Source organism: Oncorhynchus nerka, linkage group LG6 (assembly GCF_034236695.1).
Source record: "Oncorhynchus nerka isolate Pitt River linkage group LG6, Oner_Uvic_2.0, whole genome shotgun sequence".
Classification (NCBI taxonomy): Eukaryota; Metazoa; Chordata; class Actinopteri; order Salmoniformes; family Salmonidae; genus Oncorhynchus; species Oncorhynchus nerka.
In genome coordinates, this window is record NC_088401.1 from 4,840,166 (window position 1) to 4,912,254 (window position 72,089).

Consider the following 72,089-nt stretch of genomic DNA (forward strand, 5'->3'; position numbering starts at 1 on the left):
GAGGTAGAGGTGGGTAGAGGTGGGAGGTAGAGGTGGGTAGAGGGAGGTAGAGGTGGGTAGAGGGAGGTAGAGGTGGGTAGAGGGAGGTAGAGGGAGATAGAGGGGAGGTAGGGAGGTGGGTAGAGGGAGGTAAAGAAGGGTAGAGGGTAGAGGGAGGTAGAGGGAGGGAGGTAAAGAAGGGTAGAGGGAGGTAGAGGGAGGTAGAGGGGTAGAGGGAGGTAGAGGGAGGTAAAGAAGGGTAGAGGGAGGTAGGAGGTAGAGGGAGGTAGAGGGAGGGAGGTAGAGGTAGAGGTGGGTAGAGGGAGGTAGAGGGAGGTAGAGGGAGGTAGAGAGGGAGGTGAGGGGAGGTAGAGGTGGGTAGAGGGAGGTAGAGGTGGGTGGGTAGAGGGAGGTAGAGGGATGTAGTGGGAGGTAGAGGTGGGTAGAGGGAGCCGGAGAGCGGTAGAGGGAGGTAGAGGTGGGTAGAGGGAGGTAGAGGTGGGTAGAGGGAGCCGGAGAGCGGTAGAGGGAACCGGAGAGCGGTAGAGGGAGGTAGAGGTGGGTAGAGGGAGCCGGAGAGCGGTAGAGGGAGGTAGAGGTGGGTAGAGGGAGGTAGAGGTGGGTAGAGGGAGGTAGAGGGAGGTAAAGAAGGGTAGAGGGAGATAGAGGGAGGTAGTGGGAGGTAGAGGGAGGTAGAGGGAGGTAGAGGTGGGTAGAGGGAGGTAGAGGTGGGTAGAGGTGGGTAGAGGGAGGTAAAGAAGGGTAGAGGGGGTAGATAGAGGGAGGTAGAGTGGGAGGTAGAGGGAGGTAGTGCGTAGAGGTGGGTAGAGGTGGGTAGAGGGAGGTAGAGGGAGGTAGAGGGAGGTAGTGGGAGGTAGAGGGAGGTAGAGGGAGGTAAAGAAGGGTAGAGGGAGATAGAGGGAGAGGTAGAGGGAGGTAGAGGTGGGGAGGTAGAGGGAGGTAGAGGGAGGTAGAGGAGAAGGTGGGGAGGTAGAGGGAGGTAGAGGTGGGTAGAGGGGTAGGTAGAGGTGGGTAGAGGGAGGGAGGTAGAGGTGGGTAGGTGGGGAGGTAAAGAAGGGTAGAGGTGGGTAGAGGGGGTAGAGGGAGATGTAGAGGGATGTAGAGGGAGGTAGAGGGAGCCGTGGGTAGAGGGAGGTAGAGGTGGGTAGAGGGAGGTAGAGGGAGGGTAGAGGGAGGTAGAGGGAGGTAAAGAAGGGTAGTGGGAGGTAGAGGGAGGTAGAGGTAGGTAGAGGGAGGTAGAGGGATGTAGTGGGGAGGTAGAGGGAGGTAGGGAGGTAAAGAGGTAGAGGGAGGTAGAGGGAGGTAGAGGGTGAGGTAGAGGGAGGTAGAGGGGGTAGAGGGAGGTAGAGGTGGGGTGGCAGAGGGAGGTAGAGGGAGGTAAAGAGAGGGGGGGAGGGTAAAGAAGGGTAGGGAGGTAGAAGGAGGGAGGTAGAGGGAGGTAGAGGGAGGTAGGGTAGAGGGAGGTAGAGGGAGGTAGAGGGAGGTAGAGGGTGAGGTAGAGGGAGGTAGAGGGAGGTAGAGGGAGGTAGAGGGGTAGGTGGAGTAGAGGGAGGTAGAGGTAGAGGGAGGTAGAGGGAGGTAGAGGGAGGGAGAGGGAGGTAGAGGGGAGGTAGAGAAGGGTAGAGGGTAGAGGAGATAGAGGTGGGTAGATAGAGGGGTAGGGGAGGTAGAGGGAGGTAGAGGTGGGTAGAGGGAGGTAGAGTGGGAGGTAGAGGTGAAGGTAAAGGGAGGTAAGGGTGGGGAGATAGGGGAGGTAGAAGGAGGTTGGTAGAGGAGGGGGGTAGAGGGGTAGGTAGAGGGAGGTGGGGAGGTAGAGGGGGTAGGAGGTAGAGGTGGGTAGAGGGGGTAGAGTGAGGTAAAGAAGGGTAGAGGGAGGTAGAGGGAGGTAGTGGGGAGGTAGAGGGAGGTAGAGTGAAGTAAAGGGAGGTAAGCAGGGTTAGAAGGAGGTTGGTAGAGGAGGGTAGAGGGAGGTAGAGGTGGGTAGAGTGGAGTAGAGGGGGGTACAGTGAGGTAAAGAAGGGTAGAGGGAGGTAGAGGGTGGTAGTGGGAGGTAGAGGGAGGTAGAGGTGGGTACAGGGAGGGAGGTAGAGGGAGGTAGTGGGAGGTAGAGGGGGGGTAGAGGGAGGTAGAGGGAGTGAGGTAAAGAAGGGAGGTAGAGGGAGGTAGAGGGAGGTAGAGGTGGGTAGAGGGAGGGAGGTAGAGGGAGGTAGAGGTGTGGGTAGAGGTGGAGTAGAGGGGGGAGGTAGAGGGGGAGGTGTAGAGGGTGGTTAGGAGGGTTAAAAGGAGGTAGAGGTAGAGGTTGGTAGAGGGGAGTAGAGGGAGGTACAGTGAGGTAAAGAAGGGTAGAGGGAGGTAGAGGGAGGTAGAGGTGGGTAGAGGGAGGTAAAGAAGGGTAGAGGGAGGTAGAGGGAGGTAGAGGGGTAGAGAGGTGGGTAGGGGAGGTAAAGGGAGGTAGAGGGAGGTAGAGGGTAGAGGGGTAGAGGGAGGTAGAGGGAGGTAGAGGGGGAGGTAGAGGTGGGTACAGGGAGGTAGAGGTAGAGGTAGAGGGAGGTATTGGGAGGTATTGGGAGGTAGGAGGTGGGTAGAGGGGTAGGTAAAGAAGGGTAGAGGGAGGTAGAGGGAGGTAAAGAAGGGTAGAGGGAGGTAGAGGGAGGTAGAGGTGGGTAGAGGGAGGTAAAGAAGGGTAGAGGGAGGTAGAGGGAGGTAGTGGGAGGGTGGGAGGGAGGAGGTAGAGGGGAGGAGGTGGGTACAGGGAGGGAGGTAGAGGGAGGTAGTGGGAGGTATTGGGAGGGTAGAGGGAGGTAGTGGGAGTTAGTGGGAGGTAAAGAAGGGTAGAGGGAGATAGAGGGAGGGTAGAGGGAGGTAGTGGGAGGTAGAGGGAGCTAGGGGGAGGTAGAGGGAGGTAAAGGGGGGTACGATAGCGTTTACAGCACTCCTCTTCCGATGTCCCTTAAAGACAAAATTAACAGACTGATTCTAAAAATAAAAACTTGTAATTTTTAAACTCTTTGGTTATCTATAGTTTAATCATTTCCTGAAAACCTTTATTTTTATTAATGTCTTTCTCAGCAGTAAAGGGGATTGGGGAGGTATTGGGAGGTAGAGGTGGGTAGAGGAGGTAAAGAAGGGTAGAGGGAGGTAGAGGAGGTAAAGAGAGGGAGTAGAGGTGGGTAGAGGGAGGTAGAGGTGGGTGTAGAGTGGAGGTAGAGAAGGTAGAGGGAGGTAGAGGGAGATAGGAGGTAGAGGGAGGTAGAGGGAGGTAAAGAAGGGTAGATGTCTCGTTAGTCTCCAACTCCCTCCTGGTCTCTAGATTAAAGAATCAGCAGAGTTGCAGAATTATTGCTAATGGGATCTTTATTAGTGGAATTATTGTCTACGGAGTAAGTAATAATTTAGTTCTCAATGTCAAGAATCTTTAGTGTACAATGCCATCTAATAAGAGCTTAAACTAAGGAATTAATTAATCTTTATCACACTGGTTCCCTCCCCACCTCTCTGATTGGTCTAATCATCACAGAGATCTCGCAGGAATTATATACTGTATGTGGGCAGATAGAGAAAGAGAGAGAACAGAGAGAGAGAAAGAGAAAGAGAGATAGAAACAGACACAGGGAGACAGAGCGAGAGACCTTGACAAACCTTGACAAAGTACAGGCTCAGTGAGCACAGCCGTGCCATTGAGAAGGGTAGACACAGGAAAACCTGGCTCTCTGTAGAGGAAAGGCTGTGTAACCACTGCACCACAGCAGAACCTGAGACAGCGCTGCATTTCCTGACAGAATGTAAATTCCCCAAATTTGAAACCCTTATTTAAGGTTTCAAAGAGCTCTCTGATGACGATAAGCTATCCGTCTTGTTGGGGGAGGACGCAGAGAGCTGTGGGTTGGCAGCGCACTACATTGCTGCCTGCCTCTCTCTCTCGTTTCAATAAAATTATATTTGCTTTATTGAGAGAGAGAGAGAGAGAGAGAGAGAGAGACAGAGAGAGAGAGATGGGGACAGATAGAGAGGGACAGAGAGAGAGAGAGAGAGAGAGAGGGACAGAGAGAGAGAGAGAGAGAGAGAGAGAGAGGACAGAGAGGGACAGAGAGGGACAGAGAGGGACAGAGAGGGACAGAGAGAGAGAGAGAGAGAGAGAGAGAGAGAGGGACAGAGAGAGATACTTTAGAGTTGATGTTCATGTTGAATGCAGGCGAAGTTTATCTTTTCAGACAAATGAAATAATTCAAAACTAGAACCCTTTGCCCACCCCGGTGCACTTCTGATTCAAGTACACCTACTTACCTACACCTACTTACCTACACCTACTTACCTAAACCTACTTACCTACACCTACTTACCTACACCTACTTACCGCCAACATCATAACATTAGAGAGAGCGCAGGCCTTTATCGTTGGCTTTTCTACAGAAATGTTCGGTCATGGACTAGGAATGCCTTGATGATCGACCAGTGGGTCTTTGTACTGAAGCAGAGCCACAGACAGAGCCACAGACAGAGCCACAGACAGAGCCACGGCCACAGACAGAGCCACAGACAGAGCCACAGACAGAGCCACAGACAGAGCCACAGACAGAGCCACAGCTATAGACAGAGCCACAGACAGAGCAACAGACAGAGCAACAGACACAGCTACAGACAGAGCCACAGACAGAGCCACAGACAGAGCCACGGCCACAGACTGAGCTACAGACAGAGCTACAGACAGAGCCACAGACAGAGCCACAGACAGAGCCACGGCCATAGACAGAGCTACAGACAGAGCCACAGACAGAGCCACAGCTACAGACAGAGCCACAGATAGAGCAACAGACAGAGCCACAGACAGAGCTACAGACAGAGCCACAGACAGAGCCACAGACAGAGCCACGGCCACAGACAGAGCAACAGACAGAGCCACAGACAGAGCCACAGACAGAGCCACATAACGAGCTACAGACAGAGCCACAGACAGAGCCACCGACCGAGCCACATAACGAGCTACAGACAGAGCCACAGACAGAACCACAGACATGGCCACAGACAGAGCCACAGACAGAGCCACAGACAGGGCCACAGACAGAGCCACAGACAGAGCTACAGACAGAGCTACAGACAGAGCTACAGCTACAGACAGAACTACAGACAGAGCCACAGCTACAGATTCATTCCTAACCCAGCCTAGACCCTCCTAACACAGCCTGGACCCTCCATACTCAACCTAGACCCACCTAAAATGGCCTAGACCCTCTTAACCCAGCCTAGACCCTCCATACTCAGCCTAGTCCCACCTAAAAAGGCCTAGACCCTCCTAACCCAGCCTGGACCCTCCATACCCAGCCTGGACCCTCCTAACCTAGACTGGACCCTCCTAACCCAGCCTGGACCCTCCATACCCAGCCTGGACCCTCCATACCCAGCCTGGACCCTCCATACCCAGCCTGGACCCTCCATACCCAGCCTGGACCCTCCATACCCAGCCTGGACCCTCCATACCCAGCCTGGACCCTCCTAACCTAGACTGGACCATCCTAACCCAGCCTGGACCCTCCATACCCAGCCTGGACCCTCCATACCCAGCCTGGACCCTCCATACCCAGCCTGGACCCTCCTAGCCCAGCCTGGACCCTCCTAGCCCAGCCTGGACCCTCCTAACCCAGCCTGGACCCTCCATACCCAGCCTGGACCCTCCTAACCCAGCCTGGACCCTCCTAACCCAGCCTGGACCCTCCTAACCCAGCCTGGACCCTCCATACCCAGCCTGGACCCTCCTAACCCAGCCTGGACCCTCCTAACCCAGCCTGGACCCTCCTAACCCAGCCTGGACCCTCCATACCCAGCCTGGACCCTCCTAACCTAGACTGGTCCTACAGGTAGTTACACCTGGTCTCTCCTAACCCAGTCTGGTCCTACAAGTAGTTACACCTGGTCTCTCCTAACCCAGTCTGGTCCTAAAGGTAGTTACACCTGGTCTCTCTTAACTCAGTCTGGTCCTACAGGTAGTTACACCTGGTCTCTCCTAACCCAGTCTGGTCCTACAGGTAGTTACACCTGGTCTCTCTTAACCCAGTCTGGTCCCACAGGTAGTTACACCTGGTCTCTCTTAACCCAGCCTGGTCCTACAGGTAGTTACACCTGGTCTCTCCTAACCCAGTCTGGTCCTACAGGTAGTTACACCTGGTCTCTCTTAACCAAGCCTGGTCCTACATGTTACTGAGCTCTACACAGAGCAGGTGCACATTGCATGATCTTTTATCTTTTCCTGTCTATCTGTCTATCTGTCTGCCTGTCTATCTCTCTGCCTGTCTGCCTGTCTATCTATCTGCCTGTCTATCTGTCTGCCTGTCTATCTGTCTGCCTGTCTATCTGTCTATCTATCTGCCTGTCTATCTGTCTGCCTGTTTATCTGTCTGCCTGTCTATCTGTCTGCCGATCCTAATTGACCGAACCCTTTGAAGAAATGGTAAAGATGCTTCTCCTGCTAAGAACAACAGAATGTTTCCTGCATTACCACGTGGTTTCTAGAAGAAGAACCCAGTTTAAACCCAGGGGTGGTATCTTCTAGGATCAGGTCCCCACATGTCCGGTAAGTCTTATGTGTCCTTGTCTGAAAGCCCTACTATGAGAGACACTGACACAGACTCCGCCATCTCCCAGGTCTCTCTATGTTCCTGTCATACGGTATGACATCCATCCTGACCGGAAGAGACCCCTCAAAGTAGGAGGAGTTTGATCGGAACTGTTGTCCTGACCTTTATATTTTATGCCACCTCATTGGTCACCCTCTGTCACCCTGGTGATCAACGATGCTGATGCATAGCAACAATATCAGAAGGTGATTACTGTTGCAGAATGGGTCCATGACTTCATTACAATCTGTTGAAGACATCAGTATAGAGGTGTGAACTAAAAAATAATGACAAATAAATCATAATAATAATAATAATTCATATAAGATGCTAAATTGTATTTATTTCAATTAAGATCATACATTACAAGCTAAACTCTAAATCTCTTAGATGTCCATTAAAGACTGTGTTTCATTAAAATGTGTTAATATGCTATCATTACTTTCGTTAGTTATATTGGATATAAATGAGTCAACAGCATCAATATGGATGATGCTCTTGCTGCTGAGACTAAGAGACGTGATATTGTCTGTCTGTCTGTCTGTCTGTCTGCCTGCCTGCCTGTCTGTCTGTCTGTCTGTCTGTCTGTCTGTCTGTCTGTCTGTCTGCCTGCCTGCCTGCCTGCCTGTCTGTCTGTCTGTCTGTCTGTCTGCCTGTTTGCCTGTCTGTCTGCCTGCCTGTATGTCTGTCTGTCTGCCTGCCTGTCTGCCTGTCTGTCTGTCTGCCTGTCTGCCTGCCTGCCTGCCTGTCTGTCTGCCTGCCTGCCTGCCTGTGTCTGCCTGTCTGCCTGTCTGCCTGTCTGCCTGTCTGCCTGCCTGCCTGCCTGCCTGCCTGCCTGTCTGCCTGCCTGTCTGCCTGTCTGTCTGCCTGTCTGCCTGTCTGTCTGCCTGTCTGCCTGTCTGTCTGTCTGCCTGTCTGTCTGCCTGTCTGCCTGTCTGCCTGTCTGTCTGCCTGTCTGTCTGCCTGTCTGCCTGTCTGCCTGCCTGTCTGCCTGCCTGTCTGCCTGTCTGCCTGTCTGCCTGCCTGTCTGTCTGCCTGTCTGTCTGCCTGTCTGCCTGTCTGCCTGTCTGTCTGCCTGTCTGTCTGCCTGTCTGCCTGCCTGCCTGTCTGCCTGTCTGTCTGCCTGTCTGCCTGTCTGCCTGTCTGCCTGCCTGTCTGCCTGTCTGTCTGCCTGTCTGTCTGTCTGTCTGTCTGTCTGTCTGTACCGGTCAAAGATTTGGAGGCTTTTTCTTTATTTGTACTATTTTCTACATTGTAGAATAATAGTGAAGACATCAATACTATGAAATATGGAATCATGTAGTAACCAAAAAAAGTGTTAAACAAATCTAAATATATTTTATATTTTAGATTCTTCCACGTAGCCCCCTTTTGTCTTTGTGTTATTTCAGAGTTTTAAATCACAGAGAAATAAATAACCCTCCACAACCTCTCCTGATGCTATCATTCAGTATTAACACAGACAGGCAGACATACAGATAGAAAATTATCTCACGTCAATCTTCACTTCCCTGCATGTGAAATTATTCAAAATGTAAAACCAGTATTTTTGCACACTGATATAGAATAATACAAATAAGCTTTATATATTATTAACAACAAATTGGCTGTGTTCACTATATGACGTGCAGAGCAGATAGACTCATACACCGGCCGGCACACTAATGAGTGCATAACAAAAACTCATCCAAAAGTTTTCGGTTAATAATTATAATTAAGTCAAAATAAATAAACATCGCAGCATTGAATATTCTGTCACGTTGTTTAGGTGTTTTCTGTCACGTTGTTTAGGTGTTTTCTGTCACGTTGTTTAGGTGTTTTCTGTCACGTTGTTTAGGTGTTTTCTGTCACGTTGTTTAGGTGTTTTCTGTCACGTTGTTTAGGTGTTTTCTGTCACGTTGTTTAGGTGTTTTCTGTCACGTTGTTTAGGTGTGTTTCTGTCACGTTGTTTAGGTGTTTTCTGTCACGTTGTTTAGGTGTTTTCTGTCACGTTGTTTAGGTGTTTTCTGTCACGTTGTTTGTTTTCTGTCACGTTGTTTAGTTTTTCTGTCACGTTGTTTAGGTGTTTTCTGTCACGTTGTTTAGGTGTTTTCTGTCACGTTGTTTAGGTGTTTTCTGTCACGTTGTTTAGGTGTTTTCTGTCACGTTGTTTAGGTGTTTTCTGTCACGTTGTTTAGGTGTTTTCTGTCACGTTGTTTAGGTGTTTTCTGTCACGTCACGTTGTTTAGGTGTTTTCTGTCACGTGTCACGTGTTTTCTGTCACGTTGTTTAGGTGTTTTCTGTCACGTTGTTTAGGTGTTTTCTGTCACGTTGTCACGTTGTTTAGGTGTTTTCTGTCACGTTGTTTAGGTGTTTTCTCTTGTTTAGTCACGTTGTTTAGGTGTTTTCTGTCACGTTGTTTAGGTGTTTTCTGTCACGTTGTTTAGGTGTTTTCTGTCACGTTGTTTAGGTGTTTTCTGTCACGTTGTTTAGGTGTTTTCTGTCACGTTGTTTAGGTGTTTTCTGTCACGTTGTTTAGGTGTTTTCTGTCACGTTGTTTAGGTGTTTTCTGTCACGTTGTTTAGGTGTTTTCTGTCACGTTGTTTAGGGTGTTTTTCTGTCACGTGTTTTGTTTTCTGTCACGTTGTTTAGGTGTTTTCTGTCACGTTGTTTAGGTGTTTTCTGTCACGTTGTTTAGGTGTTTTCTGTCACGTTGTTTAGGTGTTTTTCTGTCACGTTGTTTAGGTGTTTTCTGTCACGTTGTTTAGGTGTTTTCTGTCACGTTGTTTAGGTGTTTTCTGTCACGTTGTTTAGGTGTTTTCTGTCACGTTGTTTAGGTGTTTTCTGTCACGTTGTTTAGGTGTTTTCTGTCACGTTGTTTAGGTGTTTTCTGTCACGTTGTTTAGGTGTTTTCTGTCACGTTGTTTAGGTGTTTTCTGTCACGTTGTTTAGGTGTTTTCTGTCACGTTGTTTAGGTGTGTTTTCTGTCACGTTGTTTAGGTGTTTTCTGTCACGTTGTTTAGGTGTTTTCTGTCACGTTGTTTAGGTGTTTTCTGTCACGTTGTTTAGGTGTTTTCTGTCACGTTGTTTAGGTGTTTTCTGTCACGTTGTTTAGGTGTTTTCTGTCACGTTGTTTAGGTGTTTTCTGTCACGTTGTTTAGGTGTTTTCTGTCACGTTGTTTAGGTGTTTTCTGTCACGTTGTTTAGGTGTTTTCTGTCACGTTGTTTAGGTGTTTTCTGTCACGTTGTTTAGGTGTTTTCTGTCACGTTGTTTAGGTGTTTTCTGTCACGTTGTTTAGGTGTTTTCTGTCACGTTGTTTAGGTGTTTTCTGTCACGTTTTTTTGTTTAGGTGTTTTCTGTCACGTTGTTTAGGTGTTTTCTGTCACGTTGTTTAGGTGTTTTCTGTCACGTTGTTTAGGTGTTTTCTGTCACGTTGTTTAGGTGTTTTCTGTCACGTTGTTTAGGTGTTTTCTGTCACGTTGTTTAGGTGTTTTCTGTCACGTTGTTTAGGTGTTTTCTGTCACGTTGTTTAGGTGTTTTCTGTCACGTTGTTTAGGTGTTTTCTGTCACGTTGTTTAGGTGTTTTCTGTCACGTTGTTTAGGTGTTTTCTGTCACGTTGTTTAGGTGTTTTCTGTCACGTTGTTTAGGTGTTTTCTGTCACGTTGTTTAGGTGTTTTTCTGTCACGTTGTTTAGGTGTTTTCTGTCACGTTGTTTAGGTGTTTTCTGTCACGTTGTTTAGGTGTTTTCTGTCACGTTGTTTAGGTGTTTTCTGTCACGTTGTTTAGGTGTTTTCTGTCACGTTGTTTAGGTGTTTTCTGTCACGTTGTTTAGGTGTTTTCTGTCACGTTGTTTAGGTGTTTTCTGTCACGTTGTTTAGGTGTTTTCTGTCACGTTGTTTAGGTGTTTTCTGTCACGTTGTTTAGGTGTTTTCTGTCACGTTGTTTAGGTGTTTTCTGTCACGTTGTTTAGGTGTTTTCTGTCACGTTGTTTAGGTGTTTTCTGTCACGTTGTTTAGGTGTTTTCTGTCACGTTGTTTAGGTGTTTTCTGTCACGTTGTTTAGGTGTTTTCTGTCACGTTGTTTAGGTGTTTTCTGTCACGTTGTTTAGGTGTTTTCTGTCACGTTGTTTAGGTGTTTTCTGTCACGTTGTTTAGGTGTTTTCTGTCACGTTGTTTAGGTGTTTTCTGTCACGTTGTTTAGGTGTTTTCTGTCACGTTGTTTAGGTGTTTTCTGTCACGTTGTTTAGGTGTTTTCTGTCACGTTGTTTAGGTGTTTTCTGTCACGTTGTTTAGGTGTTTTCTGTCACGTTGTTTAGGTGTTTTCTGTCACGTTGTTTAGGTGTTTTCTGTCACGTTGTTTAGGTGTTTTCTGTCACGTTGTTTAGGTGTTTTCTGTCACGTTGTTTAGGTGTTTTCTGTCACGTTGTTTAGGTGTTTTCTGTCACGTTGTTTAGGTGTTTTCTGTCACGTTGTTTAGGTGTTTTCTGTCACGTTGTTTAGGTGTTTTCTGTCACGTTGTTTAGGTGTTTTCTGTCACGTTGTTTAGGTGTTTTCTGTCACGTTGTTTAGGTGTTTTCTGTCACGTTGTTTAGGTGTTTTCTGTCACGTTGTTTAGGTGTTTTCTGTCACGTTGTTTAGGTGTTTTCTGTCACGTTGTTTAGGTGTTTTCTGTCACGTTGTTTAGGTGTTTTCTGTCACGTTGTTTAGGTGTTTTCTGTCACGTTGTTTAGGTGTTTTCTGTCACGTTGTTTAGGTGTTTTCTGTCACGTTGTTTAGGTGTTTTCTGTCACGTTGTTTAGGTGTTTTCTGTCACGTTGTTTAGGTGTTTTCTGTCACGTTGTTTAGGTGTTTTCTGTCACGTTGTTTAGGTGTTTTCTGTCACGTTGTTTAGGTGTTTTCTGTCACGTGTTTAGGTGTTTTCTGTCACGTTGTTTAGGTGTTTTCTGTCACGTTGTTTAGGTGTTTTCTGTCACGTTGTTTAGGTGTTTTCTGTCACGTTGTTTAGGTGTTTTCTGTCACGTTGTTTAGGTGTTTTCTGTCACGTTGTTTAGGTGTTTTCTGTCACGTTGTTTAGGTGTTTTCTGTCACGTTGTTTAGGTGTTTTCTGTCACGTTGTTTAGGTGTTTTCTGTCACGTTGTTTAGGTGTTTTCTGTCACGTTGTTTAGGTGTTTTCTGTCACGTTGTTTAGGTGTTTTCTGTCACGTTGTTTAGGTGTTTTCTGTCACGTTGTTTAGGTGTTTTCTGTCACGTTGTTTAGGTGTTTTCTGTCACGTTGTTTAGGTGTTTTCTGTCACGTTGTTTAGGTGTTTTCTGTCACGTTGTTTAGGTGTTTTCTGTCACGTTGTTTAGGTGTTTTCTGTCACGTTGTTTAGGTGTTTTCTGTCACGTTGTTTAGGTGTTTTCTGTCACGTTGTTTAGGTGTTTTCTGTCACGTTGTTTAGGTGTTTTCTGTCACGTTGTTTAGGTGTTTTCTGTCACGTTGTTTAGGTGTTTTCTGTCACGTTGTTTAGGTGTTTTCTGTCACGTTGTTTAGGTGTTTTCTGTGCTCAGTTCTGGCTGTCAACAACATGAAAAGAAAAACAGATTATTTTCTTTCCAGGCTGTCATGGTCTTCACCTTGAGCTGCACTTTGAAAAGGCTTTTAGTCTAATTAATTTCCCCACTTCCACATCTACCTCCCTGTATGAATGGCCCTCTAAACATATATCAGCTGAATGTATTTTAACAGGGTTTTATTGCACCTGCCTCACTCTGCTCAGTCAGTCAGTCCCCAAGCCGCACGATGCACTCAGTCTTAATCATTAAGATTCGGATGTTTTTTCGGTCGTTTCAAACATCAGGTGTACCCAGAAACACTTTTCACTTTCAGGGGAGGAATGCAGAGATTTTTTTTGGGGGGGGGGAAACAAGAACAAATGTGATTTTATCTGCCGAACAGAGGTGCCCTGTGAGCATCAAAAATACATATGTTTTTTATTATTCTGTTATTTTGTCGTCGTCTCTCCACACAAAGCAGGATTGATATTCCTGACTAGATGGCAGATGCTGGGGATGCTGCAATTAGGGGACAAACACACACACACACACACACACACACACACACATACACACACACACACACACACACACACACACACACACACACATACACACACATAGGTACAAAGGCTGACTGGTTGGTGAATCAGAGTCAGGTGTGTGTGTGTGTGTGTGTGTGTGTGTGTGCGTGTGTGCGTGTCTAGTTCAGATCCTGGGGGCACAGGTGTTCAAACTAAATACAGAATTGTGGGGGATTAATTAAGGCCCTGCGTATCTCTCTCTCTCTCTCTCTCTCTCTCTCTGTCCATCTCTCACTCTCAATATAGTTCAGTTCAATTCAAGGGGCTCTCTCTCTCACTCTCAATATAGTTCAATTCAAAGGGCTCTCTCTCTCACTCTCAATATAGTTCAATTCAAGGGGCTCTCTCTCTCACTCTCAATATAGTTCAATTCAAGGGGCTCTCTCTCTCTCACTCTCAATATAGTTCAATTCAAGGGGCTCTCTCTCTCTCACTCTCAATATAGTTCAGTTCAATTCAAGGGGCTCTCTCTCTCACTCTCAATATAGTTCAATTCAAAGGGCTCTCTCTCTCACTCTCAATATAGTTCAATTCAAGGGGCTCTCTCTCTCACTCTCAATATAGTTCAGTTCAATTCAAGGGGCTCTCTCTCTCTCACTCTCAATATAGTTCAATTCAAGGGGCTCTCTCTCTCTCACTCTCAATATAGTTCAATTCAAGGGGCTCTCTCTCTCTCACTCTCAATATAGTTCAATTCAAGGGGCTCTCTCTCTCACTCTCAATATAGTTCAATTCAAGGGGCTCTCTCTCTCACTCTCAATATAGTTCAATTCAAGGGGCTCTCTCTCACTCTCAATATAGTTCAATTCAAGGGGCTCTCTCTCTCACTCTCAATATAGTTCAATTCAAGGGGCTCTCTCTCTCACTCTCAATATAGTTCAATTCAAGGGGCTCTCTCTCTTTCACTCTGTCCTTCTCTCACTCTCAATATAGTTCAATTCAAGGGGCTCTCTCTCTTTCACTCTGTCCTTCTCTCGCTCTCAATATAGTTCAATTCAAGGGGCTCTCTCTCTTTCACTCTGTCCTTCTCTCGCTCTCAATATAGTTCAATTCAAGGGGCTCTCTCTCTTTCACTCTCTCCTTCTCTCACTCTCAATATAGTTCAATTCAAGGGGCTCTCTCTTTCACTCTGTCCTTCTCTCACTCTCAATATAGTTCAATTCAAGGGGCTCTCTCTCTTTCACTCTGTCCTTCTCTCACTCTCAATATAGTTCAATTCAAGGGGCTCTCTCTCTTTCACTCTGTCCTTCTCTCGCTCTCAATATAGTTCAATTCAAGGGGCTCTCTCTCTTTCACTCTGTCCTTCTCTCACTCTCTACCTCGCTGTAATAAGAGAATGTTTCAGTTATTTGTGAGGATATGAGACTGTCATTTTGTATGGTTGAAGCTCAGAGATCTGGTTTTAGATGGTAGGTGGTTTTAGATGGTAGGTAGTTTTAGATGGTAGGTGGTTTTAGATGGTAGGTGGTTTTAGATGGTAGGTGGTTTTAGATGGTAGGTGGTTTTAGATGGTAGGTGGTTTTAGATCTGGTTGAGTATCTGGAGCGTCAGCATTTGTGTGCTTGATTACAGGCTCAAAATGGCCAGAAACAAACATTTTCTTCTGAAACTCTCCATCTATTCTTATTCTGAGAAATTAAGGCTATTCCATGCGAGCAATTTCCAAGAAACTGAATATCTTGTGTAATGCTGTGTACTACTCTCTTCACAGAACAGCGCAAACTGGCTCTAACCAGATAATTAAAGAGGAACGGGAGGCCCCGGTGCACAACTGAGCAAGAGGACAAGTACATTATCAAATCAAAATCAAATCAAATCAAATGTATTTATATAGCCCTTTGTACATCAGCTGATATCTCAAAGTGCTGTACAGAAACCCAGCCTAAAACCCCAAACAGCAAGCAATGCAGGTGTAGAAGCACGGTGGCTAGGAAAAACTCCCCAGAAAGGCCAAAACCTAGGAAGAAACCTAGAGAGGAACCAGGCTATGTGGGGTGGCCAGTCCTCTTCTGGCTGTGCCGGGTGGAGATTATAACAGAACATGGCCAAGATGTTCAAATGTTCATAAATGACCAGCATGGTCCAATAATAATAAGGCAGAACAGTTGAAACTGGAGCAGCAGCACGGCTAGGTGGACTGGGGACAGCAAGGAGTCATCATGTCATGTAGTCCTGAGGCATGGTCCTAGGGCTCAGGTCCTCCGAGAGAGAGAAAGAAAGAGAGAAAGAGAGAATTAGAGAGAGCACACTTAAATTCACACAGGACACCGAATAGGACAGGAGAAGTACTCCAGATATAACAAACTGACCCTAGCCCCCCGACACATAAACTACTGCAGCATAAATACTGGAGGCTGAGACACATTAGAATGTCTAGTTTGAGAAACAGACACCTCACAAGTTCTCATCTGGAAGCTTCATTAAATACTACCGGCAAAACATCAGTTTCAACGTCAACAGTGAAGAGGCGACTCCCGGGATGCTGTCCTTCTAGGCAGAGTTCCTCTGTCCAGTCTCAACGTCAACAGTGAAGAGGCGACTCTGGGACTCTGGGATGCTGTCCTTCTAGGCAGAGCTGCAAAGAAAAGCCATATCTCAGACTGGCCAATAAAAATAAAGATTAAGATGGTCAAAATAATACAGACTCTGGACAGATACTTTGCCTAGAAGGCCAGCATCCCGGACTCACCTCTTCACTGTTGACAAGGAGACTGGTGTTTTGCGGATACAATTTAATGAAGCTGCCAGTTGAGGACTTGTGAGGCATCTGTTTCTCAAACTAGACACTCTAATGTACTTGTCCTCTTGCTCAGTTGTGCACCGGGCCTCCCACTGATTCATTTGAATTAGCTAACACAACGTGCCATTGGAACACAAGAGTGATGGTTGCTGATAATGGGCCTCTGTACGCCTATGTAGGTTTTCCATAAAAAATCTGGCGTTTCCAGCTACAATAGTCCTTTACAACATTAACAATGTCCACAATGTATTTCTGATGAATTTGATGATTTTTTTTATGGACAAATGTTTTTGCTTTTCTTTCAAAAGCAAGGACATTTCTAAGTGATCCCAAACTTTCGAACGGTAGTGTGTCACAGATACAGAATTCACCAAACTTCTTCTTCTTTTTTTTTGTAATAATTCAAGCTGGAATAGAAGCGATACGATGTCAGATCCTCCCAGTGAGAGGCCAGGATGAAGCCAGTTACTGTAGCACTTGGAGTGTCTCTGGTTGTCCGTTATGCATCGCTCTGTTTCTCCTTTCGTTCAGCTGTCATGTGAGAATGTAGATGATCTGCTTCCTCGTTTGTTGATGCCAGGCAGCGCCGAGCGACGGGCTGAGAGACGAGCTGAGCACTGTCCCTCTGTGCCTACCCCACATCACTCTATGTTTTCTAATGAACGCATATACTACATACAAACGACTGGTCCCTGGTCTGACTCACAGCAAACGATCGGTCCCTGGTCTGACTCACAGCAAACGATCGGTCCCTGGTCTGACTCACAGCAAACGATCGGTCCCTGGTCTGACTCACAGCAAACGATCGGTCCCTGGTCTGACTCACAGCAAACGATCGGTCCCTGGTCTGACTCACAGCAAACGACTGGTCCCTGGTCTGACTCACAGCAAACGATCGGTCCCTGGTCTGACTCACAGCAAACGATCGGTCCCTGGTCTGACTCACAGCAAACGACTGGTCCCTGGTCTGACTCACAGCTAGCTACATGTCTTAACAAAAAACTGCGCTATGTGAGTAACCATTTCGGATGCGTTTGAAAATTCAGTCTGGCTATCTACTCCGATTTCAGAGCACTCTCGTCTGAGTGCCAGAGAATAACTGATGAATTTACAAACACTCAACACCCGGTGAATACGGCCGGCGGTGTCATAAACTTCGTTATAAAAGCGTAATTAAATTGTTGCCAGCAGTACAGTAACAGTCACCAACAGCTCTGGATAACATGAAAACAGCCTAACCAGCTCTGCTAGGGGGAGTAAAATGGTCAGAGTGAGGTGTTCTCTCATTTGTGTCTGGAAGTAACTAGCAAGCTAGCCAACGTTAATCAGTTAGCTTGGGTGCTTGACAGCCGTTGTGAGGTCAGAACATTCGGATCAACCCTACTCATCGACCAGAGCGTCCAGACTGCGCTCTGAACGCTCCGAGAGTGAAACGCTCAGAATATACGAACGGAAAATCTGACAGCACAGTTGCAGTCACCAACGCTCTGGATAACATGAAAACAGCCCAAACAGCTCTGCTAAGGCGAGTTATGTTCAGTGAGCTGTTCGCTCACTTGTGTCTGGAAGTAGCTAGCAAGTTAGCCAGTTAGCTTGGGTGCTTGACTGCTGTTGTTAGTACAGAACACTCGGATCAAACCTTAAAGAGATGGGGTCGGAAAAAAGCTTAAGAGGTTGTGAACGATGCTGAATGGGTGTAGCTCTCCAGTTGGTACCAAAACATTCAAAGGCCATTTTCTCCAAAGATACAAGTTTATCAACTTTAAAAGCAGAGTAACCTTCCCATTGTTCCTCAAATGCAGTGTACAGTATACCATTTTGTAGCTCTGTGTCTCTACTTTTATCCAATGTAAAAAATAAAAAAAACATTTAAAATGTTTTTATATAAGACCGAATTCAAGGCAGTTGGTCACGTTTGTTTTTGTCACGTTTATTCTATTGCAGACAGTATTGCATACTTTAAATTATATTATGTGAAGCAGTCCTCCGTGGGAATTAATGGATTCCTACAGTATTTCAATTAAATGTTTCAAAGACAAACTGAGGACAGTAACATTAGCACTTATTATTATTATTATTTTAACATATTTTCCTTCAAGTATGATTTGTTTTGAAAGTACTAATGTTCATGTCCCCACTTTGTCCTTGAAACGTTTATTTGAAACACTCCATTCCCATGGAGGACGGCTTCTTCTGGGGAGTTCCAATATGGCCGACCGATGGCTTCAATGCCCTCTCATTGGCCAAGACCTAGCATCAGCAACTCAATCAGGGCACAAATGTAACGGCCAAGGAATCATTACCGGGTCATCAGTGAGATGCACACACCAAAGACAACAATGTCAGCTCACAAAACTGAAATATATTAGCCATGTAAAGAACCCAATATCTCCATATAGCAGCTGATTTCACCAATGGCAGACTCCACACCAACAGGACACCTATTCATTTTACTAGACAATTCAGTTAAGGACATATTCTTATTTACAATGACAGCCTACGCCAGCAACACTGGGCCAATTGCACACTGCCCTATGGGACTCCCAGTCACAGCCAGATGTGACACAACCTGGATTTGAACCAGGGACTGTAGTGACACCTCTTGCACTGAGATGCAGTGCCTTAGACTGCTGCACCACCTAGCCATATGACACCATCGCACCTTCACTTAAATATTATAGCTGTTTTACATGTGGTGGTGATAATTACTCAATGAAAGCCACATGGAACTGAGGCGACGGTGTGAAATGATCATACTCTCATCCCATAATCCTATAAACTATAAAACTGTAGTCATGGTAACACCCCTCACTTTGAACAGAGCAATTTATCTAGATCCTTCCTGGGTTTGGAGGAGCAGGAAGAGGAGAGGAGGACAGGGGGAGAGGAGGTGGAGAGGAACATGAAGAGGAGAGAAGGAGAGGGGGAGATGAGGAGGAGGGGAAGAGCCAGAAGAGGAGAAAAGGAGGAAGAAATTAGGAGAGGAGGAGGAGGAAGAGGAGAGGAGGAGGAGAGGGGGAAGAGAGGAGGAGCCAGATGAGGAAGAAAGGAGGACCAGGTGGAGAGGAGGCGGGGAAACAGAAAGAGGAGAGGACGAGGAGGAGGAGAAGAGGAGCAGGATGGGAAGCAGGAGGAGGAGAGGATGAGCAGGAGATGAGGAGGGGAGGCAGAGCAGGAGGAGAAGTGGAGAGGAGGAGGAGGAGGAGGAAAGGAGGAGATGAGGAGGAGCAGGGGAGGAGGAGAGGAGGAATAGGAGCAGGAGGAGGAGATGAGGAGGAGGAGAGGAGAAATAGGAGGAGAAGGAGAGGAGGTGCAGGAGGAGGAGGAGAGGCGGAGGAGATGAGGAGCAGGAGGAGGAGAGGAGGAGAGGAGGAAAGGAGCCGGAAGAGGTGAGAAGGAGCAGGATAGGGGGAGGAGAGGAAGAGAGAGGGAGAGCAGGAGCAGGAGAGGAGGAGAGAGAGAGCATGATTAGGACAGGAGGAGAGCAGGACAGATGTTTGCACTTAAGTGCGATAAAAAAATACCACCATAATCTTAGAGGATGTTTGTCACCCTCTAGAAAGAGTTCTAAAGATAGAAAATCATTCCTATCATGACTGTTGTGTTTAGCTGTGACTGTCTCTTTAAGATCCTCTCTTCAGAAGCAGAATGTTCACTGATTAATTCCTATTGATGAGATTCAGATGCTACTCTAGACTAAATGATATGAAGGCATTAAGGCATTGGAATATACTAAAGTACAGTATACTAGAACAGGGACAAATATTACTATACAAGGTCTGGACTACTGCTGGTTTCTCTTCTACTTGATTATGAATTGCACCCACCTGGTGTCCCAGGTCTAAATCAGTCCCTGATTAGAGGGGAATCACCCACCTGGTGTCCTAGGTCTAAATCAGTCCCTGATTAGAGGGGAATCACCCACCTGGTGTCCCAGGTCTAAATCAGTCCCTGATTAGAGGGGAATAACCCACCTGGTGTCCCAGGTCTAAACCAGTCCCTGATTAGAGGGGAATCACCCACCTGGTGTCCCAGGTCTAAATCAGTCCATGATTAGAGGGGAATCACCCACCTGGTGTCCCAGGTCTAAATCAGTCCCTGATTAGAGGGGAATCACCCACCTGGTGTCCCAGGACTAAACCAGTCCCTGATTAGAGGGGAATCACCCACCTGATGTCCCAGGTCTAAATCAGTCCCTGATTAGAGGGGAATCACCCACCTGGTGTCCCAGGACTAAATCAGTGCCCTGATTAGAGGGGAATCACCCACCTGATGTCCCAGGTCTAAACCAGTCCCTGATTAGAGGGGAATCACCCACCTGGTGTCCCAGGTCTAAACCAGTCCCTGATTAGAGGGGAATCACCCACCTGGTGTCCCAGGTCTAAATCAGTCCCTGATTAGAGGGGAATCACCCACCTGATGTCCCAGGTCTAAACCAGTCCCTGATTAGAGGGGAATCACCCACCTGATGTCCCAGGTCTAAACCAGTCCCTGATTAGAGGGGAATCACCCACCTGGTGTCCCAGGTCTAAATCAGTCCCTGATTAGAGGGGAATCACCCACCTGGTGTCCCAGGTCTAAATCAGTCCCTGATTAGAGGGGAATCACCCACCTGGTGTCCCAGGTCTAAATCAGTCCCTGATTAGAGGGGAATCACCCACCTGATGTCCCAGGTCTAAATCAGTCCCCGATTAGAGGGGAATCACCCACCTGATGTCCCAGGTCTAAATCAGTCCCTGATTAGAGGAGAATCACCCACCTGGTGTCCCCGGTCTAAATCAGCCCCAGATTAGAGGGGAATCACCCACCTGATGTCCCAGGTCTAAACCAGTCCCTGATTAGAGGGGAATCACCCACCTGGTGTCCCCGGTCTAAATCAGTCCCTGATTAGAGGGGAATCACCCACCTGATGTCCCAGGTCTAAACCAGTCCCTGATTAGAGGGGAATCACCCACCTGATGTCCCAGGTCTAAACCAGTCCCTGATTAGAGGGGAATCACCCACCTGGTGTCCCCGGTCTAAATCAGTCCCTGATTAGAGGGGAATCACCCACCTGATGTCCCAGGTCTAAATCAGTCCCCGATTAGAGGGGAATCACCCACCTGATGTCCCAGGTCTAAATCAGTCCCTGATTAGAGGGGAATCACCCACCTGGTGTCCCCGGTCTAAATCAGCCCCAGATTAGAGGGGAATCACCCACCTGATGTCCCAGGTCTAAACCAGTCCCTGATTAGAGGGGAATCACCCACCTGGTGTCCCCGGTCTAAATCAGTCCCTGATTAGAGGGGAATCACCCACCTGATGTCCCAGGTCTAAACCAGTCCCTGATTAGAGGGGAATCACCCACCTGGTGTCCCAGGTCTAAATCAGTCCCCGATTAGAGGGGAATCACCCACCTGATGTCCCCGGTCTAAATCAGTCCCTGATTAGAGGGGAATCACCCACCTGGTGTCCCAGGTCTAAATCAGTCCCTGATTAGAGGGGAATCACCCACCTGATGTCCCAGGTCTAAACCAGTCCCTGATTAGAGGGGAATCACCCACCTGGTGTCCCAGGTCTAAATCAGTCCCTGATTAGAGGGGAATCACCCACCTGCTGTCCCCGGTCTAAATCAGCCCCAGATTAGAGGGGAATCACCCACCTGATGTCCCAGGTCTAAACCAGTCCTTGATTAGAGGGGAATCACCCACCTGGTGTCCCAGGTCTAAATCAGTCCCTGATTAGAGGGGAATCACCCACCTGGTGTCCCAGGTCTAAATCAGTCCCTGGAATCATTTGAAAGAATAACATTTTAAAAAGCAGTGGAACTGGCTTCCGGGTTTGAATTTAAACGGTAATAGTTATATGTTTTCATTATTATTATTTATTTCACCTTCATTTAACCAAGAAAATTACAATACAATATATTACAATATGTTACATTACATTACAATACAATATATTACAATACAATACAATATATTACAATACAATATATTACAATACAATACAATAGATTACAATACAATACATTACATTACAATACAATATATTACAATACAATACAATATATTACAATACACTACAATACAATAGATTACAATACAATACATTACATTACAATACAATACATTACAATACAATACAATACATTACATTACAATACAATACATTACAATACAATACAATACATTACATTACAATACAATATATTACAATACATTACAATACAATACAATACATTACATTACAATACAATATATTACAATACATTACAATACAATACAATATATTACAATATATTACAATACAATATATTACAATACAATACAATACATTACACTACAATATATTACAATATGTTACATTACAATACATTACAATACAATATATTACAATACAATACAATACAATATATTACAATATATTACAATACATTACAATATTTTACAATACAATACATTACAATACAATACATTACAATACAATATATTACAATATATTACAATACAATACAATACAATATATTACAATATGTTACAATACATTACAATACAATACATTACAATACAATATATTACAATACAATACAATACATTACAATACAATACATTACAATACATTACAATACATTAAAAACAATTACAATGGTAAATTACTCAGTGACACCTTCACCTCCAGTTTTAATAGTATTTTGTCATTTATTCCCAGACCAAGGAGCTTTAATATCGTCACATCACTTTAACATCGTCACATTCCTCCCTGTAGGTGAAGGATTGCTTCACATCACCTTAACATCGTCACATTCCTACCTGTAGGTGAAGGATTCCTTCACATCACCTTAACATCGTCACATTCCTACCTGTAGGTGAAGGATTGCTTCACATCACCTTAACATCGTCACATTCCTACCTGTAGGTGAAGGATTCCTTCACATCACCTTAACATCGTCACATTCCTACCTGTAGGTGAAGGATTCCTTCACATCACCTTAACATCGTCACATTCCTACCTGTAGGTGAAGGATCGCTTCCCCCATTTCAGTCCTTTCCTCCTTTGGAACTGAGATCACTGAGAGGCTGCAGGATTGTGACGATGTTAAGGTGAGGAATGAGGAGTCAAATCACTGCCTTGTAGACAAATACAGTGACTTCCGGTAGGAAGCGAGAGCCACTTCACCATGCTGTATAGTTCACAGTGGTCTTTCCATTAATTATGACCCTAAGCCCTCTGTGATGCACCACATCCAGCACATTAAGGCTAGTGGCAAAGGCTTGCATGTCAATCATGTCAGCATAATGCAGATAAACCCTGGTTCCTTTGCACAAGATCCATCCTATTTGACGTAGAACAAAACATATCTGTTTCTAATATAAAAAGATCATATTTTCAAGGTGCTGCTTAAAATGCAGCTGTTCATCTAAATACTACCTAGGTACTTATAATATATATATATATATATATATATATATATATATATATATATACAAATAAATACTACCTAGGTACTTATAATATATATATATATATACATACAAATACATGCCTAGGTACTTATAAGGAGATACTCTTCAGATCAGTTGGCTTGTCTTTCTGGCATTCAGCACGATTTCCGACAGAGGAATTATCTCTGAATGGCATTCAGCACAGTTTCAGACAAAGGAATTATCTCTGAATGGCATTCAGCACAGTTTCAGACAGAGGAATTATCTCTGAATGGCATTCAGCACAGTTTCAGAAAGAGGAATTATCTCTGAATGGCATTCAGCACAGTTTCAGACAGAGGAATTATCTCTGAATGGCATTCAGCACAGTTTCAGACAAAGGAATTATCTCTGAATGGCATTCAGCACAGTTTCAGACAGAGGAATTATCTCTGAATGGCATTCAGCACAGTTTCAGAAAGAGGAATTATCTCTGAATGGCATTCAGCACAGTTTCAGACAGAGGAATTATCTCTGAATGGCATTCAGCACAGTTTCAGAAAGAGGAATTATCTCTGAATGGCATTCAGCACAGTTTCAGACAGAGGAATTATCTCTGAATGGCATTCAGCACAGTTTCAGAAAGAGGAATTATCTCTGAATGGCATTCAGCACAGTTTCAGACAGAGGAATTATCTCTTTATGGCATTCAGCACAGTTTCCAGAGGAAGAGTAGAAGGAGTAGACCATTTTGTTCGTCAGCGTACAGGTGGAGTTTTGCAGAGTTAACATGTTCACCAACATCTTTAACATACAGTGAGAAAAGGACTGGCCTTAACATGGACCCTTGTGGGACTCCTTTCTTGAGCTGTGGAAACTCTGATTTCATGCCGTCCTGTGCCATATGAGGACAGGCAGGCAGCACAGACCTACTGAAATGTACTGTAAGGTTCACAGTGGCAGAAGAGCAGCACAGCCCTGTACTACGATTTCTCTCTCGGTCTTATTGTCCCATGTTAATGTATGCAGATTAAGACAGCAGTTGTTCTAAACAGTGCTCCCACGTCCCTATAGCAACCTCAGCCTGATGAAGATAGACTCAGTGACGATCAATTACAAGATGTCAGAATATCAAACATATCTCTATTACTGTACGGCAGCAGTCTGCAGCGACGCTCCATCTCTCCACCTCTCTATCCCTCCATCCCTCCATCCCTCCACCCCTCTACCCCTCCACATCTCTATCCCTCCATCCTTCCACCGCCACAACCCCTCCATCCCTCCATATCCCATCCTTCCATCCCTCCATCCCTCCATCCCTCCATCCCTCCATCCCCATCCTTCCATCCCCACATCCCTCCATCCCTCCATCCTTCCATCCCTCCATCCCTCCACCCTTCCATCCCTCCATCCCTCCATCCGCCCATCCCTCCACCTTCCATCCCTCCATCCCTCCATCCCCCATCCCTCCACCCTTCCATCCCTCCATCCCTCCACCCTTCCATCCCTCCATCCCTCCATCCCCATCCTTCCATCCTTCCATCCCTCCATCCCCCATCCCTCCACCCTTCCATCCATCCATCCCCCATCCTTCCATCCCCACATCCCTCCATCCCCCCCATCCCCACATCCCTCCATCCCTCCATCCCCACATCCCTCCATCCCTCCATCCCCACATCCCCCATCCCTCCATCCCTCCATCCCTCCATCCTTCCATCCCTCCATCCCTCCATCCCTCCATCCTTCCATCTCTCCATCCCTCCATCCTTCCATCCCTCTATCCCCACATCCCCCATCCCTCCATCCCCACATCCCTCCATTCCCACATCCCTCCATCCCTCCATCCCCACATCCCTCCATCTCTCCATCCATCCATCCTTCCATCCCTCCATCCCTCCATCCTTCCATCCATCTCTCCATCCCCACATTCCTCCATCCCTCCATCCCCACATCCCTCCATCCCTCCATCCCTCCATCCTTCCATCCCTCCATCCCTCCATCCTTCCATCCCCACATCCCTCCATCCCTCCATCCTTCCATCCCCACATCCCTCCATCACTCCATCCCTCCATCCTTCCATCCCTCCATTCCTCCATCCCCACATCCCTCCATCCTTCCATCCCCACATCCCTCCATCCATCCCTCCCTCCCTCCCCCTCCCTCCCTCCATCCCTCCATTCTTCCATCCATCCCTCCATCCCTCATCCCTCCATCCCTTTCCATCCTTCCATCCATCCCTCCATCCCTCATCCATACATCCCTCCATCCCTCCATCCTTCCATCCCCACATCCCTCCATCCCTCCATCCTTCCATCCCTCCATCCTTCCATCCCTCCATCCCTTCCTAGCAGGTGCTACGGTGTGTTTTTAATCTGCTACATGTTCCGTATTCACCCCTATGGATCAAAAGGACACTTGATTTCCCTCTGCTCTGCTCATTAAGTGCAGTGAGAAGGAGCACGGAAGCAACGAAGACCCTCTCGGGAGCCAGCTTGATTACCGTATATCATTACCATCACACTCAGCGGAGGCATGGGGGCTGAGCCCCAACCCGCCTCGATGCACATGAACACATTAGCAAGGTGACCCCTCTCTCATTTTCACGCAGAGTTTTTTTTTACGCACCACTTGTACACCGAAGCAAGGCTCGTTAGATTTTAATTGTCAAGGCTAAGCCAAATAACCCCAGCTGACTGTGTGATATTTTAAGGCTTGAGGGAGACACCAAAAATACTATCCTTTCACCCACACACTTTCTCCACTTGCCCATTAATGTGACGGAAAATACTTAAACTTAATCTGTCAGGATGTCTATTTAGGACTGTTTAATGTTGTCAATGACTTAATATTTAGCTAGAATATTCCTTTTTTATCTAACAACAGACTTTTCTGCTGTTTCTTTCTCTCTTTCACAATTTATCTATCTACTGTTGTCGGAAGTTTACATAAACTTTAGCCAAGTACATTTTAACTCCGTTTTTCACATTTCCTGACATTTTATCCTAGTAAAAATTCTCTGACTTAGGTCATTTATGATCACCACTTTATTTTAAGAATGTGAAATGTCAGAATAGTAGTAGAGAGAATGTTTTATTTCAGCTTTTATTTCTTTCATCACATTCCCAGTGGGTCAGAAGTTTACATACACTCAATTAGAATTTGGTAGCATTGCCTTTCAATTGTTTAACTTGGGTCAAACTTTTTGAGTAGCTTCCCTTCCCACAATAAGTTGGGTGAATATTGGCCCATTACTCCTGACAGAGCTGGTGTAACAGAGTCAGGTTTGAGGGCCTCCTTGTTCGCACACGCTTTTTCAGTTCTACCCACACATTTTCTATGGAATTGAGATCAGGGCTTTGTGATGGCCACTCCAATACCTTGACTTTGTTTTCCTTAAGCCATTTTGCCACAACTTTGGAAGTTTGCTTGGGGTCATTCTCCATTTCAAAGAACCATTTGCGACCAAGCTTTAACTTCCTGACTGATGTCTTGAGATGTTGCTTCAATATAACCATATAATTTCCTTTCCTCATGATGCCATCTATTATGTGAAGTGCACCAGTCCCTCCTGTAGCAAGGTACCCCAACAACATGATACTGCCACCCCCGTGCATCACGATTGGGATGGTGTTCTTCGGCTTGCAAGCCTCTCCCTTTTTCCTCCAAACATAATGATGGTCATTATGACCAAACAGTTATATTTTTGTTTCATCAGATCAGAGGACATTTCTCCAAAAAGTACGATCTTTGTCCCCATGTGCAGTTGCAAACCGTAGTCTGTCTTTTTTTATGGCGGTTTTGGAGCAGTGGCTTCTTCCTTGCTGAGCGGCCTTTCAGGTTATGTTGATATAGAACTTGTTTTACTGTGGAGATAGATACTTTTGTACCTGTTTCTTCCAGCATCGTCACAAGGTCTTTTGCTGTTGTTCTGGGATTGATTTGCATTTTTCGCACCAAATTATGTTCATCTCTAGGAGACAGAAGACGTCTCCTTCCTGAGCGGTATGACAGCTGCATGGTCCCATTGTGTTTATACTTGCGTACTATTGTTTGTACAGATGAACGCGGTACCTTCAGGCGTTTGGGTAATTGCTCCCAATGATGAACCAGAATTGTGGAGGTATACCATTTTTTTTGGCTGTTTTCTTTAGATTTTCCCATGATGCCAAGCAAAGAGGCACTGAGTTTGAAGGTAGGCCTTGAAATACATCCACATCATTTTCTGGAATTTTTCAAGCTGTTTAAAGGCAGTCAACTTAGTGTATGTAAACGTCTGACCCACTGGCATTGTGATACAGTGAATTATAAGTGAAATAATCTGTCTGGAAACAAATGTTGGAAAAATTACATGTTTCATGCACAAAGTATATGTCCTAACCAACTTGCCAAAACTATTGTTTGTTAACAAGACATGTGTGGAGGGTCCTCTCCTCCCCTCCTCTCCTCTCCTCTCCTCTCCTCTCCTCTCCTCTCCTCTCCTCTCCTCTCCTCTCCTCTCCTCTCTCTCCTCTCCTCTCCTCTCCTCTCCATCTCCTCTCCTCTCCTCTCCTCCTCTCCTCTCCTCTCCTCTCCTCTCCTCTCCTCTCCTCTCCTCTCCTCTCCTCCCTCTCCTCTCCATCTCCTCCCTCTCCTCTCCATCTCCTCCCTCTCCTCTCTCTCCCTCCCTCCCTCTCCTCTCCTCTCCTCTCCTCTCCTCTCCTCTCCTCCTCTCCTCCTCTCCTCTCTCCTCTCCTCTCCTCTCCTCTCCTCTCCTCTCCCTCTCCTCTCTCTCCCTCTGTCTCTCTCTCCCCCACCTCTCCTCCCTCCCTCTCCCTCTCCTCTCCTCTCCTCTCCTCCCTCCCTCTCCTCCCTCTCCTCTCTCTCTCTCTCCTCTCCTCTCCCCTCCTCCCTCTAGACCAGAACCCATATATTTTTGATCTGCTTTTTGCATCTTTCTAAGAACTTATTTTTCCGTGATATTACTTCCTTCTATGCATGATATTACCATAAGTGCTGTGTGGTTCTGTGTGGCTCGGCTGCAGGTTGAAGGGTTTTAATGGGACGGCATTTCCATTTCAGAGAGGATGCAGCAGCGTTGGCAGAGTGGGAGGATGGGGAGGACTGGGGAGACTGGAGAAGGAGAGGGGGAGAGAGAGAGGCAGTACAAAGAGAATGGTACAGTAGAGACATTCCTTATCAAGTCAGCTTTAATAGAGGACCACACACACACACACACACACACACACACACACACACACACAGTCACACACACATTCACACATTCACACACACACACACACACACACATATCTGGAGGTAGATATGTATAGGGAGAAGGAGGAGACAGGGATACTGGAGTGATGGAGGTAGATATGTATAGGGGGAAGGGGACAGGGATCCTGTAGTGATGGAGGTAGATATGTATAGGGGGAAGGGGACAGGGATACTGGAGTGATGGAGGTAGATATGTATAGGGGGAAGGAGACAGGGATACTGGAGTGATGGAGGTAGATATGTATAGGGGAAGGGGACAGGGATACTGGAGTGATGGAGGTAGATATGTATAGGGGACAGGGATACTGGAGTGATGGAGGTAGATATGTATACGGGGAAGGGGACAGGGATACTGGAGTGATGGAGGTAGATATGTATAGGGGGAAGGAGACAGGGATACTGGAGTGATGGAGGTAGATATGTATAGGGGGAAGGGGACAGGGATACTGGAGTGATGGAGGTAGATATGTATAGGGTGAAGGGGACAGGGATACTGGAGCGATGGAGGTAGATATGTATAGGGGGAAGGGGACAGGGATACTGGAGTGATGGAGGTAGATATATATAGGGGGAAGGGGACTATATACAGGGTCAGTACCATATTAACAATGTACAGGGATACTGGAGTGATGGAGGTAGATATGTATACGGGGAAGGAGACAGGGATACTGGAGTGATGGAGGTAGATATGTATAGGGGGAAGGAGACAGGGATACTGGAGTGATGGAGGTAGATATGTATACGGGGAAGGGGACAGGGATACTGGAGTGATGGAGGTAGATATGTATAGGGGGAAGGAGACAGGGATACTGGAGTGATGGAGGTAGATATGTATAGGGTGAAGGGGACAGGGATACTGGAGCGATGGAGGTAGATATGTATAGGGGGAAGGGGACAGGGATACTGGAGTGATGGAGGTAGATATATATAGGGGGAAGGGGACTATATACAGGGTCAGTACCATATTAACAATGTACAGGGATACTGGAGTGATGGAGGTAGATATGTATACGGGGAAGGAGACAGGGATACTGGAGTGATGGAGGTAGATATTACGTATGATGGGGTAAGGAAGACAGGGATACTGGAGTGATGGAGGTAGATATGTATACGGGGAAGGGGACAGGGATACTGGAGTGATGGAGGTAGATATGTATAGGGGGAAGGGGACTATATACAGGGTCAGTACCATATTAACAATTTACAGGGATACTGGAGTGATGAAATTGTATTTGATTTATTTATAGGGGTAAGGGGACTAGGCATCAGGATATATGATAAACATATTCCCCCTCAGGAAACTAAAAGCATTTGGCATGGGTCCTGAGATCCTCTAAAGGTTCTACAGCTGCACCATCGAGAGCATGGTTGCATCACTGCCTGGTACGGCAACTGCTCAGCCTCTGACCGCAAGACACTACAGAGGGTAGTGCGAACGGCCCAGTACATCACTGGGGCCAAGCTTCCTGCCATCCAGGACCTCTATACCAGGCGGTGTCAGAGGAAGGCCCTAAAAATTGTCAAAGATCCCAGTCACCCCAGTCATAGACTGTTCTCTCTACTATTGCATGGCAAGCGGTACCTGAGCACCAAGTCTAGGACAAAAAAGCTTCTCAACCATTTTTAACCCCAAGACTCCTGAACAATGGCCACCCGGACTATTTGCATTGTGTGTTAACAAAAAAGGCTGTGAAAAAAAAATGCCATTGTTGTTTATCATCTTGATCGTACACAACATTTAATTTATTTCAAATTGTTTCAAAGAAACAAAATCACCATGAAGAAATCGTTATTTTATTCACAATTATTGAAACCCCTGAATTCAGTGCTTTGTACACCATCCTTTTGATAACAGAGTCATCTGTTATAATGTTTGACGAGGTGGGAGGACAGCATATTTCGACCTCTCCCTCTCCCTCTCCCTCTTCCTCTTCCTCTTCCTCTCTCTCTCTCTCTCTCTCTCTCTCTCTCTCTCTCTCTCTCTCTCTCTCTCGCTCTCCCCCTCTCTCTCTCTCTCTCTCTCTCTCCTCTCCTCTCCTCTCCTCTCCTCTCCCTCTGTTCGACGAGGTGGGAGGACAGCATATTTCGACCTCTCCCTCTCCTCTCCTCCCTCTCTCTCTCTCTCTCTCTCTCTCTCCCTCCCTCTCCCTCTCTCTCTCCCTCTCCCTCTCCTCTCCTCCCTCTCTCTCTCCCCTCTCTCTCTCTCTCTCTCTCTCTCCTCTCCTCCCCTCTCCTCCCCTCTCCTCTCCTCTCCCTCTCCTCTCTCTCTGTTCGACGAGGTAGGAGGACACGTACAGCATATTTCGACCTGTTGAGACGTATATTGAGTTATTTCATGGCTGGTTATAACACCTACATAAGAGTGTCAAACCCACACGAGGCAAAACATTCCTTTACACCGTAACCTACGTGTCAACAGTAGCCTTATGTCATATTTACCATGTTCAATTATCTTTGTAATTGCATTGATGTAAAGATGCTCTGTTTCTGATGACTAGAATGAATGCAGGAGCAGGTTTCAGGAGCAGGACCAGACAGCTTCTTTGTGACTGATGACTGACATAAGGGCCTGTACGTGATTGGACGATCTGGCATTATGATGTCATAATGCTTCTTGACAATGTCATAAAGTGTATTTTCTACAAGATATTTAAAATAAGATGAAGAATTTTTTTTTTTTAAGAATTAATTACAACAACAACGAAAGACTTAAGAAACAATCTTTCAAACGAAAGGAAACAGAGAGAAAAAGCAAATGTGAAAAAAATGTGGGTTTTTACACTCTTTTGAATGTGTCATGTAGATGCAGGTGTAGATACAGGTGTAGATGCAGGTGTAGAGACAGGTGTAGATGCAGGTGTAGATGCAGGTGTAGATACAGGTGTAGATACAGGTGTAGATACAGGTGTAGATACAGGTGTAGATACTGTTGTAGATACAGGTGTAGATGCAGGTGTAGATACAGGTGTAGATGCAGGTGTAGAGACAGGTGTAGATGCAGGTGTAGATACAGGTGTAGATACAGGTGTAGATACAGGTGTAGATGCAGGTGTAGAGACAGGTGTAGATACAGGTGTAGATACAGGTGTAGATACAGGTGTAGATGCAAGTGTAGATACAGGTGTAGATACAGGTGTAGATACAGGTGTAGATGCAGGTGTAGATGCAGGTGTAGATACAGGTGTAGATTCAGGTGTAGATGTAGGTGTAGATGCAGGTGTAGATACAGGTGTAGATACAGCTGTAGAGATGCAGGTGTAGATGCAGGTGTAGATGCAGGTGTAGATGCAGGTGTAGATACAGGTGTAGATACAGGTGTAGATGCAGGTGTAGATGCAGGTGTAGATGCAGGTGAAGATGCAAGTGTAGATACAGGTGTAGATACAGGTGTAGAGACAGGTGTAGATGCAGGTGTAGATGGTGTAGATGCAGGTGTAGATGCAGGTGTAGATGCAGGTGTAGATACAGGTGTAGATACAGGTGTAGATGCAGGTGTAGATGCAGGTGTAGATGCAGGTGTAGATGCAGGTGTAGATGCAGGTGTAGATGCAGGTGTAGATACAGGTGTAGATGCAGGTGTAGATGCAGGTGTAGATGCAGGTGTAGATACAGGTGTAGATGCAGGTGTAGATGCAGGTGTAGATACAGGTGTAGATGCAGGTGTAGATACAGGTGTAGATGCAGGTGTAGATACAGGTGTAGATACAGGTGTAGATGCAGGTGTAGATATAGGTGTAGATGTGTAGATGCAGGTGTAGATACAGGTGTAGATGCAGGTGTAGAATAAAAACAGTGTTGGAGTGTTTTGTATTGACAGAAATCCTGTGTTCAATCAAGAAAACCTACTCCTGACTCGTTTATTCCACCTTTCCTCTTTAGAGTGACACCAAATGACTTGGTCAGCTCACACAGTTTTCCGACTACCCGGTGTAACCAATGAAGAGATCAATTAATTAACTGTGAAGAGTTTATTTTTTAATTTTTAAGCGTTTTAAAAATACAAAGAGGAATACAGAATAATAAGATGTACTGTGTATGCATCAGACATATATATACAGAAATATAAATATCCTCATTAATAACTTTGGGATGAATGTTCCACTGAGGTTGTCTTACTGATTAATACCATCTCCGTCCGTCTGGTCTCTGGAGCTTCACTGGGAACACACACACACACACGCACACACACACTCATACATAGTGCACTTGGAAACAACACATCGGCTGTTGCGTTAATTATTAAGGCCGATGAATTATGAGCAGGACATGTCCTGCTTCCTGCTTAAGATCTGGAGAGACTTCCAAGTGGGGCTTTAAAACACACTGAAGAACGAACAGACAGACAGACAGACAGACAGACAGACAGACAGACAGACAGACAGACAGACAGACAGACAGACAGACAGACAGACAGACAGACAGACAGACAGACAGACAGACAGACAGACAGACAGACAGACAGACAGACAGACAGACAGACAGAGACAGACAGACAGACAGACAGACAGACAGACAGACAGACAGACAGACAGACAGACAGACAGACAGACAGACAGACAGACAGACAGACAGACAGACAGACAGACAGACAGACAGACAGACAGACAGACAGACAGACAGACAGACAGACAGACAGACAGACAGACAGACAGACAGACAGACAGACAGACAGACAGACAGACAGACAGACAGACAGACAGACAGACAGACAGACAGACAGACAGACAGACAGACAGACAGACAGACAGACAGACAGACAGACAGACAGACAGACAGACAGACAGACAGACAGACAGACAGACAGACAGACAGACAGACAGACAGACAGACAGACAGACAGACAGACAGACAGACAGACAGACAGACAGACAGACAGACAGACAGACAGACAGACAGACAGACAGACAGACAGACAGACAGACAGACAGACAGACAGACAGACAGACAGACAGACAGACAGACAGACAGACAGACAGACAGACAGACAGACAGACAGACAGACAGACAGACAGACAGACAGACAGACAGAGTAGTACAGACAGACAGACAGACAGACAGACAGACAGACAGACAGACAGACAGACCATCACTGTATTACTATTTAATAGCTCCGTCCATCTGCCACTGGAGCTACACTGGAAACACACTGGAGCTACACTGGAAACACACTGGAGCTACACTGGAAACACACTGGAGCTACACTGGAAACACACTGGAAACACACTGGAAACACACTGAAAACACACTGGAGCTACACTGGAAACACACTGGAGCTACACTGGAAACACACTGGAGCTACACTGGAAACACACTGGAAACACACTGGAAACACACTGGAAACACACTGGAAACACACTGGAGCTACACTGGAGCTACACTGGAAACACACTGGAAACACACTGGAAACACACTGGAAACACACTGGAAACACACTGGAACCACACTGGAGCTACACTGGAAACACACTGGAAACACACTGGAAACACACTGGAGCTACACTGGAAACTACACTGGAAACACACTGGAAACACACTCATTTAACAACACATCAGCTGGACGGTTAATTATTTGGCATTTAGTATTTTATTGGGATCCCAATTTCTTCCTGGAGACATTACTTATGAGGACAACATTCCTGCTTCCAAACAGACGTACTTATAAATCCACTGGAGAGAGATGGACAGACACGTGATTTGTCCTAAGTGACTTGGTGAGGCCATGTTCTGATTGGCCATGCTGTGGGTGTTGATATGTTCTCTCTGCTCTGTTTGAAGGATAGAGAGAATGACAGGCAGGTCCCATGGTGGGGTGACAGCTGGCTCATCTAACACACACACACACACACACACACTGACACACAAACACTGGGGTACTGATGATGGCTACTGGGTCTGCTATGCATGACATCTGTGACAAGTCACTGCCACAGGGACACCGCAACTGTCACCTAATGGTTAGAGGATAGTTAGAGGATAGTTCATAACTGCTAGAGGACAGCTAGAGGATAGTTCATAACTGCTAGAGGATAGAGGACAGCTAGAGGATAGTTCATAACTGCTAGAGGACAGCTAGAGGATAGTTCATAACTGCTAGAGGACAGCTAGAGGATAGTTCATAACTGCTAGAGGATAGTTCATAACAGCTAGAGGATAGTTCATAACAGCTAGAGGATAGTTCATAACAGCTAGAGGATAGTTCATAACAGCTAGAGGATAGTTCATAACAGCTAGAGGATAGCTAGAGGACAGCTAGAGGATAGTTCATAACAGCTAGAGGACAGCTAGAGGACAGCTAGAGGACAGCTAGAGGATAGTTCATAACTGCTAGGACAGCTAGAGGACAGCTAGAGGACAGCTATAGTTCATGCTAAGGACAGCTAGAGGACAGGATATAGGATTTCATAACTGCTAGAGGACAGCTAGAGGATGCTTGACAATAGAGGACAGCTAGAGGATAGAGGATAATTCATAACTGCTAGAGGACAGCTAGAGGATAGTTCATAACTGCTAGAGGACAGCTAGAGGACAGCTAGAGGATAGTTCATAACTGCTAGAGGATAGTTCATAACTGCTAGAGGACAGCTAGAGGATAGTTCATAACTACTAGAGGATAGTTCATAACTGCTAGAGGACAGCTAGAGGATAGTTCATAACAGCTAGAGGACAGCTAGAGGACAGCTAGAGGACAGCTAGAGGATAGTTCATAACAGCTAGAGGATAGTTCATAACTGCTAGAGGACAGCTAGAGGACAGCTAGAGGATAGTTCATAACAGCTAGAGGATAGTTCATAACTGCTAGAGGACAGCTAGAGGATAGTTCATAACTACTAGAGGACTGCTAGAGGACAGTTCATAACAGCTAGAGGATAGTTCATAACTGCTAGAGGACAGCTAGAGGATAGTTCATAACAGCTAGAGGATAGTTCATAACTGCTAGAGGACAGCTAGAGGATAGTTCATAACTACTAGCTAGAGGACAGCTAGAGGATAGTTCATAACAGCTAGAGGATAGTTCATAACTGCTAGAGGACAGCTAGAGGATAGTTCATAACAGCTAGAGGATAGTTCATAACTGCTAGAGGACAGCTAGAGGATAGTTCATAAGTGCTAGAGGACAGCTAGAGGATAGTTCATAACTGCTAGAGGACAGCTAGAGGATAGTTCATAACTGCTAGAGGACAGCTAGAGGGCAGCTAATATAATAAGTCTTAATGAAACTCTCTGGATGATGACACCCAGTTGTTTCTCCATGCAGCGGCAGGACCGAACACCGGCTTCAGAAAGTCGTGTATTTTTATACTGGTGCTTCAACTGTGAAGAAAATCTAGGGCTTTTTCTCACATGATATTTAAATAAATGTGACCTTTATTTTACTTTACAGAATAAATTCTTATTTAGAATAATTGCCTTACAAGAGGCAAAATGCCTCCTGCGGGGACAGGGGCTGGGATAAAGGATTTAAAAGAATGTAGGACAAAACACACATCACAACAAGAGAGACACCACAACACTACATAAAGAGAGACCTAAGACAACAACACAGCATGGCAGCAACACAACATAACAACAGCATGGTAGCAACACATGACAACACAGCATGGCAGCAACACAACATAACAACAGCATGGTAGCAACACATGACAACACAGCATGGCAGCAACACAACATAACAACAGCATGGTAGCAACACATGACAACACAGCATGGTAGCAACACATGACAACATGGTAGCAACACAACATGGCAGCAACACATGACAACACAGCATGGCAGCAACACATGACAACACAGCATGACAGCAACACATGACAACACAGCATGACAGCAACACATGACAACACAACATGACAGCAACACATGACAACACAGCATGGAGGCAACACATGACAACACAGTATGGTAGCAACACATGACAACATGGTAGCAACACATGACAACACAGCATGGCAGCAACACATGACAACACAGTATGGTAGCAACACATGACAACACAGCATGGCAGCAACACATGACAACACAGCATGGTAGCAACACATGACAACACAGCATGGTAGCAACACATGACAACACAGCATGGTAGCAACACATGACAACACAGCATGGTAGCAGCACAGCATGGTAGCAACACAGCATGACAACAACACAGCATGGTAGCAACACAGCATGGCAGCAACACAGCATGGTAGAAACACAGCATGACAACAACACAGCATGGTAGAAACACAGCATGACAACAACACAGCATGGTAGCAACACAGCATGACAACAACACAGCATGGTAGCAACACAGCATGGTAGCAACACAGCATGGTAGCAACACAGCATGGTAGCAACACAGCATGACAACAACACAGCATGGTAGCAACACAGCATGACAACAACACAGCATGGTAGCAACACAGCATGGTAGCAACACAGCATGGTAGCAACACAGCATGGCAGCAACACAGCATAGCAGCAACACAGCATGACAACAACACAGCATGGTAGCAACACAGCATGGTAGCAACACAGCATGGTAGCAAAACAGCATGGCAGCAACACAGCATGGTAGCAACACAGCATGGTAGCAACACAGCATGACAACAACACAACATGACAACAACATGGTAACAACACAACATGGAAGCAGCACAAAACATGATACGAACATTATTGGACAAAGACAACAGGACAAAGGGCAAGAAGGTAGAGACAACAATACATCACACAAAACAGCCACAGCTGTCAGTAAGAGTGTCCATTGATTGAGTCTTTGTAGATTGAATTAAAACTGTCCAGTTTGATTGTTTTTTACAGCTGGTTCCAGTCGGTAGCTGCAGCGCAGTGAAAAGAGGAGCGACCCAGGGATGTGTTTGCTTTGGGGACCTTCAACAGAAATGTGTCTGGCAGAACGGGTGTTGTATGTGGAGGATGAGGGCTGCAGTAGGTATCTCAGATAGGGGGGAGTGAACAGGTGTTGTATGTGGAGGATGAGGGCTGCAGTAGGTATCTCAGATAGGGGGGAGTGAAGGGGTGTTGTATGTGGAGGATGAGGGCTGCAGTAGATATCTCAGATAGGGGGGAGTGAGGCCTAAGAGGGTTTTATAAATAAGCATCAACCAGTGGGTCTTGCGACGGGTATACAGAGATTATCAGTTTACAGAGGAGTACAGAGTGCAGTGATGTGTCCTATAAGGAGCATTGGTGGAAAATCTGATGGCCGAATGGTAAAGAACATCTAGCCACTCGAGAGCACCCTTACCTGCCGATCTATAAATTACGTCTCCATAATCTAGCATGGTAGGATGGTCATCTGAATGAGGGTTAGTTTGGAAACTATGGTGAAAGAAGAGCGATTACGACAGAGGAAACCAAGTCTAGATTTAACCTTAGCCTGCAGCTTTGATGCGTGCTGAGAGAAGGACAGTGTACCGTCTAACCATACTCCCACGTACTTTTATGAGGTGACTACCTCAAGCTCAAAACCCTCAGAGGTAGTAATAACACCTGTGGGAAGAGGGGCATTCTTCTTACCAAACCACATGCCCTTTGTTTTGGAGGTGTTCAGAACAAGGTTAATAAGGGCAGAGAAAGCTTGTTGGACACTAAGAAAGCTTTGTTGTAGAGTGTTTAATACAAAATCCAGGGAGGGGCCAGCTAAGTATAAGACTGTATCATCAGCATATATGTCTGTGAGTATAACAGAACTCATATGGCAGGCAAACTTCCAAACAGGAAGTGGAAATTCTGGGGCTGGTTGATTTTCAACTCATCGCCTATTCACCTCCCAGTAAGATATGGATCTGTTCGCACTTCCTACACCTTCCACTAGATGTCAACAGTCAGCAGAATGTGGAATGAAGCCTCTAGTGTGATGTGGGACCAGATCGCAGCTATTTGAGTCACTGGTCTGGCAGAATGCCAGTTCCTGGTTACGCGCAATAGTCATTATATCGTCTAGACAAAAACGAATGCTCCGGTTGGAACGTTATTGGATATATATGATAATAACCTCCTGAAGATTGATTTTCTACTTTGTTTGACCAGTTTATTCGACCTGGAATATAACATTTTGAAGTTTTGGTCTGGACCAGTGCCAGCTTTTGGACATGTGAACTAAACCTGCTAGCAAAAGTAGCTAATTGGACACTAGTAATGGACATTATGGAATAAAGTAACGATTTATTGCGGAACTAGGATTCCTTGCACTGATTTCTGATGAAAGATCATCAAAGGTAAGGGAATATTTATGATGTAATTTCGTATTTCTGTTGACTCCAACATGGCGGAGAAATATATTTAAGTCTGAGCGTCTCAGATTATTGCATGGTAGGCTTTTTTCATAATGTTTTTTTAAAATCTGACACAGCGGTTGCATTCAAAACCAGTGTATCTTTATTTCTGTAAAACATGTTTCTTCCGTCAACGTTTATGACGAATATTTCTGTTATCTGACGTAGCTCTCTGTAATTTATTCCGGATATTTTGGAAGCATTTCTGAACATGGCGCCAATGTTAACCGAGATTTGTGGATATAAATATGCATATTATCGAACAAAACATAAATGTATTGTGTAACATGAGTGTCATCTGATGAAGATTATCAAAGGTTAGTGATTCATTCTATCTCTAATTCGCTTTTGTGACTCTATCTTTGGCTGGGAAAAATGGCTGTGTTTTTTTTGGATTTGGTGGTGATCTAACATAAATACAGTGGGGCAAAAAAGTATTTAGTCAGCCACCAATTGTACAAGTTCTCCCACTTAAAAAGATGAGAGGCCTGTAATTTTCCTCATTGGTACACTTCAACTATGACAGACAAAATGAGAGAAAAAAAATCCAGAAAATCACATTGTAGGATTTTAATGAATTTATTTGCAAATTATGGTACTTTGAGATATCAGCTGAGATATCAAGGGCTATATAAATACATTTATAAATAAATACATATAAATACATTTGATTTTTAATTTTGATCTGATCTGTCTTCATAACATTCTGGAGTATATGCAATATATTGCCATCATACAAACTGATGTAGCAGACTTTGTGAAAATTAATATTTGTGTCCTTCTGAAAACTTTTGGCCACAACCGTAGTTACTGTAGTAGGTCAAAGCTGTGCGCTGGAAAACCTTTGGTAGAGCATGGGTTGAATATGCATTATGGTGCTCATGTGAATTTCCTTTATTGTTCTGTTGTTGCTTCAGACCAATGCCTATTCTCATTTAAAACATAGTTTTGTTGTATTTAATTAATAAGTTGATGGGGCATCATGCTTTCTGCCGTGTTTGAGAAGTCAATGCTCTTTGTTAGCTGTACAGATATCTTGATATTCTGTGGGTTTTTTACAAATAATTAAGTTTGGACTCACCTACTCATTCCAGTGATTTTCTGCATTTTTTACTATGTTCTACATTGTAGAATAATAGTGAGGACATCAACACTATGAAATAACACATATGGAATCATGTAGTGATGAAAAAAAGTGTTAAAGAAATCAAAATATATTCTATATTTGAGATTCTTCAAAGTAGCCACCCTTTGCCTTGATGACAGCTTTGCACACTCTTGTCATTCTCTCAACCAGCTTCATGAGGTAATCACCTGGAATGCATTTCAATTAACAGGTGTGTCGTGTTAAAAATGAATTTGTGGAATTTCTTTCCTTCTTAAATCATTTCAGGCTATCAATTGTGTGCTGACAAGGTGGGGGTGGTATACATATAGATTATTATCTAGGGTGGTATACAGATAGATTATTATCTAGGGTGGTATACATATAGATTATTATCTAGGGTGGTATACATATAGATTATTATCTAGGGTGGTATACAGAGAGATTATATCATATAGATTATTATCTAGGGTGGTATACATATAGATTATTATCTAGGGTGGTATACATATAGATTATTATCTAGGGTGATATACAGAGAGATTATTATCTAGGGTGGTATACAGAGAGATTATTATCTAGGGTGGTATACATATAGATTATTATCTAGGGTGGTATACATATAGATTATTATCTAGGGTGGTATACATATAGATTATTATCTAGGGTGGTATACATATAGATTATTATCTAGGGTGGAATACAGATAGATTATTATCTAGGGTGATATACAGAGAGATTATTATCTAGGTTGGTATACAGAGAGATTATTATCTAGGGTGGTATACATATAGATTATTATCTAGGGTGGAATACAGATAGATTATTATCTAGGGTGGTATACAGAGAGATTATTATCTAGGGTGGTATACAGAGAGATTATTATCTAGGGTGATATACAGAGAGATTATTATCTAGGGTGGTATACAGAGAGATTATTATCTAGGGTGGTATACATATAGATTATTATCTAGGGTGGAATACATATAGATTATTATCTAGGGTGGTATACATATAGATTATTATCTAGGGTGATATACAGAGAGATTATTATCTAGGGTGGTATACAGAGAGATTATTATCTAGGGTGGTATACATATAGATTATTATCTAGGGTGGTATACATATAGATTATTATCTAGGGTGGTATACATATAGATTATTATCTAGGGTGGTATACAGATAGATTATTATCTAGGGTGATATACAGAGAGATTATTATCTAGGGTGGTATACAGAGAGATTATTATCTAGGGTGGTATACATATAGATTATTATCTAGGGTGGAATACAGATAGATTATTATCTAGGGTGGTATACAGAGAGATTATTATCTAGGGTGGTATACAGAGAGATTATTATCTAGGGTGATATACAGAGAGATTATTATCTAGGGTGGTATACAGAGAGATTATTATCTAGGGTGGTATACATATAGATTATTATCTAGGGTGGAATACATATAGATTATTATCTAGGGTGGTATACATATAGATTATTATCTAGGGTGGTATACAGAGAGATTATTATCTAGGGTGGAATACAGATAGCCCTATTAGAAGGTCAAAAGAGAAATATAATATACAATTTACTAATATAATATACAATTTACTAATATAATATACCATTTACTAATATAATATACTATTTACTAATATAATATACTATTACTAATATAATATAATATTTACTAATATAAAATAATATTACGAATATAATATACTATTTACTAATATAATATACTATTACTAATATAATATACTATTTACTAATATAATATACTATTTACTAATATAATATACTATTTACTAATATAATATACTATTACTAATATAATATACTATTACTAATATAATATACTATTACTAATATAATATACTATTTACTAATATAATATACTATTACTAATATAATATACTATTTACTCTAATTTCTGGCATATGATGTTTTATACATCATTTGCATGTGTAGAAGATGAAAGGCCACAACACTGTCAAAGACTCTCTGCATCTAGAGGTAAGAATAAGAGGGATATTCCTTCAAATTAAATAAATTATCACTCAAATTATCACAAAAAAAACCAACCTTGTTTATGATGTCTGGGATTATGTTACTGAATCTATTACTATTTGCAATAGTTGATGTAAGCGATTTTTGGTCGCGGTTCAGCAACGATACTGGTCGATACAATGCTCGTTCTGCCAGATCTTTACATTCTTTGGGAATAAATCAAATCAATCAATATAACAAATCTCTGTTAGTATTCTCTCTGTTAGTATTCTCTCTGTTAGTATTCTCTCTGTCAGTATTCTCTCTGTTAGTATTCTCTCTGTTAGTATTCTCTCTGTTAGTATTCTCCTGTCAGTATTCTCTCTGTTAGTATTCTCTCTGTTAGTATTCTCTCTGTTAGTATTCTCTCTGTTAGTATTCTCCTGTTAGTATTCTCTCTGTTAGTATTCTCTCTGTTAGTATTCTCTCTGTTAGTATTCTCTCTGTTAGTATTCTCTCTGTTAGTATTCTCTCTGTCAGTATTCTCTCTGTTAGTATTCTCTCTGTTAGTATTCTCCCTGTCAGTATTCTCCCTGTCAGTATTCTCTCTGTTAGTATTCTCTCTGTTAGTATTCTCTCTGTCAGTATTCTCTCTGTATTCTCTCTGTCAGTATTCTCTCTGTCAGTATTCTCTCTGTCAGTATTCTCCCTGTCAGTATTCTCTCTGTTAGTATTCTCTCTGTTAGTATTCTCCCTGTCAGTATTCTCCCTGTCAGTATTCTCTCTGTTAGTATTCTCTCTGTTAGTATTCTCTATGTTAGTATTCTCTCTGTTAGTATTCTCTGTCAGTATTCTCTCTGTTAGTATTCTCTGTTAGTATTCTCTCTGTCAGTATTCTCTCTGTTAGTATTCTCTCTGTCAGTATTCTCTCTGTATTCTCTCTGTCAGTATTCTCTCTGTCAGTATTCTCCCTGTCAGTATTCTCTCTGTTAGTATTCTCTCTGTTAGTATTCTCTCTGTTAGTATTCTCTGTTAGTATTCTCTCTGTTAGTATTCTCTCTGTTAGTATTCTCCCTGTTAGTATTCTCTCTGTTAGTATTCTCTCTGTTAGTATTCTCTCTGTTAGTATTCTCTCTGTTAGTATTCTCTCTGTTAGTATTCTCTCTGTCAGTATTCTCTCTGTATTCTCTCTGTTAGTATTCTCTCTGTCAGTATTCTCTCTGTTAGTATTCTCTCTGTCAGTATTCTCTCTGTATTCTCTCTGTTAGTATTCTCTCTGTCAGTATTGTCTCTGTATTCTCTCTGTTAGTATTCTCTCTGTCAGTATTCTCTCTGTATTCTCTCTGTTAGTATTCTCTCTGTTAGTATTCTCTGTCAGTATTCTCTCTGTTAGTATTCTCTCTGTCAGTATTCTCTCTGTTAGTATTCTCTCTGTCAGTATTCTCTCTGTATTCTCTCTGTTAGTATTCTCTCTGTTAGCATTCTCTCTGTCAGTATTCTCTCTGTTAGTATTCTCTCTGTCAGTATTCTCTCTGTTAGTATTCTCTCTGTATTCTCTCTGTTAGTATTCTCTCTGTTAGCATTCTCTCTGTCAGTATTCTCTCTGTCAGTATTCTCTCTGTTAGTATTCTCTCTGTATTCTCTCTGTTAGTATTCTCTCTGTTAGCATTCTCTCTGTCAGTATTCTCTCTGTTAGTATTCTCTCTGTCAGTATTCTCTCTGTTAGTATTCTCTCTGTATTCTCCCTGTTAGTATTCTCTCTGTTAGTATTCTCTCTGTCAGTATTCTCTCTGTTAGTATTCTCTCTGTTAGTATTCTCTCTGTTAGTATTCTCTCTGTATTCTCTGTTAGTATTCTCTCTGTTAGTATTCTCTCTGTTAGTATTCTCTCTGTTAGTATTCTCTCTGTTAGTATTCTCTCTGTTAGTATTCTCTGTTAGTATTCTCTCTGTTAGTATTCTCTCTGTATTCTCTCTGTTAGTATTCTCTCTGTATTCTCTCTGTTAGTATTCTCTCTGTTAGTATTCTCCCTGTTAGTATTCTCTCTGTTAGTATTCTCTCTGTTAGTATTCTCTCTGTTAGTATTCTCTCTGTTAGTATTCTCCCTGTATTCTCTGTCAGTATTATTCTCTGTTAGTATTCTCTCTGTATTCTCTCTGTTAGTATTCTCTCTGTTAGTATTCTCTCTGTATTCTCTCTGTCAGTATTCTCTCTGTTAGTATTCTCTCTGTTAGTATTCTCTCTGTTAGTATTCTCTCTGTATTCTCTCTGTTAGTATTCTCTCTGTTAGTATTCTCTCTGTTAGTATTCTCTCTGTTAGTATTCTCTCTGTCAGTATTCTCTCTGTTAGTATTCTCCCTGTTAGTATTCTCTCTGTTAGTATTCTCTCTGTATTCTCTCTGTTAGTATTCTCTGTCAGTATTCTCTCTGTCAGTATTCTCTCTGTTAGTATTCTCTCTGTTAGTATTCTCTCTGTTAGCATTCTCTCTGTCAGTATTCTCTCTGTTAGTATTCTCCCTGTTAGTATTCTCTCTGTTAGTATTCTCTCTGCATTCTCTCTGTTAGTATTCTCTGTTAGTATTCTCTCTGTTAGTATTCTCTCTGTTAGTATTCTCTCTGTCAGTATTCTCTCTGTCAGTATTCTCTCTGTCAGTATTCTCTCTGTTAGTATTCTCTCTGTTAGTATTCTCTCTGTTAGTATTCTCTCTGTATTCTCTCTGTTAGTATTCTCTGTCAGTATTCTCTCTGTCAGTATTCTCTCTGTTAGTATTCTCTGTCAGTATTCTCTCTGTCAGTATTCTCTCTGTCAGTATTCTCTCTGTTAGTATTCTCTGTCAGTATTCTCTCTGTCAGTATTCTCTCTGTCAGTATTCTCTCTGTTAGTATTCTCTGTCAGTATTCTCTCTGTCAGTATTCTCTCTGTTAGTATTCTCTGTCAGTATTCTCTCTGTCAGTATTCTCTCTGTCAGTATTCTCTCTGTCAGTATTCTCTCTGTTAGTATTCTCTCTGTTAGTATTCTCTCTGTTAGTATTCTCTCTGTTAGTATTCTCTCTGTTAGTATTCTCTCTGTATTCTCTCTGTTAGTATTCTCTCTGTTAGTATTCTCTCTGTTAGTATTCTCTCTGTTAGTATTCTCTCTGTTAGTATTCTCTCTGTTAGTATTCTCTCTGTTAGTATTCTCTCTGTTAGTATTCTCTCTGTCAGTATTCTCTCTGTTAGTATTCTCTCTGTTAGTATTCTCTCTGTTAGTATTCTCTCTGTTAGTATTCTCTCTGTTAGTATTCTCTCTGTTAGTATTCTCTCTGTATTCTCTCTGTTAGTATTCTCTCTGTTAGTATTCTCCCTGTTAGTATTCTCTCTGTTAGTATTCTCTCTGTCAGTATTCTCTCTGTTAGTATTCTCTCTGTATTCTCTCTGTTAGTATTCTCTCTGTTAGTATTCTCTCTGTATTCTCCCTGTTAGTATTCTCTCTGTTAGTATTCTCTCTGTTAGTATTCTCTCTGTTAGTATTCTCTCTGTTAGTATTCTCTCTGTCAGTATTCTCTCTGTTAGTATTCTCTCTGTATTCTCCCTGTTAGTATTCTCTCTGTATTCTCCCTGTTAGTATTCTCTCTGTTAGTATTCTCTCTGTTAGTATTCTCTCTGTATTCTCTCTGTTAGTATTCTCTCTGTATTCTCCCTGTCAGTATTCTCTCTGTTAGTATTCTCTGTTAGTATTCTCTCTGTATTCTCTCTGTTAGTATTCTCTCTGTTAGCATTCTCTCTGTCAGTATTCTCTCTGTTAGTATTCTCTCTGTCAGTATTCTCTCTGTCAGTATTCTCTCTGTTAGTATTCTCTGTCAGTATTCTCTCTGTCAGTATTCTCTCTGTTAGTATTCTCTGTTAGTATTCTCTCTGTATTCTCTCTGTCAGTATTCTCTCTGTCAGTATTCTCTCTGTTAGTATTCTCTGTGTTAGTATTCTCTCAGTTAGTATTCTCTCAGTATTCTCCCTGTTAGTATTCTCTCAGTATTCTCCCTGTTAGTATTCTCTCAGTATTCTCCCTGTTAGTATTCTCTCAGTATTCTCCCTGTTAGTATTCTCTCAGTATTCTCTCTGTTAGTATTCTCTCTGTTCGTATTCTCTCTGTGTGTGTGTGTGTGCTTAGTAAAGTCACAACAGCACAAGGCAGCAGCCATTAGTCAAGGCATAGCTCTCTCTCAAGAAGCATCTCTGATTGTGCTCTAACTATGGTCTCATCACACAGGCACACACTATAAATAGTACAAGTCCCTAATGGCACCCCATTCCCTATATAGTGCACTACTTTAGACCAGAGCCCCATGGAACCCTATTCTCTATATAGTGCACTACTTTAGACCAGAGCCCCATGGAACCCTATTCCCTAGTAGTGCACTACTTTAGACCAGAGCCCTATGGCACCTTATTTCCAATGTGGTGCACTACCTACAACCAGGGAACATTGGTCTGTGTTCCACTGTGTAGGAAATATGGTGCAATTTGGGATAAACGTATGAAGTCATCATATAGATAGAGACGTTTATTTATACTAATGTCAACACTCATCGACAGCTGTGAGAGAGAGGGGATAGTGGTAGGATGTCCTTCAGAGAGAGAGAGAGACTAGTGGTAGGATGGTCTTCAAAGAGAGAGGGGATAGTGGTAGGATGGTCTTCAGAGAGAGAGGGGATAGTGGTAGGATGGTCTTCAGAGAGAGAGGGGATAGTGGTAGGATGTCCTTCAGAGAGAGAGAGACTAGTGGTAGGATGGTCTTCAGAGAGAGAGGGGATAGTGGTAGGATGGTCTTCAAAGAGAGAGGGGATAGTGGTAGGATGGTCTTCAGAGAGAGAGGGGATAGTGGTAGGATGTCCTTCAGAGAGAGAGAGAGACTAGTGGTAGGATGGTCTTCAGAGAGAGAGGGGATAGTGGTAGGATGGTCTTCAGAGAGAGAGAGAGACTAGTGGTAGGATGTCCTTCAGAGAGAGAGGGGATAGTGGTAGGATGGTCTACAGAGAGAGAGAGAGACTAGTGGTAGGATGGTCTTCAGAGAGAGAGGGGATAGTGGTAGGATGTCCTTCAGAGAGAGAGAGAGACTAGTGGTAGGATGGTCTTCAGAGAGAGAGGGGATAGTGGTAGGATGTCCTTCAGAGAGAGAGAGAGAGACTAGTGGTAGGATGTCCTTCAGAGAGAGAGAGAGAGACTAGTGGTAGGATGTCCTTCAGAGAGAGAGAGACTAGTGGTAGGATGGTCTTCAGAGAGAGGGGGGATAGTGGTAGGATGTCCTTCAGAGAGAGAGAGAGACTAGTGGTAGGATGGTCTTCAGAGAGAGAGGGGATAGTGGTAGGATGGTCTTCAGAGAGAGAGACTAGTGGTAGGATGGTCTTCAGAGAGAGAGAGAGAGACTAGTGGTAGGATGGTCTTCAGAGAGAGAGGGGATAGTGGTAGGATGTCCTTCAGAGAGAGAGGGGATAGTGGTAGGATGTCCTTCAGAGAGAGAGAGGGGATAGTGGTAGGATGTCCTTCAGAGAGAGAGAGAGACTAGTGGTAGGATGGTCTTCAGAGAGAGAGGGAGACTAGTGGTAGGATGGTCTTCAGAGAGAGAGGGAGACTAGTGGTAGGATGGTCTTCAGAGAGAGAGAGGATAGTGGTAGGATGTCCTTCTGAGAGAGAGGGGATAGTGGTAGGATGTGTTTCAGAGAGAGAGAGAGACTAGTGGTAGGATGTCCTTCAGAGAGAGAGAGAGACTAGTGGTAGGATGGTCTTCAGAGAGAGAGAGGATAGTGGTAGGATGGTCTTCAGAGAGCGGGGATAGTGGTAGGATGTCCTTCAGAGAGAGAGAGAGACTAGTGGTAGGATGGTCTTCAGAGAGAGAGGGGATAGTGGTAGGATGGTCTTCAGAGAGAGAGGGAGACTACTGGTAGGATGGTCTTCAGAGAGAGAGGGGATAGTGGTAGGATGGTCTTCAGAGAGAGAGGGGATAGTGGTAGGATGGTCTTCAGAGAGAGGGGATAGTGGTAGGATGGTCTTCAGAGAGAGAGGGGATAGTGGTAGGATGTCCTTCAGAGAGAGAGGGAGACTAGTGGTAGGATGGTCTTCAGAGAGAGAGGGGATAGTGGTAGGATGGTCTTCAGAGAGAGAGGGAGACTAGTGGTAGGATGGTCTTCAGAGAGAGAGGGGATAGTGGTAGGATGTCCTTCAGAGAGAGAGAGAGACTAGTGGTAGGATGGTCTTCAGAGAGAGAGAGAGACTAGTGGTAGGATGGTCTTCAGAGAGAGGGGATAGTGGTAGGATGGTCTTCAGAGAGAGAGGGGATAGTGGTAGGATGGTCTTCAGAGAGAGGGGATAGTGGTAGGATGGTCTTCAGAGAGAGAGGATAGTGGTAGGATGGTCTTCAGAGAGAGAGGGAGACGAGTGGTAGGATGGTCTTCAGAGAGAGAGACTAGTGGTAGGATGGTCTTCAGAGAGAGAGGATAGTGGTAGGATGGTCTTCAGAGAGAGGGGATAGTGGTAGGATGGTCTTCAGAGAGAGAGGGGATAGTGGTAGGATGGTATTCAGAGAGAGAGGATAGTGGTAGGATGGTCTTCAGAGAGAGAGGGAGACTTGTGGTAGGATGGTCTTCAGAGAGAGAGGATAGTGGTAGGTTGGTCTTCAGAGAGAGAGACTAGTGGTAGGATGGTCTTCAGAGAGAGAGGATAGTGGTAGGATGGTCTTCAGAGAGAGAGGATAGTTGTAGGTTGGTCTTCAGAGAGAGAGACTAGTGGTAGGATGGTCTTCAGAGAGAGAGGGGATAGTGGTAGGATGGTCTTCAGAGAGAGAGGGGATAGTGGTAGGATGTCCTTCAGAGAGAGAGAGGGGATAGTGGTAGGATGTCCTTCAGAGAGAGAGGGGATAGTGGTAGGATGGTCTTCAGAGAGAGAGGGGATAGTGGAGAGGGGATAGTGGTAGGATGGTCTTCAGAGAGAGGAGGGAGACTAGTGGTAGGATGGTCTTCAGAGAGAGAGGGGATAGTGGTAGGATGGTCTTCAGAGAGAGAGGGATAGTGGATGGTCTTCAGGATGGTCTTCAAAGAGAGAGGGGATAGTGGTAGGATGGTCTTCAGAGAGAGAGGGGATAGTGGTAGGATGGTCTTCAAAGAGAGAGGGGATAGTGGTAGGATGTCCTTCAGAGAGAGAGGGGATAGTGGTAGGATGGTCTTCAGAGAGAGAGGGGATAGTGGTAGGATGGTCTTCAGAGAGAGAGGGGATAGTGGTAAGAGAGAGGGGATAGTGGTAGGATGTCCTTCAGAGAGAGAGGGGATAGTGGTAGGATGGTCTTCAGAGAGAGAGGGGATAGTGGTAGGATGGTCTTCAGAGAGAGAGGGAGACTAGTGGTAGGATGGTCTTCAGAGAGAGAGGGGATAGTGCTAGGATGGTCTTCAGAGAGAGAGGGAGACTAGTGGTAGGATGTCCTTCAGAGAGAGAGGGGATAGTGGTAGGATGTCCTTCAGAGAGAGAGGGGATAGTGGTAGGATGGTCTTCAGAGAGAGAGGGGATAGTGGTAGGATGGTCTTCAGAGAGAGAGGGGATAGTGGTAGGATGGTCTTCAGAGAGAGAGGGGATAGTGGTAGGATGGTCTTCAGAGAGAGAGGGGATAGTGGTAGGATGGTCTTCAGAGAGAGAGGGGATAGTGGTAGGATGGTCTTCAGAGAGAGAGGGTAGGATGGTCTTCAGAGAGAGAGGGGATAGTGGTAGGATGGTCTTCAGAGAGAGAGGGGATAGTGGTAGGATGGTCTTCAGAGAGAGAGGGGATAGTGGTAGGATGGTCTTCAGAGAGAGAGGGGATAGTGGTAGGATGTCCTTCAGAGAGAGAGGGGATAGTGGTAGGATGGTCTTCAGAGAGAGAGGGGATAGTGGAAGGATGGTCTTCAGAGAGAGAGGGGATAGTGGTAGGTTGGTCTTCAGAGAGAGAGGGGATAGTGGTAGGTTGGTCTTCAGAGAGAGAGGGGATAGTGGTAGGATGTCCTTCAGAGAGAGAGGGGATAGTGGTAGGATGGTCTTCAGAGAGAGAGGGGATAGTGGTAGGTTGGTCTTCAGAGAGAGAGGGAGACTAGTGGTAGGATGGTCTTCAGAGAGAGAGGGGATAGTGGTAGGATGGTCTTCAGAGAGAGAGGGGATAGTGGTAGGATGGTCTTCAGAGAGAGAGGGGATAGTGGTAGGATGGTCTTCAGGTCTTCAGAGAGAGAGGGATAGTGGTAGGTTGGTCTTCAGAGAGAGAGGGAGACTAGTGGTAGGATGGTCTTCAGAGAGAGAGGGGATAGTGGTAGGATGGTCTTCAGAGAGAGAGGGGATAGTGGTAGGATGGTCTTCAGAGAGAGAGACTAGTGGTAGGATGTCCTTCAGAGAGAGAGAGGATAGTGGTAGGATGGTCTTCAGAGAGAGAGAGAGACTAGTGGTAGGATGGTCTTCAGAGAGAGAGGGGATAGTGGTAGGATGGTCTTCAGAGAGAGAGGGGATAGTGGTAGGATGGTCTTCAGAGAGAGAGAGAGACTAGTGGTAGGATGGTCTTCAGAGAGAGAGGGGATAGTGGTAGGATGGTCTTCAGAGAGAGAGGGGATAGTGGTAGGATGGTCTTCAGAGAGAGAGGATAGTGGTAGGATGGTCTTCAGAGAGAGAGGATAGTGGTAGGATGGTCTTCAGAGAGAGAGGGAGACGAGTGGTAGGATGGTCTTCAGAGAGAGAGACTAGTGGTAGGATGGTCTTCAGAGAGAGGGGATAGTGGTAGGATGGTCTTCAGAGAGAGAGGGGATAGTGGTAGGATGGTCTTCAGAGAGAGAGGATAGTGGTAGGATGGTCTTCAGAGAGAGAGGGAGACTTGTGGTAGGATGGTCTTCAGAGAGAGAGAGAGACTAGTGGTAGGATGGTCTTCAGAGAGAGAGGATAGTGGTAGGATGGTCTTCAGAGAGAGAGGATCGTTGTAGGTTGGTCTTCAGAGAGAGAGACTAGTGGTAGGATGGTCTTCAGAGAGAGAGGGGATAGTGGTAGGATGGTCTTCAGAGAGAGAGGGGATAGTGGTAGGATGGTCTTCAAAGAGAGAGGGGATAGTGGTAGGATGGTCTTCAGAGAGAGAGAGAGACTAGTGGTAGGATGTCCTTCAGAGAGAGAGGGGATAGTGGTAGGATGTCATTCAGAGAGAGAGGGGATAGTGGTAGGATGGTCTTCAGAGAGAGAGGGGATAGTGGTAGGATGGTCTTATAGATGTATTGTTGTCATGGCTAACACTGTGACTAGAGGTGAGAGAGAGGGATAGTGGTAGGATGGTTGTTGTCAGGATGGCTCAGAGAGAGAGGGGATAGTGGTAGGATGGTCTTCAGCGAGAGAGGGGATAGTGGTAGGATGGTCTTCAGAGAGAGAGAGAGACTAGTGGTAGGATGTCCTTCAGAGAGAGAGGGGATAGTGGTAGGATGGTCTTCAGAGAGAGAGGGGATAGTGGTAGGATGGTCTTCAGAGAGAGAGGGGATAGTGGTAGGATGGTCTTCAGAGAGAGAGGGGATAGTGGTAGGATGGTCTTCAGAGAGAGAGAGAGATTAGTGGTAGGATGGTCTTCAGAGAGAGAGTTGATAGAGATAGGATGCGCACTGTGTTAAGAAGCAGTGCGGCTTGGTTGGGTTGTGTTTAGTTTTTTGCATGAGAAACCAGAAACAATCGTCAGTAGAACTGTTGGTCCATTTTACGATGCTGTAGCCAGTAAACATTTCCTCAAAATAGTCTGAATTAATCTAAGATAACTCAATAAATATTTCATTCATTTTTATGTTTTTGCTGAGGAAAAAATATATTTTTTGTAACTAGAGGCGGTATATAGATGTATTGTTGTCCTGGCTAACACTGTGACTAGAGGTGGTACAGTATATAGATGTATTGTTGTCATGGCTAACACTGTGACTAGAGGTGGTATATAGATGTATTGTTGTCATGGCTAACACTGTGACTAGAGGTGGTACAGTATATAGATGTATTGTTGTCATGGCTAACACTGTGACTAGAGGTGGTATATAGATGTATTGTTGTCATGGCTAACACTGTGACTAGAGGTGGTATATAGATGTATTGTTGTCATGGCTAACACTGTGACTAGAGGTGGTATGTATTGTTGTCAGGGCTAACACTGTGACTAGAGGTGGTATGTATTGTTGTCATGGCTAACACTGTGACTAGAGGTGGTATATAGATGTATTGTTGTCATGGCTAACACTGTGACAGAGGTGGTATAATTGTTGTCACTGTGACTAGAGGTGGTATATAGATGTATTGTTGTCATGGCTAACACTGTGACTAGAGGTGGTATATAGATGTATTGTTGTCATGGCTAACACTGTGACTAGAGGTGGTATATAGATGTATTGTTGTCATGGCTAACACTGTGACTAGAGGTGGTATATAGATGTATTGTTGTCATGGCTAACACTGTGACTAGAGGTGGTATATAGATGTATTGTTGTCATGGCTAACACTGTGACTAGAGGTGGTACAGTATATAGATGTATTGTTGTCAGGGCTAACACTGTGACTAGAGGTGGTATGTATTGTTGTCATGGCTAACACTGTGACTAGAGGTGGTATATAGATGTATTGTTGTCATGGCTAACACTGTGACTAGAGGTGGTATATAGATGTATTGTTGTCATGGCTAACACTGTGACTAGAGGTGGTATAGAGATGTATTGTTGTCATGGCTAACACTGTAACTAGAGGTGGTATATAGATGTAATGTTGTCATGGCTAACACTGTGACTAGAGGTGGTATATAGATGTATTGTTGTCATGGCTAACACTGTAACTAGAGGTGGTATATAGATGTATTGTTGTCATGGCTAACACTGTGACTAGAGGTGGTATATAGATGTATTGTTGTCATGGCTAACACTGTGACTAGAGGTGGTACAGTATATAGATGTATTGTTGTCATGGCTAACACTGTGACTAGAGGTGGTACAGTATATAGATGTATTGTTGTCATGGCTAACACTGTGACTAGAGGTGGTATATAGATGTATTGTTGTCACGGCTAACACTGTGACTAGAGGTGGTATAGAGATGTATTGTTGTCATGGCTAACACTGTGACTAGAGGTGGTATATAGATGTATTGTTGTCATGGCTAACACTGTGACTAGAGGTGGTATATAGATGTATTGTTGTCATGGCTAACACTGTGACTAGAGGTGGTATATAGATGTATTGTTGTCATGTCATGCTAACACTGTGACTAGAGGTGGTATATAGATGTATTGTTGTCATGGCTAACACTGTGACTAGAGGTGGTATATAGATGTATTGTTGTCATGGCTAACACTGTGACTAGAGGTGGTATATAGATGTATTGTTGTCATGGCTAACACTGTGACTAGAGGTGGTATTTAGATGTATTGTTGTCATGGCTAACACTGTGACTAGAGGTGGTATATAGATGTATTGTTGTCATGGCTAACACTGTGACTAGAGGTGGTATATAGATGTATTGTTGTCATGGCTAACACTGTGACTAGAGGTGGTATATAGATGTATTGTTGTCATGGCTAACACTGTGACTAGAGGTGGTATATAGATGTATTGTTGTCATGGCTAACACTGTGACTAGAGGTGGTATATAGATGTATTGTTGTCATGGCTAACACTGTGACTAGAGGTGGTATATAGATGTATTGTTGTCATGGCTAACACTGTGACTAGAGGTGGTATATAGATGTATTGTTGTCATGGCTAACACTGTGACTAGAGGTGGTATAGAGATGTATTGTTGTCATGGCTAACACTGTGACTAGAGGTGGTATATAGATGTATTGTTGTCATGGCTAACACTGTGACTAGAGGACTAGAGGTGGTATAGAGATGTATTGTTGTCATGGCTAACACTGTGACTAGAGGTATAGATGTATTGGTATATATAGATGTATTGTTGTCATGGCTAACACTGTGACTAGAGGTGGTATATAGATGTATTGTTGTCATGGCTAACACTGTGACTAGAGGTGGTATATAGATGTATTGTTGTCATGGCTAACACTGTGACTAGAGGTGGTATAGAGATGTATTGTTGTCATGGCTAACACTGTGACTAGAGGTGGTATATAGATGTATTGTTGTCATGGCTAACACTGTGACTAGAGGTGGTATAGAGATGTATTGTTGTCATGGCTAACACTGTGACTAGAGGTGGTATATAGATGTATTGTTGTCATGGCTAACACTGTGACTAGAGGTGGTATAGAGATGTATTGTTGTCATGGCTAACACTGTGACTAGAGGTGGTATATAGATGTATTGTTGTCATGGCTAACACTGTGACTAGAGGTGGTATATAGATGTATTGTTGTCATGGCTAACACTGTGACTAGAGGTGGTATATAGATGTATTGTTGTCATGGCTAACACTGTGACTAGAGGTGGTATATAGATGTATTGTTGTCATGGCTAACACTGTGACTAGAGGTGGTATATAGATGTATTGTTGTCATGGCTAACACTGTGACTCATCTGATCCAAGGCTAGAGCAGAGAAGGGTTTATTTATTTAGTCTGACTTTCAGAAATAGACTGGAGCCCGTCCTCATATGGAGAGATTGGCAGTGCAGTCAGGAAAGTGATTTCAGAGTAGAGCAGAGAAGGTTGCAGGAATTGAATTGCCGTGAGTGTTGGTTAAGCAAGCTACTTTAATTTGGTCTGGGAGCATGCATTCTCAAAGTGGGCCCTGTGTCCTAAATGGCACACTATTCCCTACATGCAGTCGTGTACTATGTTTGACCACAGACTTATGGGCCCTGGTCAAAACTTGTGCACTATATATAGGGAAATAGTGTGTCATTTGGGACCCTCATTGCCAGCTTGGCTATAATTGGAGTCAGAACAAGTGCTTTCCATTTCCATCAGATGCTTTCATGTAGTTTGAGACTTTTCCAAGTGAGCAGGAGAATCATCTAAGCACTATATTCATTTGATCCAGGGGGATTCAAAGGCAGCAACATCCCCAGAAATGCCAAGTACCAAATGAAACCCTATGCACTATATAGTGCACTACGTTTGACCGGAACAGTAGTGCACTTTAAAGGGAATTGGGTGCTATTTGGGACTCGGACCTAAAGGTGTTTGGTTCTATTGCTATGTTAAGGCAGCATTCACAGTAAATACCCTATTCCTTATGTAGTGCACTACATTTAACCAGAATCCTATGGGTTGGTTGAGGGAAGGAGGGAGTCAGGGGCCTTTTCTCAATTGGATTTGCTCAACTCCCAGTGTCCTCTCTCCATCTTCTCTCGCCTCCTTTTGAAATTGAGAGGGAATGTGGACAAAAAAAGGATCTTGTATGAAATGAGACTTTCTTCGCCACTCAGGCAAAATACATTTACAGGGGTGGAATCACAAAGTAAATGTGCAAAGTGATAAAACAAATGTTTCTAATTGTGCCAGACATTTTATAGATATAAGGTTGAGTAGCATATCGTTTTCAAACGTTGCATGATTTTCTCCTTCCATACAACAACTGAGGGGATGGGAAGAGGAGGAGGGAGGAGGAGGAGGAAGAGGAGGAGAAAGAGGAGGAGGAGGAGGGGGTGTGGAAGGGGAGGGAGGAGGTGGAAGATTAGGGGATGGGAAGAGGAGGAGGAGGTGTGGAAGGGGATGGAGGAGGAGGAGGATGAGGGGATGGGAAGAGGAGGAGGAGGTGTGGAAGGGGAGGGAGGAGGAGGAGGATGAGGGGATGGGAAGAGGAGGAGGGAGGAGGAGGAGGAAGAGGAGGAGGAGGAGGGGGTGTGGAAGGGGAGGGAGGAGGAGGATGAGGGATGGGAAGAGGAGGAGGAGGTGTGGAAGGGGAGGGAGGAGGAGGAGGATGAGGGGATGGGAAGGGGAGGGAGGAGGAGGAAGAGGAGGAGGAGGGGTGTGGAAGGGGAGGGAGGAGGAGGAAGATGAGGGGATGGGAAGAGGAGGAGGAGGATGAGGGGATGGGAGGAAGAGGAGGAGGGAGGAGGAGGAGGAGGGGGTGTGGAAGGGGAGGGAGGAGGAGGAGGATGAGGGGATGGGAAGAGGAGGAGGGGGGTGTGGAAGGGGAGGGAGGAGGAGGAGGATGAGGGGATGGGAAGAGGAGGAGGAGGAGGAGGAGGGGGGTGAAAGTGGAGGGAGGAGGAGGAGGAGTGGAAGGGGAGGGGGGTTTCCCCTTTTTTCATCCCAGTGGTTCTCTCCATGTCTCACTGTCCGGGCGGCGCTGCGATGTAAGGAATCAGAAACAGCAGGGAGCCTCGTCTCCCGGGGAGACCACATGAAGATATGAAACACTAATAAAACACAGTAGCTTCATCTCCCTTTGTTTTTTACACTGCTGTTACTCGCTGTTTATTATCTTTACCCCCACCTACATGTACAGATTACCTCTAACCTGAACCCCCACCTACATGTACAGATTACCTCTAACCTGTACCCCCACCTACATGTACAGATTACCTCTAACCTGTACCCCCACCTACATGTACAGATGACCTCTAACCTGAACCCCCACCTACATGTACAGATTACCTCTAACCTGAACCCCCACCTACATGTACAGATGACCTCTAACCTGAACCCCCACCTACATGTACAGATTACCTCTAACCTGTACCCCCACCTACATGTACAAATGACCTCTAACCTGAACCCCCACCTACATGTACAGATTACCTCTAACCTGAACCCCACCTACATGTACAGATTACCTCTAACCTGTACCCCCACCTACATGTACAAATGACCTCTAACCTGTACCCCCACCTACATGTACAAATGACCTCTAACCTGAACCCCCACCTACATGTACAAATTACCTCTAACCTGTACCCCCACCTACATGTACAGATTACCTCTAACCTGAACACCCACCTACATGTACAGATTACCTCTAACCTGTACCCCCACCTACATGTACAAATGACCTCTAACCTGAACCCCCACCTACATGTACAGATTACCTCTAACCTGTACCCCCACCTACATGTACAAATGACCTCTAACCTGAACCCCCACCTACATGTGCAAATTACCTCTAACCTGTACCCCTACCTACATGTGCAAATTACCTCAACTAACCTGTACCCTGCACATTGACTCAGTACCGGTACCCCCTGTATATAACCTCATTACTAACCTGTACCCCGCACATTGACTCAGTACTGGTACCCCCTGTATATAGCCTCATTACAAACCTGTACCCTGCACATTGACTCAGTACTGGTACCCCCTGTATATAACCTCATTACTAACCTGTACCCCGCACACTGACTCAGTACCAGCAACCCCTGTATATAACCTCTACACGTGATGTATTCAGCAATTCACGGTAAGGTCTACACGTGATGTATTCGGCGCATGTCACAAATACAATTTTATTTTAAGACTTTGTCTTCGACACGGGCATCGTCACATGGCATCTACTCAGTCTGTATTGATTAGTACCAAGCTGTTTCATAGATATATCATCTATAGTTGATTTGACTCTATACAAGTCACAAGGAACACTTCCTGCTCTTACTTCCTGCTCTTACTTCCTGCTTTTACTTCCTGCTCTTACTTCCTGCTTTTACTTCCTGCTCTTACTTCCTGCTCTTACTTCCTGCTCTTACTTCCTGCTTTGATCCTACTCGCCATGGCCACCCGTCCACCTACAGAGGCTTGCGAAGGTATTCATCCCCCTTGGCATTTTTCCTATGTTGTTGACTTTACAACCTGGAATTAAATGGGGGGGTTGTTGTATCATTTGATTTACACAACATACCTACCACTTTGAAGATGCAAAATATGTTTTATTGTTTAATCAAACAAGAAATAAGACGAGAAAAACAGAAAACTTAAGCATGCATAACTATTCACCCTCCCAAAATCCACACTTTGTAGAGCCACCTTTTGCAGCAATTACAGCTGCAAGTCTCTTGAGGTATGTCTCTATAAGCTTTGCATATCTAGCCACATTGTCCCTTCTTCAAGGCAAAACTGCTCCAAGATGGATGAGTTCCTCTGGTGTAGGTCGTGGTAATTTACTGTATTACTAAATGATGAGTTACAAACCACACACCAGTCAGAGTTATACTGAAACGTCATCTTTTAATAATATGAGCTTTCACCATAGTCCTGTGACTCTCAGATCAATTCAGTGTCTATAAATGAATTCTCTGAGAGTCCTTACAAAAGAATCATTCATATTTTATAGCCAATATACACCCCTCTCAACTCACAATGACGAACCACAGATCTTAGGAACTTCACAAAGGGCCTTTTACTTGAAAGAGGAGTATCCCATAGCCAGATAGCATTAGCTATAAATTATCGTTCAGTTTGGTCTCTAAAACGAGGTTCTAAATCTTGTTCCTGGTACTTCATAGTACCAAAACATTACCTCATCCAATGGCATATATCAATTGTTAATTCTAGATACTCCCATCTCAAATACAACCCACCCCTGGACAAGCTCTCTGAGAGGAGTGAGCCTCTAGGTCATATACTATGAAAGACAAGTTTTGACATCAGAGGTACAATGGTTTCAGACAATGCCATACTCCTCCGCCCAATGGGAAAAGGAGGGAGTTTTTTATTTTATAATTTTAACTTTATTTTACTAGGCAAGTCAGTTAAGAACAAATTCTTATTTTCAATGACGGCCTAGGAACAGTGGGTTAACTGCCTGTTCAGGGGCAGAATGACAGATTTGTACCTTGTCAGCTCGGGGATTCGAACTTGCAGCCTTTTGGTTACTAGTCCAACGCTCTAACCACTAGACTACCCTGCCACCCCATTAGGTAGTGACTAGAGTACAGACATGGTGGAACCCTTCACATGGTTTAGGAATAGTTACAGACACATTCAAATATGAAGACAATCCTGACCTCTGACCTCTCTCTCTCTCTGGGCGCCAACTATCTCACATAAGCATTATGAAAGTTAATAAAACATCTTATTTATCAATGTTATGTCAGCTACGACGTGTACAACAATCTTTAAGTCACACCACAGATTCTTAACTGGATTGAGGTCTGGGCTTTGACAAGGCCTTTCCAAGCGATGTAAATGTTTACCCTTAAACCACTCGGGTGTTGCTTTAGCAGTATTCTTAGGGTCATTGTCCTGCTGGAAGGTGAACCTCCGTCCCAGTCTCAAATCTCTGGAAGACTGAAACAGGTTTAACTCAAGAATTTGCTGCCACCGCCATGCTTCACTGTGGTATTCTCGGGGTGATGAGAGGTGTTGGATTCACTCCAGACATAGCATTTTCCTTGATGGCAAAGAGATGGCAAAGAAGCTAATTTTTTGTCTCATCTGACCAGAGTACCTTCTTCCATTTATTTGGGGAGTCTCCCATATTTATTTTGGCCAACACCAAACATGTTTGTTTAATTTTTTCTTTAATAAGCAAATGCTTCTTCTGATCACTCTTCCATAAAGCCCAGCTCGGCGTAGTGTATTGCTTAAAGAGGTTCTATGGACAGAATCGATTTAATGGTGCTCTGTGTTATGTTCAAAGTTTCAGATATTGTTTTATAACCCAACCCTGATCTGTACCAGGTAACCCACTATACCACCAACCCTGATCTGTACCAGGTAACCCACTATACCACCAACCCTGATCTGTACCAGGTAACCCACTATACCACCAACCCTGATGTGTACCAGGTAACCCACTATACCACCAACCCTGATGTGTACCAGGTAACCCACTATACCACCAACCCTGATGTGTACCAGGTAACCCACTATACCACCAACCCTGATGTGTACCAGGTAACCCACTATACCACCAACCCTGATCTGTACCAGGTAACCCACTATACCACCAACCCTGATCTGTACCAGGTAACCCACTATACCACCAACCCTGATCTGTACCAGGTAACCCACTATACCACCAACCCTGATCTGTACCAGGTAACCCACTATACCACCAACCCTGATCTGTACCAGGTAACCCACTATACCACCAACCCTGATCTGTACCAGGTAACCCACTATACCACCAACCCTGATGTGTACCAGGTAACCCACTATACCACCAACCCTGATCTGTACCTCTCCACAACTTTGTCCCTGACCTGTTTGGAGAGCTCCTTCGTCTTCATGGTGCCCCTTGCTTAGTGTTGTTGCAGACTCTGGGGCCTTTCAGAACAGGTGTATATACATACTGAGATCATGTGACAGATCATGTGACACTTAGATTGCACAAAGGTGGACTTTCTTTAACTAATTCTGTGACTTCTGAAGGTAATTGGTTGCACCAGATCTTATTTAGGGGCTTCATGCCAAAGGGGGATGAATACTTTTGAAAGGCATTGTATTATGTCAACATTCGCTCTGCCCCCTGGTGCAGGTATACAGGGAGAAGACAGGCCCCCTGGTGCAGGTATACAGGGAGAAGACAGGCCCCCTGGTGCAGGTATACAGGGAGAGGACAGGCCCCCTGTTGCAGGTATACAGGGAGAGGACAGGCCCCCTGGTGCAGGTATACAGGGAGAAGACAGGCCCCCTGGTGCAGGTATACAGGGAGAGGACAGGCCTCCTGGTGCAGGTATACAGGGAGAGGACAGGCCCCCTGGTGCAGGTATACAGGGAGAGGACAGGCCCCCTGGTGCAGGTATACAGGGAGAGGACAAGCCTCCTGGTGCAGGTATACAGGGAGAGGACAGGCCCCCTGGTGCAGGTATACAGGGAGAGGACAGGCCCCCTGGTACAGGTATACAGGGAGAGGACAGGCCCCCTGGTGCAGGTATACAGGGAGAGGACAGGCCCCCTGGTGCAGGTATACAGGGAGAGGACAGGCCCCCTGGTGCAGGTATATAGGGAGAGGACAGGCCCCCTGGTGCAGGTATATAGGGAGAGGACAGCCCCCCTGGTGCAGGTATACAGGGAGAGGACAGGCCCCCTGGTACAGGTATACAGGGAGAGGACAGGCCCCCTGGTGCAGGTATACAGGGAGAAGACAGGCCCCCTGGTGCAGGTATACAGGGAGAGGACAGGCCCCCTGGTGCAGGTATATAGGGAGAGGACAGGCCCCCTGGTGCAGGTATACAGGGAGAGGACAGGCCCCCTGGTACAGGTATACAGGGAGAGGACAGGCCCCCTGGTGCAGGTATACAGGGAGAGGACAGGCCCCCTGGTGCAGGTATACAGGGAGAGGACAAGCCTCCTGGTGCAGGTATACAGGGAGAGGACAAGCCTCCTGGTGCAGGTATACAGAGAGAGGACAGGCCCCCTGGTGCAGGTATACAGGGAGAGGACAAGCCTCCTGGTGCAGGTATACAGGGAGAGGACAGGCCCCCTGGTGCAGGTATACAGGGAGAGGACAAGCCTCCTGGTGCAGGTATACAGAGAGAGGACAGGCCCCCTGGTGCAGGTATACAGGGAGAGGACAGGCCCCCTGGTGCAGGTATACAGGGAGAGGACAGGCCTCCTGGTGCAGGTATACAGGGAGAGGACAGGCCTCCTGGTGCAGGTATACAGCTCTTTCTTTGGGGGGTTTTCTTCAGTGTTTCATAAGTCAGTTACTTTGTATGTTTTATGTTCAAGTGTTTATTCTACTGAGGTACTCGGAGCAAGTATCGTGCTTTTATGTTCTGCTATAAATCAATGTATATCTTAACGAATAAGTCATTCAGCTGTTTGTTGGTTCAGATCTAGAGAGTAAACTGCTTCATTATGTTTGCCTTGTATATGCAGAGGATATCCAGTAATATCACAGATGAGATGAGTCCCTTTAAAGGTGAAGTCCAAAGAGATGAGTCGCTTTAAAGGTGAAGTCCAAAGAGAGATAAGTACCCTCTTAAAGGTGAAGTCCAAAGAGATGAGACCTCTTAAAGGTGAAGTCCAAAGAGAGATAAGTACCCTCTTAAAGGTGAAGTCCAAAGAGAGATAAGTACCCTCTTAAAGGTGAAGTCCAAAGAGATGAGTCCTCTTAAAGGTGAAGTCCAAAGAGATGAGTCCTCTTAAAGGTGAAGTCCAAAGAGATGAGTCGCTTTAAAGGTGAAGTCTAAAGAGATGAGTATTCTTAAAGGTGATGTCTAAAGAGATGAGTACCCTCTTAAAGGTGAAGTCCAAGGAGTCACTGAGACAGAACACACACACACACACAGACACACACAAATCAAAATCAAAATCAAATCAAATTTATTTATATAGCCCTTCGTACATCAGCTGATATCTCAAAGTGCTGTACAGAAACCCAGCCTAAAACCCCAAACAGCAAGCAATGCAGGTGTAGAAGCACGGTGGCTAGGAAAAACTCCCTAGAAAGGCCAAAACCTAGGAAGAAACCTAGAGAGGAACCAGGCTATGTGGGGTGGCCAGTCCTCTTCTGGCTGTGCCGGGTGGAGATTATAACAGAACATGGCCAAGATGTACAAATGTTCATAAATGACCAGCATGGTCGTATAATAATAAGGCAGAACAGTTGAAACTGGAGCAGCAGCACGGCCAGGTGGACTGGGGACAGCAAGGAGTCATCATGTCAGGTAGTCCTGGGGCATGGTCCTAGGGCTCAGGTCAGTTGAAACTGGAGCAGCAGCATGGCCAGGTGGGCTGGGGACAGCAAGGAGTCATCATGTCAGGTAGTCCTGGGGCATGGTCCTAGGGCTCAGGTCCTCCGAGAGAGAGAAAGAAAGAATTAGAGAACGCACACTTAGATTCACACAGGACACCGAATAGGACAGGAGAAGTACTCCAGATATAACAAACTGACCCTAGCCCCCTGACACAAACTACTGCAGCATAAATACTGGAGGCTGACACAGGAGGGATCAGGAGACACTGTGGCCCCATCCGAGGACACCCCCGGACAGGGCCAAACAGGAAGGATATAACCCCACCCACTTTGCCAAAGCACAGCCCCCACACCACTAGAGGGATATCTTCAACCACCAACTTACCATCCTGAGACAAGGCTGAGTATAGCCCACAAAGACCTCCGCCACGGCACAACCCAAGGGGGGCGCCAACCCAGACAGGATGACCACAACAGTGAATCAACCCACTCAGGTGACGCACCCCTTCCAGGGACGGCATGAGAGAGCCCCAGTAAGCCAGTGACTCAGCCCCTGTAATAGGGTTAGAGGCAGAGAATCCCAGTGGAAAGAGGGGAACCGGCCAGGCAGAGACCGCAAGGGCGGTTCGTTGCTCCAGAGCCTTTCCGTTCACCTTCCCACTCCTGGGCCAGACTACACTCAATCATATGACCCACTGAAGAGACGAGTCTTCAGTAAAGACTTAAAGGTTGAGACCGAGTTTGCGTCTCTGACATGGGTAGGCAGACCGTTCCATAAAAATGGAGCTCGATAGGAGAAAGCCCTGCCTCCAGCTGTTTGCTTCGAAATTCTAGGGACAATTAGGAGGCCTGCGTCTTACATTTACATTACATTTAAGTCATTTAGCAGACGCTCTTATCCAGAGCGACTTACAAATTGGTGCGTTCACCTTATGACATCCAGTGGAACAGCCACTTTACAATAGTGCATCTAAATTTTTTAAGGGGGTGAGAAGGATTACTTTATCCTATCCTAGGTATTCCTTAAAGAGGTGGGGTTTCAGGTGTCTCCGGAAGGTGGTGATTGACTCCGCTGTCCTGGCGTCGTGAGGGAGTTTGTTCCACCATTGGGGGGCCAGAGCAGCGAACAGTTTTGACTGGGCTGAGCGGGAACTGTACTTCCTCAGTGGTAGGGAGGCGAGCAGGCCAGAGGTGGATGAACGCAGTGCCCTTGTTTGGGTGTAGGGCCTGATCAGAGCCTGGAGGTACTGAGGTGCCGTTCCCCTCACAGCTCCGTAGGCCAGCACCATGGTCTTGTAGCGGATGCGAGCTTCAACTGGAAGCCAGTGGAGAGAGCGGAGGAGCGGGGTGACGTGAGAGAGCTTGGGAAGGTTGAACACCAGACGGGCTGCGGCGTTCTGGATGAGTTGTAGGGGTTTAATGGCACAGGCAGGGAGCCCAGCCAACAGCGAGTTGCAGTAATCCAGACGGGAGATGACAAGTGCCTGGATTAGGACCTGCGCCGCTTCCTGTGTGAGGCAGGGTCGTACTCTGCGGATGTTGTAGAGCATGAACCTACAGGAACGGGCCACCGCCTTGATGTTAGTTGAGAACGACAGGGTGTTGTCCAGGATCACGCCAAGGTTCTTAGCGCTCTGGGAGGAGGACACAATGGAGTTGTCAACCGTGATGGCGAGATCATGGAACGGGCAGTCCTTCCCCGGGAGGAAGAGCAGCTCCGTCTTACCGAGGTTCAGCTTGAGGTGGTGATCCGTCATCCACACTGATATGTCTGCCAGACATGCAGAGATGCGATTCGCCACCTGGTCATCAGAAGGGGGAAAGGAGAAGATTAATTGTGTGTCGTCTGCATAGCAATGATAGGAGAGACCATGTGAGGTTATGACAGAGCCAAGTGACTTGGTGTATAGCGAGAATAGGAGAGGGCCTAGAACAGAGCCCTGGGGGACGCCAGTGGTGAGAGCGCGTGGTGAGGAGACAGATTCTTGTGACCGTAGCGTACGTGTAGGTATGTACGGCAGGACCAAATCAGAGAGATAGGTAGAAGCAAGCCCATGTAATGCTTTGTAGGTTAGCAGTAAAACCTTGAAATCAGCCCTTGCTTTGACAGGAAGCCAGACACACACAGACACACACACACACACAGACACACACACACACACACACACACACACACACACACACACCCTTCAGATGTATTCTAACCAGGCAGTGGCTGTTGGGTAGGAGAGAGAGGGAAAAAAAGTGTTCTCACGTGACACTGTTGAATATATTTTCTGTGTTAGTTAGTGTGACAGCACCATGCTGTGTGGCAGTACCAGTCGGGTCACCCCGAGGGGACAGAGAGAGGCCCTATTACCTGGGTACACCAGCTGTCTGTCAGACCCTGGGCCTGGTGGTGCTGGTGGACTGGTCGGGGTGGGCCGGGGCCCACCCATGGTTTATCATGAGAAACCAGGAGACCTTGCCTGCATCCCAAATAGCACCCTATTCCCTATATACTGCAGTACTTTAGACCAGAGCCCTTTGGCACCCTATTCCCTATATAGAGCACTACTTTAGACCAGAGCCCTTTGGCACCCTATTCCCTATATAGAGCACTACTTTAGACCAGAGCCCTATGTAGGGAATTGGGTAGTATTTGGGATGCAGTTAGTTCTTGGAGGGTGACAGATGGACTCTACTCTAAGATACGATTACCCCCCCCCCCCCTCTGTTCTATATGATTAACCCCCCCCCCCCCCCTCTCTGTTCTAATCAGGAAGGTTCAGGGGAAGATAGGCTGTGAGGATAAGGCAGTTACTGTTGGTGGACAGAATGGAAAAAGAGGACTCTATAATCCAACAGAGAGGGAACTGGGACTCAGCCACTAATCTGACAGGGGGAAGGGGGGGGGGGGGCAGCAAGAGTGAGGGGGAGAGGAGAGAGAGAGGGTGGGAGGTGGCAAGAGGAGAGAAAGAGGGGGAGAGAGGTATGGAGAGAAAGAGGGGAGAGAGGTATGGAGAGAAAGAGGGGGAGAGAGGTATAGAGAGAGGGGGAGAGTGGTATTGAGTGAGGGGGGAGAGAGGTATAGAGAGAGGGGGAGAGAGGTATAGAGAGAGGGGAGAGAGGTATTGAGTGAGGGGAGAGAGGTATTGAGTGAGGGGAGAGAGGTATAGAGAGAGGGGAGAGAGGTATAGAGAGAGGGGGAGGGGGAGAGGTATTGAGTGAGGGGAGAGAGAGGTATTGAGAGTGAGGGGAGAGAGGTATAGAGAGAGGGGGAGAGTGGTATTGGAGTGAGGGGAGAGAGGTATAGATTGAGAGGGGGAGAGTGGTATTGGAGTGAGGGGAGAGTGGTATTGAGTGAGGGGGAGAGTGGTATTGAGTGAGGGGGAGAGAGGTATAGAGAGAGGGGAAGAGTGGTATTGAGTGAGGGGAGAGAGGTATAGAGAGAGGGGGAGAGTGGTATTGAGTGAGGGGGAGAGAGGTATAGAGAGAGGGGAAGAGTGGTATTGAGTGAGGGGAGAGAGGTATAGAGAGAGGGGAGAGTGGTATTGAGTGAGGGGAGAGAGGTATAGAGAGAGGGGAGAGTGGTATTGAGTGAAGGGGAGAGTGGTATTGAGTGAGGGGAGAGTGGTATAGAGTGAGGGGAGAGAGGTATAGAGAGAGGGGGAGAGGTAGAGAGAGGTATAGAGAGAGGGGAGAGGTAGAGAGAGGGGAGAGGTAGAGAGAGGTATAGAGTGAGGGGAGAGAGGTATAGAGAAAGGGGAGAGAGGTATAGAGAGAGGGGGAGAGAGGTATAGAGAGAGGGGAGAGGTAGAGAGGGTATAGAGAGAGGGGAGAGGTAGAGAGAGGTATAGAGAGAGAAGGAGAGGTAGAGAGAGGAGGAGAGAGGTATAGAGTGAGGGGGAGAGAGGTATAGAGAGAGGGGAGAGTGGTATTGGAGTGAGGGGGAGAGGTGGCGAGAGGAGAGAAAGAGGGAGAGAGGTATAGAGAGAGAGGAGAGAGGTATAGAGTGAGGGGGGAGAGAGGTATAGAGAGAGGGGAGAGGTAGAGAGAGGTATAGAGAGGGGGAGAGAGGTATAGAGAGAGGGGGAGAGGTAGAGAGAGGTATAGAGTGAGGGGGAGAGAGGTATAGAGAGAGGGGAGAGGTAGAGAGAGGTATAGAGTGAGGGGAGAGAGGTATAGAGAGAGGGGAGAGGTAGAGAGAGGTATAGAGAGAGAAGGAGAGGTAGAGAGAGAGGAGGAGAGAGGTATAGAGTGAGGGGGAGAGAGGTATAGAGTGAGGGGGAGAGGTATAGAGAGAGGGGGAGAGTGGTATTGGTGAGGGGGAGAGAGGTATAGAGAGAGGGGAGAGGTAGAGAGAGGTATAGAGTGAGGGGGAGAGAGGTATAGAGAAAGGGGGAGAGAGGTATAGAGAGAGGGGAGAGAGGTATAGAGAGAGGGGGAGAGGTAGAGAGAGGTATAGAGTGAGGGGGAGAGAGGTATAGAGAGAGGGGAGAGGTAGAGAGAGAGGAGGAGAGAGGTATAGAGAGAGGGGAGAGGTAGAGAGAGATATAGAGAGAGAAGGAGAGGTAGAGAGAGAGGAGGAGAGAGGTATAGAGTGAGGGGAGAGAGGTATAGAGTGAGGGGAGAGGTAGAGAGAGGTATAGAGAGAGAAGGGAGAGGTAGAGAGAGGTATAGAGAGAGAAGGAGAGGTAGAGAGAGGTATAGAGAGAGGGGGAGAGGTAGAGAGAGGTATAGAGAGAGGTAGAGAGAGGTATAGAGAGAGGGGGAGAGAGGTATAGAGAGAGGGGGAGAGAGGTATAGAGTGAGGGGAGAGAGGTATAGAGTGAGGGGGAGAGGTAGAGAGAGGTATAGAGAGAGGGGGAGAGAGGTATAGAGAGAGGTAGAGAGAGAGGGGAGAGTGGTATTGAGTGAGGGGGAGAGAGGTATAGAGAGAGGGGGAGAGGTAGAGAGAGGTAGAGAGAGAGAGGGGAGAGGTAGAGGAAGGTATAGAGAGAGAAGGGAGAGGTAGAGAGAGAGGAGGAGAGAGGTATAGAGTGAGGGGGAGAGAGGTATAGAGTGAGGGGGAGGAGGTATAGAGAGAGGTATAGAGAGAGGGGGAGAGGTAGAGAGAGGTATAGAGAGAGGGGGAGAGAGGTAGAGAGAGGTAGGAGGGGGAGAGGTAGAGAGAGGTATAGAGAGAGGGGGAGAGGTAGAGAGAGGTATAGAGAGAGGTAGAGAGAGGTATAGAGAGGGGGGAGAGAGGTATAGAGTGAGGGGGAGAGAGGTATAGAGAGAGGTAGAGAGAGAGGTAGAGAGAGTATAGAGAGAGGGGGAGAGGTAGAGAAAGGTATAGAGAGAGGGGGAGAGGTAGAGAGGTATAGAGAGAGGGGAGAGGTAGAGAGAGGTATAGAGAGAGGGGAGGGTAGAGAGAGGTATAGAGAGAGAGGGGAGAGGTAGAGGAAGGTATAGAGAGAAGGGAGAGGTAGAGAGAGAGGAGGAGAGAGGTATAGAGTGAGGGGAGAGAGGTATAGAGTGAGGGGGAGAGGTATAGAGAGAGGTATAGAGAGAGGGGAGAGGTAGAGAGAGGTATAGAGAGAGGGGGAGAGGTAGAGAGAGGTATAGAGAGAGGGGAGAGGTAGAGAGAGGTATAGAGAGAGGTAGAGAGAGGTATAGAGAGAGGGGGAGAGAGGTATAGAGTGAGGGGGAGAGAGGTATAGAGAGAGGGGAGAGAGGTATAGAGAGAGGGGGAGAGGTAGAGAGAGGTATAGAGTGAGGGGAGAGAGGTATAGAGAGAGGGGGAGAGGTAGAGAGAGGTATAGAGTGAGGGGAGAGAGGTATAGAGAGGGGGAGAGGTAGAGGAAGGTATAGAGAGAGAAGGGAGAGGTAGAGAGAGAGGAGGAGAGAGGTATAGAGTGAGGGGGAGAGTGGTATTGAGTGAGGGGGAGAGAGGTATAGAGAGAAGGGAAGAGTGGTATTGGAGTGAGGGGGAGAGAGGTATAGAGAGAGGGGGAGAGTGGTATTGAGTGAGGGGAGAGAGGTATAGAGAGAGGGGAAGAGTGGTATTGGAGTGAGGGGAGAGAGGTATAGAGAGAGGGGAGAGTGGTATTGAGTGAGGGGAGAGAGGTATAGAGAGAGGGGGAGAGTGGTATTGAGTGAAGGGAGAGTGGTATTGAGTGAGGGGGAGAGTGGTATAGAGTGAGGGGGAGAGAGGTATAGAGAGAGGGGGAGAGGTAGAGAGAGGTATAGAGAGAGGGGAGAGGTAGAGAGAGGTATAGAGAGAGGGGAGAGTGGTATTGAGTGAGGGGAGAGTGGTATTGAGTGAGGGGAGAGAGGTATAGAGTGAGGGGAGAGAGGTATAGAGAGAGGGGAGAGTGGTATAGAGAGAGGGGGAGAGTGGTATAGAGTGAGGGGGAGAGAGAGGGGGAGAGTGGTATAGAGAGAGGGGGAGAGTGGTATAGAGAGAGGGGGAGAGTGGTATTGAGTGAGGGGAGAGAGGTATAGAGTGAGGGGAGAGAGGTATAGAGTGAGGGGGAGAGAGGTATAGAGAGTGGGGAGAGTGGTATTGAGTGAGGGGAGAGGTATAGAGAGAGGGGGAGAGTGGTATTGAGTGAGGGGGAGAGAGGTATAGAGAGAGGGGAGAGAGGTATAGAGAAAGGGGAGAGAGGTATAGAGAGAGGGGGAGAGAGGTATAGAGAGAGGGGAGAGGTAGAGAGAGGTATAGAGTGAGGGGAGAGAGGTATAGAGAGAGGGGGAGAGGTAGAGAGAGGTATAGAGAGAGAAGGGAGAGGTAGAGAGAGAGGAGGAGAGAGGTATAGAGTGAGGGGGAGAGAGGTATAGAGAGAGGGGAGAGTGGTATTGAGTGAGGGGGAGAGGTGGCGAGAGGAGAGAAAGAGGGAGAGAGAGGTATAGAGAGAGAGGGAGAGAGGTATAGAGTGAGGGGGAGAGGTATAGAGAGGGGGAGAGGTAGAGAGAGGTATAGAGAGAGGGGAGAGAGGTATAGAGAGAGGGGAGAGGTAGAGAGAGGTATAGAGTGAGGGGGAGAGAGGTATAGAGAGAGGGGGAGGTAGAGAGAGGTATAGAGTGAGGGGGAGAGAGGTATAGAGAGAGGGGGAGAGGTAGAGAGAGGTATAGAGAGAGAAGGGAGAGGTAGAGAGAGGTATAGAGAGAGGGGGAGAGGTAGAGAGAGGTATAGAGAGAGGTAGAGAGAGGTATAGAGAGAGGGGGAGAGAGGTATAGAGTGAGGGGAGAGAGGTATAGAGAGAGGGGGAGAGAGGTATAGAGAGAGGGGGAGAGGTAGAGAGAGGTATAGAGTGAGGGGGAGAGAGGTATAGAGAGAGGGGGAGAGGTAGAGAGAGGTATAGAGAGAGGGGAGAGGTAGAGAGAGGTATAGAGTGAGGGGGAGAGAGGTATAGAGAGAGGGGGAGAGGTAGAGGAAGGTATAGAGAGAGAAGGGAGAGGTAGAGAGAGAGGAGGAGAGAGGTATAGAGTGAGGGGGAGAGAGGTATAGAGTGAGGGGGAGAGGTATAGAGAGAGGGGGAGAGGTAGAGAGAGTATAGAGAGAGGGGGAGAGAGGTAGAGAGAGGTATAGAGAGAGGGGGAGAGGTAGAGAGAGGTATATAGAGAGGGGGAGAGGTAGAGAGAGGTATAGAGAGAGGTAGAGAGATGTCTTCAGATTTGACAGAAAATAGACTGCCATGGAAACCAGTCTTGGCCACAATGATGAAGGAAATCACAATAATAAAAATAATCCTAGTAATGATTATGTCACAGTCAGAGAACAGAATGCTTGGTCCTAGAACCATAGAGTTTAGAATACATGCTGACTCTACCTTCCTGCTCTGAACCTGTAGAGCAGATATATATCCCTTCCTTAAAACCATGGCTCCTGGTGCAGGTGTATGTATACAGGGAGAGGACAGGCCTCCTGGTGCAGGTATGTATACAGGGAGAGGACAGGCCTCCTGATGCAGGTATGTATACAGGGAGAGGACAGGCCTCCTGATGCAGGTATGTATACAGGGAGAGGACAGGCCTCCTGATGCAGGTATGTATACAGGGAGAGGACAGGCCTCCTGGTGCAGGTATGTATACAGGGAGAGGACAGGCCTCCTGGTGCAGGTATGTATACAGGGAGAGGACAGGCCTCCTGATGCAGGTATGTATACAGGGAGAGGACAGGCCTCCTGGTGCAGGTATGTATACAGGGAGAGGACAGGCCTCCTGATGCAGGTATGTATACAGGGAGAGGACAGGCCTCCTGGTGCAGGTATGTATACAGAGAGAGGACAGGCCCCCTGGTGCAGGTATGTATACAGAGAGAGGACAGGCCCCCTGGTGCAGGTATGTATACAGGGAGAGGACAGGCCCCCTGGTGCAGGTATGTATACAGGGAGAGGACAGACCTCCTGGTGTAGGTATGTATACAGGGAGAGGACAGGGCTCCTGGTGCAGGTATGTATACAGGGAGAGGACAGGCCCCCTGGTGCAGGTATGTATACAGAGAGAGGACAGGCCCCCTGGTGCAGGTATGTATACAGGGAGAGGACAGGGCTCCTGGTGCAGGTATGTATACAGAGAGAGGACAGGCCCCCTGGTGCAGGTATGTATACAGGGAGAGGACAGGCCTCCTGGTGCAGGTATGTATACAGAGAGAGGACAGTAACTCCTGGTGCAGGTATGTATACAGGGAGAGGACAGGGCTCCTGGTGCAGGTGTGTATACAGGGAGAGGACAGGCCTCCTGGTGCAGGTATGTATACAGGGAGAGGACAGGGCCCCTGGTGCAGGTATGTATACAGAGAGAGGACAGGGCTCCTGGTGCAGGTATGTATACAGGGAGAGGACAGGCCCCCTGGTGCAGGTATGTATACAGGGAGAGAACAGGCCCCCTGGTGCAGGTATGTATACCGGGAGAGGACAGGCCCCCTGGTGCAGGTATGTATACAGGGAGAGGACAGGCCCCCTGGTGCAGGTATGTATACAGAGAGAGGACAGGGCTCCTGGTGCAGGTGTATGTATACAGGGAGAGGAGAGGCCCCCTGGTGCAGGTATGTATACAGGGAGAGGACAGGCCCCCTGGTGCAGGTATGTATACAGGGAGAGGACAGGCCCCCTGGTGCAGGTATGTATACAGAGAGAGGACAGGCCTCCTGGTGCAGGTGTATGTATACAGGGAGAGGACAGGCCCCCTGGTGCAGGTATGTATACAGGGAGAGGACAGGCCCCCTGGTGCAGGTATGTATACAGGGAGAGGACAGGCCCCCTGGTGCAGGTATGTATACAGAGAGAGGACAGGCCTCCTGGTGCAGGTGTATGTATACAGGGAGAGGACAGGCCCCCTGGTGCAGGTATGTATACAGGAGAGGACAGGCCCCTGGTGCAGGTATGTATACAGGGAGAGGACAGGCCCCCTGGTGCAGGTATGTATACAGAGAGAGGACAGGCCTCCTGGTGCAGGTGTATGTATACAGGGAGAGGACAGGCCCCCTGGTGCAGGTATGTATACAGGGAGAGGACAGGCCCCCTGGTGCAGGTATGTATACAGGGAGAGGACAGGCCCCCTGGTGCAGGTATGTATACAGAGAGAGGACAGGCCTCCTGGTGCAGGTGTATGTATACAGGGAGAGGACAGGCCCCCTGGTGCAGGTATGTATACAGGGAGAGGACAGGCCCCCTGGTGCAGGTATGTATACAGGGAGAGGACAGGCCCCCTGGTGCAGGTATGTATACAGAGAGAGGACAGGCCCCCTGGTGCAGGTATGTATACAGGGAGAGGACAGGGCTCCTGGTGCAGGTATGTATACAGAGAGAGGACAGGCCTCCTGGTGCAGGTATGTATACAGGGAGAGGACAGGCCTCCTGGTGCAGGTGTATGTATACAGGGAGAGGACAGGCCCCCTGGTGCAGGTATGTATACAGGGAGAGGACAGGCCCCCTGGTGCAGGTATGTATACAGAGAGAGGACAGGGCTCCTGGTGCAGGTATGTATACAGAGAGAGGACAGGGCTCCTGGTGCAGGTATGTATACAGAGAGAGGACAGGGCTCCTGGTGCAGGTATGTATACAGGGAGAGGACAGGCCCCCTGGTGCAGGTATGTATACAGAGAGAGGACAGGGCTCCTGGTGCAGGTATG